This window comes from Neomonachus schauinslandi, chromosome 11, assembly GCF_002201575.2.
Source record: "Neomonachus schauinslandi chromosome 11, ASM220157v2, whole genome shotgun sequence".
In the NCBI taxonomy this organism is placed as follows: Eukaryota; Metazoa; Chordata; class Mammalia; order Carnivora; family Phocidae; genus Neomonachus; species Neomonachus schauinslandi.
The window spans coordinates 78,079,385-78,151,473 of record NC_058413.1 but is presented as its reverse complement, the minus strand read 5'-3'; positions in this window follow the sequence as shown (position 1 = coordinate 78,151,473).

Below are 72,089 nucleotides of genomic sequence, written 5' to 3'. Positions count from 1 at the left end.
TCCTCTAAAGGAAAATGAACTGCTTTTTATTCATTACTTGGATTTTGTTACATATTGAATATAATTAATATTACAATGATTTTCTTTGTAAATGATAAATAAGATTAAAATAAATCCCCTGAGGGGCGCCTGGGTGGCTCAGTTGGTCAAGCATCTGCCTTTGGCTCAGGTCATGATCCCGGGATCCTGGGATTGAGCCCCACGTCAGGCTCCTTGCTGAGCAGGGAGTCTGTTTCTCCCTTTCCCCTTCCCCTTGCTTGTGCTCTCTCTCTCTCTCTCTGTCAAATAAATAAAATCCTTAAAAAAATAAAATACAAAATAAATCCCCTGAAATATATGTACTTTTTAGGATAAATAAAATCCTTAAAAAAATAAAATACAAAATAAATCCCCTGAATTATATGTACTTTTTAGGGCTTACAAAGTATTTTTGGGAAAGGGACAGGCAGGGCAAGGTAGGGAAAGATAGATAGGGGGTTCCATGATCAGACTCACAGAAATCCCAAAAATGTGGAGGTGTAAGGAAACCAGAGATAAGGGAACACTCCAGACCACCCTGCCCTAAGTGTCTGAGGGGGGGAGTCTTATTTATGATCATCTCTTGTGGTCAACAGAAAATAAACAGACCCTAAAAAGAAGTAAGCCATTAAAGATGTTATCACTAGTACTATTTACACAAAGATGCTGTCAGTAGAGAAGTCAGAGATTTAAGTTCCTAGTAAACTGTCTGTAAAAGACCAACCCTAAAAGCCCTCAGTGGCAACCCTGTCAGGACCCCTCTCACTTCTGAGGGCTTTTTCTGTACCCTTGCTTAATAAACGTCTATCATTTTACTCACTCTCCTTTCTCTGTGAGATTCATTCTTTGACTCCGTGAGACAAGAACCTCTCTCTCCTGCATCATTTTCACATAAATGATTTTGTATCAAGCTTAAATTCAGGATTGTGAGTTAGATATGACAGGTGATCCCTCTGTTTTTTACATGTAGAAACTTAATCTCAGAAAAGGTAGATACACACAGCTAGCAAGTAAGTGGAAAGTGCAATGTCAAGAAGTTGAATGGGCCTTGAAGGAACGATGTTGTCCACCCTCGTCCACATCTTTTCCCCAGCTCCATTCATACTATCAATTTTAAATATCAGTGATATACTTGTAGGAAGGAGGAGGAAGGAGAAGAGAAGTAGGAGAGGATTGTGCATAAAACATGTAAGATTACTTTAGCATTGTTAGCAGGAGTTGGAAGGTGTGAAAGGGGAATAAAGATGAGAAATGATAGTTTATTAAAAGCAGTTACCTAAAAGAGACCCAAAACATTTAGTGTTATTAATTGCTTCTGCTGTGTTTAGATATTTTCTAAGTTACTTAAAAGCTTAAAGGACTCTCACTTTACATTTATGGTATTTTAATATCTTTATATAAATCCACAGAAAAGAATCCAATGTAAATGCTTTGATATTCAATTCACCAAATACTTTTCTAGTTGTACTGAATTCTCATATGCTGTAAGAACCAGGGCAAGCATAAAATACATGCTACATGGAAACATTTAAATATTCTGGTTCAGTGAATGGCACAAAAGGTTGCTGCAGAAACAGCAGATAAGTAATCTAAAGCAGCTAAGGGAGCATGCATGTGGGAAGAAAAATAGAGTAAATTATTTATTGACCATCTACTTAGAGTCTGGAATTCTCCAGGTTCTTGGGAATAAAACATATCAAATGCATGATCTCTATCAGAGAAACTTGCCATCTAGTTAGGGTGAGAATTAGGGCTTATCAACTCTATTGGCAATAAAAGTGCTATTTTTTTTTTTCCTATAAACTATAAGGGTGTGTTTCTAGACCAGTTTGAATAACCACTGAATAAGAAATGTGTATTTTTATTAATTCAAACAAGAAGAAGTTTATCTATTTATAAATGAAATCCAGAAAGTAGCATTATCAATCAATAACTGTTTTTAATATATATAAAGTAGGTGTATTACTCTGAACATATAAACAATAATATTAATAGAAAGATAATGACTCATTCAAATAATCTTAAAAATAACTTTTTCCTTTGTTTTTACTTAAAAATTTAAATAATAAAAGAAATTATTTAAAAATACCTGAACCATAAAAAAGTAACATCCTATAATTCAGAGATCTCTAATATTTCAGTGAATAGTCATTCATTTTTGCGTATATTCAACACATGCTTATCGTTGTCATGCAGTAGACACCTTAGGAACAGAAACACACATGACCCTGTCTTCACAGACCTTAAAATACAGTGTGATATAGAGATGGCAATCCAATAATCACATTTAAAACAAATAAAACTGGGTCTGTGATGGATTCTTGGGAAAGCAGCATGAGCTAAAAATAAGGGTCATGTAAGAATAAGTCATAGTGTCAGAAGTTGACCCAGCAGGGAGATCAAGAAAGTCTTCCCTAAGGAAGTTAGCTTGAACTGAGAACATAAGGATGAATAGAAATTAATTAAGTGAAACAGTAATGAATGAGAATTTTAGACGCAGAGAATGACACCTAAAATAATGAGAGGTGTCTAAGTACACAGGATAAGCAACAAGACTGGTTTGTTTAGGCAGAGCCGGTGTTAGATGAAGTTGGAGATAGAGTACTGGCGAACCAAATTATGGGATCCTGTTTTTATTCTAGAAGCTATGGAATCCCTCTGAAATATTTCAGATGGGATAGGAATATGCTTAAATTTATGTTTTCAAAAGTTCACTCTAGACGAAATATGAAAAACAAATTGAAAAGATAGAGATTGGCAGAGTAGATGCATTTAAATGAGCTAGTTACAAGTTAGGAGCCTAGTTCAATAGTGTAGATGGAAGATAATGGCAATTTAAAGTGGGGTATTGCAGTGGAAGTGGGCAAAGCAGAAATTTTTAGAGATACTATATAGGCATAATTATTAGAATTGGGTGAAGAATTAAATATGTGGTGGAAGGAGAGAGAAGATGCCAAGGTTGGCTTCAAATTTACTGAATTATAAACAAAATGGAAAGCAATGTCATTCACTTCAATTAAAAAAAAAAGAAGGGTGGGTTGGGGAAGGGTTAAGAAGGGATGGGGATTAAGGACTGCACTTGTGAAGAACACTGGGTGTTGTAAGGAAGTGTTGAATGACTAAATTCTGCACCTGAAACTAATATTATACTATATGTTAACTAATTGGAATTTAAATAAAAACTTAAAAAAAAATGGAAGAAGACCAGAAGTCCATAGTATGCTTGAACATATACTTGATATATCCATTATTGCCATAATGCCTTTGAGAAAGATTCTTTTTGCAATAAAAATATTAACCTAATTGTTACTATTTTCCTTTGGAAGTAAATATTTTCCATAATTGTAGTCACTACAGTTATATACATAATTTAAGATCAAGGAGTTTTGAAAAATTTTATTAAACACCTTGTTGATGGTTTGCCTCTAGTGATTTTGGCTCTTAAAGTCTCAGAAGTTTTAGTGGTTTTATACTCCTGGATTTACTGTTTTTCACCTGATAAATATTTTATATATGTGCCTGCTCTTTTTTCCTGTTAACCACTATCTAGTCAGCTAAAATCCACTGAATGCTTTAGTGGGCACCTCATAACGTGGTGGTCTGGCTCTCAAAAATCCTTTTTTTTCCTCTGAATGGCACCTATTGGTCATATTTAACCAAATAATATAAATTATTTGGTTAGTGACTCAGTTGTACATACCTGACTCAATTTAAGCAAATCTGATTTAGTGTACTGGAAATGTGAAACCTATAACACACACACACACACACACACATACTGCACACACCCATACAGATATGGAATAATTAAAGTTGAGTCACATTAATTACAAACCTCTGAAAGAAGGTCCATAATTGATAACTGTTGGGATAGCCTGAACTGATTCCTAATTCATTTCCTTCTAGGTTGCTGGTGGCTATTCAAACTTTCCCATGACCTAATGTACTACTCTCCATATCCTCAAACAATATTCATTTACAGCCAAAACAATATTGTCTGCTATGTCACAAGAACTGAGCTGGTTATCAGAGCTAAATACAAAATATAACGTGGTTTCTGCCCTCAGGAAATCACAGTTTAATAGTCAGGGAAAATCATGTAAGTTAATAATGCTTATCAAAAAGTTAGGTGGCCTCAACAGAAATATGTGTGTGGTAGAAGTTGTCAATTTACTTGTAAGAGGTCAGAGAATGGGGATATCAGGTAAAGTATGCTTCTTGTAGGAGGTAACATTATCATTAGCTTACAGAAGACTATTAGGTAGAAATTAGGATGGGGAGATAGAGAGCTCACATCAGAGGGAGACAGGTGAGAAAATACTCAGATGTAAAGCAGCAGAAAATAGATTTGGAATAGCAATAGCAATTATCTTGGGATGGCTGAGAAGTCTAGGAGAAAAATAGAATGAGAGTCCGTGAAAACAAACCTTGAGTGATGAGCAGGGACCGAAAGCAGAAAATCTCATAGAGCTTGCCAAGAGCTTCATACTACATCCTTAGAAAAATGGAGACAAACTGAAGGGCATTAAGCAAAGGATTCATGTGATTAGTTTTACATTGCAGGAATAGAGAGGCAGTGGGGAAAGATCTACTGCATTTCCTGGGGACTATTGCAGGGATGCGGGCAAGAGGTGATGAAGGTCAAAGGCAATAACAGAGGAAATACAGACAAAGGGTTTGATATAAAATATGCTAAAAAGGAAAATTTAATAGAGCTTGGTGATTGATTATATTTGTGGGTAAAGAAAGAGTGTGGGATACCTCTCATATTTCTGACTTGATACTTAACCTCCCTATATTTATTTTATCTTCAAAATGGAGATTGAAAACTGTTTATAAGCTGTTGTAAGGAATAAAACTAGATAGCATTTGCAGAGAATCTATCCCTGTTTAGGCATATAGAAGAAATTCATATTTAATTTCCTTCCCCTTTTCTTCTACTTATCAGATAATTTAAAATAATCAGAAAAAAACTCTTAATGTCGATTACAATTAGTGCCAATTCATTTTTCATTGTATAAACTACTAATCATATTGCTTGCTGGATTAAATCAAATCCCTTACAAAATGCCATCTAGCATAAGTATCTCACAGACTAATTTTTATGTGCATTCCAAATGAAATGGGGAAAATTGCAGGTTCTTACATCTTTTAATATCAAAAATTTTGCACACAAGATTAAATTTTATTGAAAAGTAAAATAAACTGCCAGAAATTTTTCAAATCCAGGATTAAGTTAAAACTAGAATTTTTACATATTCTATTTTTTTAAAGGGATGTTTTCAAAATTCTCCTATCAACTCTATCAATAGCAAAGAAAGAAATTCTCATTTCTGAGTCACTGTCTCATTGGTTTCATTGACCTTATGTTATTGATTTGAACGAGAGGTGGGTGTGGGTGTGCAAGTGTGTGTGTTTGTGTATGGGTGTGTGTGATTATTATTCTTTATTTTGTTGATATTTCAACTTTTCAAAAAGAGACAACACTGAAAAGAATGTATTATTTACTACAGATATTAGAGTATCTGTGTGAAGTTGACTTTTTCTTGGCATAAAATTTGAGCCAAATATTAATTTTATTGCCCAAGGTTATAAGGACAATTTTCACCATTATAAAATAGGCTCTGTTAATTTGAGAAAATTCTATGGTTTAGAACAGTAATAACAGAAAGACCATGAAAATGGTAAAGATGATTTTTCACTGCTGTGTCTTGCTGTTTACATATCTCATTTAACTTATGAATAAAAGAATTATAATTTTTACATTGCCAAATCAACCATTTTCTCATCACTTAGTGTTTTCTTTCTATTCTGTCACTTATAGTATCTCATATTGCGTAGTTAACTGCTCAGTTCATACCACGATTAGTAATCTGTGAATCACTTTCTCTCCTAGGAAAGCTGTCAGAAAACCCTAGCTGAACAGAAAATGTTCAATTTAGCAAAATATATTGACATGATCTAGTTCTTACTGTTTAAAAAAAATTATAAAGATATACATTTGTATTCACCAAAGTGTATGACTCTCTACAATATAGTTAAAAATAAATATCTTCTAAAGCATCATAACTAGCAATTATCCATTTTGTGTAAGGATAATAGTAATTAATACAAAAATATTAACTATATGATGAACTGATTTTAAGGTTCCATATTTTGTTTATAGGTCTTTTAATGCAGCATCATTACATATAGAAAATGCATGTCATTTATGGCTTAATGCTGATCTCTAATATGCAAATCAGAATTCTAATAGACTGATTACTGAAGGAAAAGATTAAGGTTAAGTTTTCTTATTTTTTTTATGTTATGTTAATCACCATACATTACAACATTAGTTTTTGATGTAGTGTTCCATGATTCATCGTTTGTGCATAACACCCAGTGCTCCATGCAGTACGTGCCCTCTTTAATACCCATCACCAGACTAACCCATCCCCCCACCCCCTCCCCTCTAGAATCCTCAGTTTGTTTCTCCGAGTCCATAGTCTGTCATGGTTCGTCTCTTCCTCCGATTTCCCCCCCTTCATTTTTCCATTCCTACTATCTTTTTTTTTTTAACATACAATGTATTATTTGTTTCAGAGGTACAGATCTGTGATTCAACAGTCTTACACAATTCACAGTGCTCACCATAGCACATACTCTCCCCAATGTCTATCACCCAGCCACCCCATCCCTCACACCCCCCCACCACTCCAGCAACCCTCAGTTTGTTTTCCTGAGATTAAAAATTCCTCATATCAGTGAGATCATATGATACATGTCTTTCTCTGACTGACTTATTTCGCTCAGCATAATACCCTCCAGTTCCATCCATGTCGTTGCAAATGGCAAGATTTCATTTCTTTTGATGGCTGCATATACACCACATCTTCTTTATCCATTCATCTGTCGATGGACATCTTGGCTCTTTCCATAGTTTGGCTATTGTGGACATAGCTGTTATAAACATTGGGGCGCACGTACCCCTTCGGATCACTACATTTGTATCTTTGGGGTAAATACCCAGCAGTGCAATTGCTGGGTCATAGGGCAGATCTATTTTCAATATTTTGAGGAACCTCCATACTGTTTTCCAGAGTGGCTACACCAGCTTGCTTTTCCACCAACAGTGTAGGAGGGTTCCCCTTTCTCCGCATCCCCACCAACATCTGTCGTTTCCTGACTTGTTAATTTTAGCCATTCTGACTGGTGTGAGGTAATATCTCATTTTTAAAAAGGTTTCCAATTTGAGCTTTATAAAATGCATCAGTTTTCTCTAAGTGAATTTTATGACATATTAATTATATATTATTATAAATAAAATATTAATGTCAATATAGGTAAAAAATACAAAGATGAAAAACACAGACAATGTCCCGGTAAGTTGAGCAAGTGTTTACCTAACAGTACAAAAATACATTTTTTTCTGTCATCTTAGAGCTACACAGGATTTCATGAAAATAAGTTTACAGCACCCAGGGCTCATCATAACAAGAGCCCTCCTTAATACCCATCACCCATCTAGCCCATTCCCCACCCACCTCCCGCCATCAACGCTCAGTTTGTTCTCTATTGTAAGAGTCTCTTCTGGTTTGTTTCCCTCTCTCTTTTCCCCCTCCCCTATGTTCATCTGTTTTATTTCCTTTTTGTTTCTTTTTTTAAAAGATTTTATTTATTTATTTGAGTGAGAGAGAGAGAAAGCACAAGTGGGTGGGAGAGCTAGAGGGAGAGGGAGAAGCAGGCTCTCTGCTGAGCAGGGAGCCCAGTGCTGGGCCTGATCCCAGGACCCTGAGATCATGACCTGAGCCGAAGGCAGACACTTAACCTGTTGAGCCACCTAAGCACCCCTGTTTTGTTTCTTAAATTTGTCATATGAGTGAAACCATATGGTATTTGTCTTTCTCTGACTTATTTTACTTAGCATAATGCACTCTAGCTCCATCCACATCATTGCAAATGACAAGATTTCATTCCTTTTTTATGGCTGAGTAATATTCCATTACACACACACACACACACACACACATACACCACATCTTCTTTTCTTTTTTATCCATTCATCAGTCAATGGACATTTAGGCTCTCTCCATAGTTTGGCTATTGTTGGTAATACTGCTATAAACAGGTTCATGTATCCCTTTGAATCTGTATTTTTGCGTCTTTTGGGTACTTAGTAGTGCATTTGCTGGATTGTAGGGTAGTTCTATTTTTAACTTTTTTTTAAACTTTTTGAGGAACCTCCATACTGTTTTCCAGTTTGCATTCCCACCAATAGTGCAAGAGGTTTCCCCTTTCTCTGCATCCTCACCAACACCTGTGGTTTCCTATGTTGTTAATTTTAGCTATTCTGACAGGGGTGAGGGGTATTTCATCCTGGTTTTGATTTGTATTTTCCTGTTGATGTGTGATGTTGAACATCTTTTTATGTGTCTGTTAGCCATCTGGATGTTTTCTTTGGAAAAATGTCTATTCATGTCTTCTTTCCATTTCTTAACTAGATTATTTGTTTTTCTGGTGTTGAGTTTGATAAGTTCTCTTTTTTTTTTTTTCAAAGATTTTATTTGTTTGACAGCGAGAGAGGGAACACAAGCAGGGGGAGTAGGAGAGGGAGAAGCAGGCTTCCCACGGAGGAGGGAGCCCGATGTGGGGCTCGATCCCAGGACCCTGGGATCATGACCTGAGCTGAAGGCAGACACTTAATGACTGAGCCACCCAGGCACCCCGAGTTTGATAAATTCTTTATTGACTTTGGATATAACCATTTATCAGATATGTCATTTGCAAATATCTTCTCCCATTCTGTAGGCTGTTTTTAGTTTTGTTATTTCCTTCACTGTGCAGAAGATTTTTGTCTTGATGAAATCCCAATAGTTCATTTTTACTTTTGTTTCCATTGCCTCTGGTGACATGTCTAGTAAGAAGTTGCTACAGCTGAGGTCAAAGAGGCTGCTGCCAAAATCCTCTAGGATTTTGATGGTTTCCTGTCTTACATTTAGATCTCTTGTCCATGTTGAGTTCATTTTTGTGTATGGTGTAAGAAAGTGGGCATTCTTCTGGATGCTGCTGTCCAGTTTTCCCAACACCATTTGTTGAAAAGAGATGAAAAAACTTTAAGCAAAATAGCATATAGGGCTCTAGAACGCATAACAGATAGAACAGCATTTGAACCCCATGCCCAGTGTTTCTGAGGTTACATGCTGGGCAGTGTTGTCTCTCATTATTAAGTTCTTTAAATTTTTTATATTATCTTGGGGATAATTTTCTACCTTAAGTCATTAATTCATAAAATTAACATTAAGCTAATATATTAAGGAAATTAGCCCCAAATTAAATGATCTATAATAATTTAAAATTTTTTCTTCCATTGGTTTCTTGACTTTTTGTTTACATTTAATTTTTTGTATAAAAGTGTATTATTCAAGAGAAAATCAAAACCTCTGGGACATTATGATATTTTCTTATTAATTTATGAGATTTCAAAAACCTCAACCAAATATTTTTTATCACAGTAAAAATTATTTTGTTCAGTTTTGCTTTAAAGTGAATTTAATAACACTTTTCTTTTTTCTTTTTCCTAAAATAACCAATCTTTACTTTTTTTCAGTGAACAAAAGGGACAATTTTCCATTCCTATTTTGGAGGTGCATAGAAATCTGTGTTGAAGTAACATTAATTTCTTCTTTTATAAATGCTATATCTTCAATATTTATTCAAAAAATTTTGAAAACTTTTCATGTACTCTGGTAAACTGACTTCAGTTTCTTATGGAACTCTGAAATTGAACAAAAGAACAAACAAAAAACTATAATGACAACAGTCTTGCTTTCAAATGAGGATTTTAGGAAATTTAGGACTGAACTGAGACAATACTGTCTATTCTTGTTAGCCAAAACTTCTGAGATATATGTGAGCATTCATTTTTTTTCTAAGTGTAATACTCTATGATGATTGATTGATTTAAAGATTTTATTCATTTATTTGAGAGAGAGAGAAAGAATGGGGGGGAAGGCAAAGGGAGAGGGAGAAGCAGGCTCCCCACTGAGCTGGATTCGGGGCTTGATCCCAGGACCCTGGGATCATGACCTGAGCCAAAAACAGACACTTAATTGACTAAGCCACCAGGCACCCTCTGTATGATGATTTATATTCAACTTACTGCTTTTGGTTCTAAGACACTTTTACCCCACATCATATAACTGTAAACATCTCCCCAAGTTTTCATAGTTGGCTGTGTGTGTGTGGCGGGGGGGGCGGGCGTTGCCACTTTATTTTTACACTTCATGTTTTTATATTTAAAATTTCACCTTGTGAATTGCTGGGTTGACATAAAACCTACACTTTTAAAAATTATGGTTGTATATATTTTTAAATTGGCTGTCAGCTTTTTGTTGTTGTTGTTTTAATTAGAAAATGTTTTGAAATGCTATCCAAGTAGTTTTTTGACTACATTAACTTCCATTTTAGTACAACTTATGGTGCTCTTTAATAAAGTAAATAAAAGGAAAAAAAAATACATCACAAAAGGACATTTAAGTTGTTATATAAGCCTTTCATACACTTATTCATCCACTCATTCATTTATGTAATAGTTACTTACCTTGAATTTACTATGTCTAAGAAAATACTATGGGAATTAGTAGGCCCCTGCCTTACTGAAAACTGGAAGGAAATTGGAAGCAAATGAAACTTTGGAATGTAAAACATATTTACACTTGGTGAAAAAATATGGTAAGTGAAAAATGAGTCATGATTGTATTATTAATATACTGTATTGTCAATATTTTTGACATTTTATTTTATTTTATTTTATTATTATTATTTTTTGTTCAAGTATAGTTGATACAAATGTTACATTAGTTTCAGGTATACAACATAGTGATTCAACAACTGTGTACATTAGGCTATCTTCAACAGTATTATCAATATTTTTTAAAAATTCAAAACAGAATAAGGTAAAAATTAAAATATACCAAATCCAAGTGCTCAGATATAAAAATATTAATATCATGTCTCATTTCCTTCTAGAATAGTCTCAGAATATATATGATAATGTATTATCAGTATTGGGTTAACTACAAATCATAACTCATTTGCTAGTTAAGAAATCTAATAGGTCACAAGTTAAATTCTTTAAAAAAATAAAACAGAAAGAAAAAAGAAAATGTCAGTATGTATTATATTTCATGTGACTATTGTTTTGATTTTTTTTTAATTTTTATGTTTATGTGTATATGAGGGTCATATGTACAATATATTTCCTGCTGAATGTGTTGATCAAAATATTTGAATAACCTTAATTTGTATCATTTCACATGATGATCATTTCATCTGCTTTTCTACATAAATAGCACTTTTTATCTCCTTAGATATTTTTACTAACCACAATTTTCCATGACCAGAGAATATTTCCTGAGGATTCTCTACTATGGTGTTATCAATTACTTCATCTTAGAGCATTTTGTTTTTTTTAATTTTTACCACACTAAATAATCCAATGATTTTTTCTGGATTTTCTGTTCATTTTATTCAAGTAGATGCCTAGAATTACTATTATGAAGTGAGCAAATAATAACTTTAAAGTGGCATTTATAACTATTATTTATATAATATTTATTTATTCATGCATTAAAATTCATAGTTTTACAAATAAAATATGATTTATTAAAGAAGTTCAGATGAGAAATCAACACTTTTAATCTTTCTACACAAACACTATTGCTGTTTCATTTTTGATGTACTTACTTACATTTTCAATGACTATAATTTAAAATACAAAGTATTGGGATGCCTGGATGGCTCAGTCAGTTGAGTATCTCACTCTTAGTTTTAGCTCAGGTCATGATCTTAGGGTGCAGAGCTCCATGCTCAGCTGGGAGCTTGCTTAGAATTCTCTCCCTCTGCCCCTCCCCCTGCTTTCTCTTGCTCTCTCAAAATAAATAAATAAATCTTTTAAATTTTTTTATAAAATAAAATGCAAAGTATCTAAAATGAACAGCAGCATAGAATACTATGAATAAATAGGAGGCAGTGGTACTTGGAAATGTGGATGCAAGAGAGGAGTGTGAACCAGCCCTCACTTCAAAAAGATAAAGGTTTTATGTATAAAAAAATCTGTATAACATTCCCATTTTAAAGGGAGGACAAGGGGCGTCTGGGGGGCTCAGTTGTTGGGTATCTGCCTTCGGCTCAGGTCATGATCTCAGGGTCCTGGGATTGAGCCCTGCATCGGGCTCCTTGCTCAGTGGGAAGCCTACGTCTCCCTCTCCCACTCCCCCTGCTTGTGTTCCTTCTCTCGCTTTGTCTTTCTCTGTCAAATAAATAAATAAAATCTTAAAAAAAAATAAAATAAAGGGAGGACAAGATAGTTACAACATTGAAGAATAGGGCACCAGCATGGCTGTTGGTTAGCGTCTGCCTTTGGCTCAGGTCTTGATCCCAGGGTCTTGGGACTGAGTCCCACATCGGGGCTCCCAGCTCAGTGGGGAGTCTGCTTCTCCATCTCCCTTTGATCCTTCCCCCAACTCATTCCCTCTCTTTCTCTCTCTCTCTTGCAAAAATAAATAAAATCTTAAAAGAAAGAAAATTGAAGAATAACTACCTTGTGCCATCATATCCAAAGAGAGCATTCTGACATTTTTAAACACAATCATTCACAAACATCGAAATACTTATTTGGGGGATGTTCATTTTTGGCCCAGCTCCTGAACAAAGCTCCCAAACTACTTTGCTGACCAAGGAATGATGAGTATGAGGGCAAGCCATGCCACTGAGATTCACGGATCCAAAAAAAAAAAAAAAAAATCCAAGACCAACGACCAGTAACAAATGTCAAAGCTGTCAAAAATGCTCAGTGCAGCAAGCTGGAATGTATTATGCAATAGCCTAAGGTGAGGGATTACCTCCTGTTTAGTGAAGCAGCTCAAATGTGGAAGCGGAAGCCATTGTACCTGATCTGTTATGACTTTGAAAAGTAAAAAGAACACACAGTAAACCCACACAGCATTCAGGCTTGGCGATTAGCTAGCCCTTGGACTGGAGAGTGTCATTCATTTATGAACCAACAACCATGAGACTGGCAAAAGGCTCCTTGATGATTAGGTTCAGAAAATTTTAACTGGGGAGAAGAGAAAGATCTTTCAGCAATGCAATGACGCCAGTACTTCACTGACTTAAGGAAATGTAAAGGTATTATATTTTTTTAAAAAACCCCAAACTGGGAAGTCTGTATTATTTAGGGTGAAGGGGAGCATATAATTGTGTTATCTTTCAGACTCCAACCTTGAATACATAGAGAAACAGATAGGCAGCTAGGAGGCCCATAAAATCTCCCTAAATCTGGATTTATCCTGCATTGAAAACTTCTGCCAGCTTTCTGTTTGGGGCTAGTGCTTAAATGACCAGAGTGAATTATTCAAAAGTTATGCCAAAAAAACTAAAACAAAACAAAACAAAAAACCCTTAAGCTCTCAAAACTCTATTCTCTCCACATAATACTAACTTCTGAAATTAGTTAACATATTCTTTCTCCCTTCTGAAAATATTAATCAGAGCGGGACATGAGAGGTACTGATAATCACAAAGCCCTTTATCCCAAAATTACACAGCTAATTTCTACAGAGATTATTATGCTCTGAATGTTTGTGTTCTGCTATACCCCTCAAATTCATATATTGAAATTCTAATCCCCAAGGTGATAGTATCAGGAGGTGTGGCCTTTAGGAGATGATTGGGTCAAGAGGGCAGAGCCTTCATGGTAAGGTTCAATGTCCTTCTATAGATCTCCCTAGCCCCTTCTGGACCATGTAGGATACAGTAAGAAGTTGGCCATCTGCAACGCAAAAGAGGGTCCCCATCGGAACTAGACCATACTGGTACCATGCTCTTGGACTTCCAGCCACCAGAACTGTGAACAAAAAGTTTCTGTTGTTTATAAGCCACACAGTCTATGGTATTTTATTATCGCAGCTTGAACAGACTAAGATGAGATTCAATGCTTTGAGTTAGCATGTCTTTCTTTTAAACATTAAAACTTTAAAGGGATACCATGTAAAAACAGCTAATAGTTATCCAGTCTTTAATTAATCAAATCAACTGCTTCCTTACAAACAGCTAGTTCACAGAACTGCTTTAGGTAAATGGGAGATAAAATGGATGTGAAGATAGAGAACTATTGGAATACAAGTAAGTACAGATAGGATGCTATCCTGGTAGATACAGAGCCAATCAGAAGTCAGTAAGGGAGAAATAGGATTTGAGATAAAAATATATTAAGTGGCTGCAAAAATATTCAGAGACAACTTTTTTTGTTGCCTCCTTCCTCGCTTCCTACATTCTTTGCGTCTTTCCTTTCTCACTTAGAATTTTGAGAGCAATAAACTGTATTCCCTGCACTCAAGGAGTGCATGGTTGATTAAGGAAAGCAACATCAAAGGCAACTAACTATAATCCAATCTCAATGTCAAAGAAACCCCTAGCAATAAGTGGTTAGCTTTATGGAGTCAGCAAAGAAAAGTATCACAAAGCAGACAATCTTTCATTTGGAGCTTGAATAATGCCTTCCCAACAATTTATTTGATCTCACAGTAACTTCCTGCTTAAAATTAGAAGTTCAATTCAAAATAGAGACTTCCATACAAAACAAAAGAGTAGAAATATCGAAGCAGACTTCTGAATTGCTACTGGGTCCCCAATTATACAACCATCTTTTAATTGCTTTTGAAGCACATGAGAGGAAAAAAAAAAAAACACTTTTCTAAACCTATAAGTGCTAAAAATTTTCATCAAAATATTAGGTTGTGACAAAAATCTGTTTAAAAACTGTTTGTTGCTTGCTTGTGTTAAAATTATCCTAAACCTGATCAGCCCCTGCCTGATACGGATTTATAATCAAACCTATTAACTAGAATGTCTGTGAAGAAAAACTTGTAAGCCAAACAGCCAATATAGAAATTAACACATAAATATTAAGCAAAGAATGAATGTAGAAAAGGAACATAGAAATCATCCTATTAAACTAAGTCTTTTGTTACAAATCCATTATAATTCAAATCATTTTTATTATTTAATTTAACTCAATTCATTTCATATTTATTGAAGTTATTAACTAAAATGGATTATACTAAGTAAAGTATATATATGGGTGTATCTTGATCTATTTATTTGTTTGTCTATATATCAATTATCCATTATATGCCAGGCACAGTATTAGTAGAGGCTGAAGAAAACAAAATAAAAGATCTTTAGTAGCTTACAATTTAGCAAAGGTGAAAGACAAATCAACAATTGTGTGATAACTAATACTGCCTTAGGACACATCAAAAGAGGGTCTTATTTCAAACTCCCAGAATCTTGGAAAGCTTTCCTAGATGTGATTAGATTATGTATGAATTGAACTTTGGAGGATGAATAGCTGTTAGGTGTGTAAGACAAGCATGAGCTTTGGAGGCTCGGGATCCTAGCATAACCTTAACAAGAAAATCCCCCACTTTTACCTGGGTAAATCATTGTGTTTTTTTGGAATAAATATTCATGTTTTTGTAGCAGTGAATAAAAATGGATCAGCCAGTTTTGGCAAACCAAAGGGGTGACAGCATTCAGGTTTTCCTCATGTTCTAGTACTTTGTGTGCAAACACTGCAGGCATGGAATAATAAAATATATTGAGGCAGGGAAAGGTATGAGGGAAGAAAGATTGAGATTTATACAGAGGAAAGATTATGAAGGAATATGAATATCATAATCCTGGTAAGAATCATGTTTGCTAAATTCCAGGTAAAAAATAAAAAGGACTTGAAAATAAAGTACTAGAAGTAAAGATAGAGAGGATAGGATAGATAATAGTTATTTGGGATGTGAACTTGACAGTGTTAAATAATTTCTCAATATAAAAAAAAAATCAGAGAAAGGGAATGCAAGGTGATTCCCAATTTCCCATGTTTGCCATCAGTGTGCACTTTGGTGTCATTCACTGAAATGTGAACTGACGGTCGAGGAAACAGTTTGGGAGAGAAGGAGATGATGCATTAAATAATGGACAGATGAGCCTGAAGTACTTTTGGCAAATATAGTTGGAGATATATATATATCCTTCGTTCATCTCTAGGAAGGTGTATGGATTGAGAAGATAAGAAGATAAGACACCCAAGGCAGAATCATACTTTTGCTTAAGAGAAATAATTGGTAGGAATACAGGAAAAGAATGGCAATATTTTTTAAAAAGCAGAGTTCTAAAGAAATAAAAATGAGGGAAAATTAAGAACATTACAGCATGTACCATTTTTCACTCTCTAGGGCATAGATTGTTTATGAAAACTATCAAACTTGGTTGTTAACAATGGACAGCAAAATGTAATTGGATCTCCTGTTGTATATATAGAAGTATAGAAGCAAGATTAAAGTGTTGAGGTAGCGGGACGCCTGGGTGGCTCAGTCGGTTAAGCATCTGCCTGCTTTCGGCTCAGGTCATGATCCCAGGGTCCTGGGATCGAGTCCCACATCGGGCTCCTTGCTCAGCGGGGAGCCTGCTTTCCCTCTGCCTGCCTCTGTCTCTCTCTCTCTGATAAATAAATAAAATCTTAAAAAAAAAAAGTGTTGAGGTAGCATAATGTTACAAACTGGGAAGAGTAATTGCATGTGCAGTTTGTAGATTAAAATATGAATGGGCAATTTCAGAATACCTCTCGATATTGTATGTATGGATACTTCTAAAGCAGGGATCCCTGGGATCTTTGACTAAAGAGCAAATTATCAGGACAATCATTTACACTGATGAGGGATATAAAGGAAGAGATAGAATAATTACTAAATGCTTATTCATCAGACACTTAGTTTTTTTTAATATATACTGATATATAGATGAGGGTCTTATCTCTGAGAACATGAATAAGATATCCAAAGTCAAAGACCCAGAGATAGGTGGACCTTATTTCAAAGGAAGGATGATAGCACTCTCCCAGGAATAACACACTAAAAATGCTTACCAAAGGGATGATTAAATGAGTGATTGAATTACTGATTCTCTTGGTAATAAGAATACCTTTAACCTTTGTATAAAATTCAGAAATTTTTGTTGATCTAAGAATGAGTCCCCTTGCTGTTGAAGATGCAAATCAGTTATTTTGCAACTGCAGTGTTTTTTTAGATGCCAGGAGAAAGTATTGCTGTGTCAGTGGTTTCTAGAAGGTTGCATCTACATTTCAGGTTTGCTTAGTTGGAAAAGGACTCATTCAGGAAGTAAGACTTCAAGGATTTTTTTTAAATTAAGTGTTAGTTAAACAAATCTAGGGTTATTTAAACTAATTCTGAGTAATTTGCATTAATTTCTATGTTTCCCCCCTTCATAATTGACTTGACCTGGACCTCATTCATTTCATGAAGGAGCAGGAGAACAATCATTACTCAAAAAGCAAATTGCTGAGGAGAAGCTTGTCACCGAGTGCTCCAATTATAATCCAGCTAAATAATAGATTCAAGAGGGAACTTCTACTTTAAAATCTATGAACACGATAGGAAAACAGTGTGTATGTATGCGTATGTATGTGTGTAGTGTATTCACATGTGTGTATACATACACACAAACACATGCACACAAATATGGAGAATATAGTATATTATGCATACACATATATAAAATGTATATGTATATAAGACATTTTAATGGTACACAAAAATCTCTGAAGTCTTCTTCCTCCAAAAGGCACAGATTAGCATGTAGAGAAAAGGTAGTATAATATGACTTTGCTATAATTATACATTTATGCGACATTTTGGTGGGAATTTGTTAATGTTTAAAACATTTAAATGAACACACTTATGACAATTTCAACTTTGTAATCTACACAAAAATAGAGTAGCGTAAGTGTAAAAGACACTTGTCAATGGGAATTATTCATTGATATTATGTTGGTATGAATACAATTCTGGAAATAACAAAAATATGCTTAAATAAATAATAAATAAGCTGTGGTACTTTTATACTACAGAATACTAGGTAGGGGCACCTGGGTGGCCTTCTGCTCAAGTCATGATCCCAGGACCCTGGGATCGAGCCCCACATCAGGCTCTCTGCTCAGCGGGAAGCCTGCTTCTCCCTCTCCCACTCCCCCTGCTTGTGTTCCCTCTCTCGCTGTGTCTCTCTATCTGTCAAAATAAATAAATAAAATCTTGAAAAAAAAACAGAATACTAGGTAAACATTAAAAATAATGATATGCATTGATACAGATACTATCCCAAATATATTCTTATAGCAAGTTTCTTACACAATTTCTATGAAACAAAGGAAAGAAAGAAAGAAAGATTTAGTGAGAGAAATACTGAAAGAGAGAAAGAGAACATATATGTATATACTTTCATGTATGCATAAGCAATTTCCTGAAAAAAATTCGAAGGATCTGGAAATTAAAAATAAAAGTTGTGAAAAAAGGGATTTTCTTTTTCCATTTTAAACTCTTTGGGTCACTTCATTTATTTGTTTATCTTTAATTACAATGAGCATGTTACTTTTTAAATACTTTTTAAGAAGGTACCGTCAGTATTAATTGAGTGACTTAAAACGGAGGTTAATGCGTATGTGTATATGCTTCAGCTTACTACAACTGCTTTTGATACAAACATAGTCAAACTTTTGATATAAGATCAAACAAAGATCTCTCTGATTTTTTTATGTCAGTTTGACCTTCAGATACATTAATAAACTTATCCAGTAATGCTACTTTCATCTCTGAATTTCACACACACACACACACACACACACACACACACAAAATACTGTTCTTCAACTCCGTGAGGATATTAGGTCACAAAGACTTTTCTTTCTTTCTTTTTTTTTTTTATCTTAATAGAGATTGCATTTAATCTATAGATGACTTTGTGTAGTATGGATATTTTAACAATATTAATTCTTTCAATCCATGATCATCAGATAATTTTCCATTTATTTGTGTCTTCTCCAATTCTTGTCATCAAAATCTTATAGTATCTGTATGCAGATTTTTAACCTTCCTGGTTAAATTTATTCATAAGTATTTTATTGTTTTTGATACTACTGTAAATGGTCTTATTTTATTTATTCCTTTTTCAGATAATTTATTGTAGTATATAGAAATGCTTCTGATACTTAGAAGAAAACGTGGAGACAAAATCCTTGACATTGGTGTTGGCAATGATATTTGGGATATATCAATGAAAGCAAAGCTGTGGGAACCAGCAAAGCACAGACACTCCCTACCTAATTTGCTTACACCAAGCCCTGCCTCCCACACTTAGGTAGAACTGCCGTTCCCAGTTATACTTGTCTCAGTCCCAGCATGGCAGGCTCCATCCCCCAGACCAGCCCACACCATGTCTCCCAACCTGGGAGTTTTGTAGAGCCTCAGTTCTGGCATCAGTGGCAACAGGCCTCTTTTCACGGACAGACTAGAGCACACCTAGATAAAAGGTGCACATTCAGGCCAGGGACCAAACACTGCCCACAAGAGGCAAAGAGAGCCTCTTTAAGATCACTGTCCTGGAGGATAAAGTGGACAGGACACAACAGCAGAGCACATGCAGCACACATGGGAGACACTCTCAGAAGTGCCAGCCCCTGAGGAACAGGGAACTATATGGCTGTGCAGTATAGGACCTCTTTTTCATAAGGTCATTATCCTCAAGAACAAGGGACATAGCTGACTTCCTTAACATGTAGAAACAGGGACAGAGACCTAAACAAAATGAGAAGAAAGAAGTTTATCCCCAGTGAAAAAACAGAACAAGGCCATGGCCAGAGATCTAAGTGAAACTGATATAAGTTACATTCCTGACAGGGAATTTAAAGTAATGATCGTAAGGATACTAACTGGACTTGAGAAAAGAATGAATATATGAATGAGACCCTTACACACAGAGACAAGGAATATGATGGCAGAACTAAAGGGCTCAAAAAATGAAATGAGAAACACATTTGATGGAATGAACAGCAGCCTGGAAGAAGCAAAGGAATGAATAAATGACTTAGAAGACAGTAACGAAAAGTAAGCAAACTGAACAAAAGAGAAAAAAGAATGATGCAAAACTATAATAGACTTAGGGAACTGAGTGGTTCCATCAAATGTAATAACATTTGCATTATAGGAGTCCCAGAAGAAGAGAGAAAAGGGGGAAGAACATTTATTTGAAGAGATAATAGCTGAAAACTTCCCTAATCTTTGGGAAGGAAACAGATATCCAGACACAGGAGGCACAGAGAACTCCCATAAAAATCAACAAAAGCTGATTCATGCCAAAACATGTTGTAATTAAATTAGCAAAATACAGTGATAAAGAAAAAAAAAAATTAAAAGCAGTAAAACAAAGAAGACAGCAACTTACAAGGGAAAACCTATAAGACTAGCAGAGGATTTCTCACCAGAAACTTTCTAAACCAGAAACAATATATTCAAAGTGCTGAATGGGAAAAACCTGCAGCCAAGAATACTTTATCTAACAAGGCTATCATTCAGGATAGAAGGAGAGATAAAGAGTTTCCCAGACAAACAAGAAAGGAAGGAGTTCATGATCAATAAACCAGCCCTATAAGTAATGTTAAAGGGGACTCTTTGGAAAAGAGAGAGCAAAAGTCACAGTAAAAATTTAGGAAACATAAAAGCAGTAAAAATGAATATTTCTGTAAAAACTTACTCAAGGAACTCACAAAAGAGAAGGATGTAAGAGATGACACTTATACCCAAAACATGGGGAAGAGAGGAGTAAAGAATGGTTTCAAACTTAAATGATCATCAACTTAATGTAGACTGCTATATGCAGAAGAAGTTATATACAAACATAATAGCAACCATATATCAAAAACCACAATAAATAAGCAAAGAATAAAGAGAAAGAAATCCAAATATATCACTAAAGAAAATCAACATGAAAGGGAGAAAGATAAGAAAGGAGCAGAGAAAATCTTCAGAAACAACCACAAAATGAATAATAAAATGACAAAAAAATACATAGCTTTCAAAAATAACTTTTAATATAAGTGGACTAAAAGCTCCAACCAAAAGACATAGAGCGACAGAATGGATTAAAACAAAACAAAACAAAACAAAAAAGCTCCATCTATATGCTATCTATAAAAGACTCACTTTAGACCTAAAGACACCTGCAGTTTGAAAGTGAGGGGATGGACAAACATTTATCATGCAAATGGATGTCAAAAGAAAGCTGGAGTAGCAATACTTATATCAGACAAAGTAAACTTTAAAACAAAGACTATAACAAGAGATAAAGAAGGACACTATATAATAATAAAGGGGACAATACAACAAGAAGATATACAACTGTAAATATTTATGCACCCAAAATAGGAGCACTCAAACACATGAAATAGTTAATAATGAACACAAAGGAACTAAGCAATAATAATACAATACTAGTAGGGGAGTTTAACACCCCACTTACATCAATGGACAGATCATCTAAACAGAAAATCAATAAGAAAGCAATGGCTTTGAATGACATACTGGACCAGATGGACTTAACAGATATATTTAGAGCATCCCATCCTAAAACAGCAGAATATATATTGTTTTCAAGTTCACATGGAACATTCTCCAGAACAGGTCACAGCTGGCAAAAGAAGTCTCAACAAATTCAAGAAGATCAAAGTCATATCATGCATCTTTTCTGACTACAATGCTATGAAACCAGAAGTCAACCACAAGAAAAAATCTGGAAAGATCAAAATACATGGAGGTTAAATAACATTGTTATTAAACAATGAGTGTGTCAACTAGGAAATACAATAAGAAATTTAGAAAGTACATAGAAACAAATGAAAATGAAAACACAAGGGTCCAAAACATTTGGGATGCAGCAAAAGCAGTCCTAAGAGGGAAGTTTATAGTAACACAGGCCTACCTTGAAAAGCAAGAAGAGTTTCAAATAAACAACCAAATCTTACACCTAAAGAAACTAGAAAAAGAAAAACAAACAAAACCTAAAACCAGCACAAGAAAGAAAATAATAAAGATTAGAGCAGAAATCAATGATATAAAAACTAAAACAACAACAACAACAGAAACAATAGAACAGATGAATAAAACCAGAAGCTGGTTCTTTGAAAAATCAATAAAATTGATGAACTTCTAACCAGACTTATAAAGAAAAATAAAGAATGGACTCAAATCAATAAAATATCAAATGAGAGGAGAAATAACAACCAACACCACAGAAATACAATGGATTATTGAGGTACCTGGGTGGCTCAGCTAGTTGAGTGTCTGGTTCTTGGTTTCTGCTCAAGTTATGATCTCACAGTGGTGAGATAAAGCTCCCTGTTTGGCTCTATGTTCAGCATGGAGTCTGCTTGTCCCTCTCCCTCCCCCTCTGTCCCTCCCCTTACTCATGGGTTCTCACTCTCTCTCTAAAATAAGTAAATAAAATCCTTAAAAAAATAAATACAAAGGATTATAAAAGAATATTATGGAAAACCATATGCTAACAAATTGAACAACCTGGAAGAAATTGATAAATTCCTATAAACATATAATCTACCAAAACTAAAATAGGAAGAAATAGAAAATTTAAACAGACTGATAACCAGCAAAGAAATTGAATCTGTAATTTAAAAAACTCTCAACAAACAAAAGTCCAGGATTAGATGGCTTCACAGGTGAAATCTATCAAATATTTAAAGAAGAGTTACTACTATTCTTGTGAAACTATTCCAAACAATAGAACAGGAAGGAAAACTTCCCAATTCACTCTATTAGGCCAACATTAACCTGATATCAAAACCAGATAAAGACTTCTCTAAAAAAGAGAGCTACAGGCCAATATTCCCAATAAACATGAATGCAAAAATTCTCAACAAAATACTAGCAAACTGAATTCAACGATCCATTAAAAATTTACTCACCATGATCAAGTGGGATTATTCCTGGGTTGGAAAGGTGGTTCAATATTTACTAATGAATCAGTGTGTTACAGCACATCAATAAGAGAAAGGATAAAAACCATATGATCATTTCAATAGATGCAAAATAGCATTTGACAAAGAAACATCCATTCATGGTAAAAACCTCAAAAATTAGGTTTTGAGGGAACATACCTCAACATAATGAAGGCCATTTATGAAAACACCAGAGCTAACATCATCCTCAATGGGGAAAAACAGAAAACCATTCCTCTAAGGTCAGGAACAACATGTTCAAATGTTTGTTTGTTTGTTTTTTCAACATAGTACTGGAAGGCCTAGCCATAGCAATCAGACAACAGAAATAAATAAAAGGCATCCAGATTGGTAAGGATGAAGTCAAACTTTCAGTATTTGCAGATAACATGGTGCTATATATATAAAAAACCCAAAGATGCCTCCCCAAAACTTCTAGAACTGATACATGAATTCAGTAAATTTGCAAGATACAAAATTGGTGTACAGAAATTTGTTTCCACACATTAATAATGAGGCAGCAGAAAGACAAACCAAGGAATCAACCCCATTTACAATTGCACCAAAAACAGTAAGATACCTAGAATAAACCTAACCAAAGAGGTGAAAGACTATACTCTGAAAACTTTATAGTTTCATAAAACAGATGAAAGAAATTGAAGATGACACAAAGAAATGAAAAGACATTCCATGCTTATGGATTGGAAGAACAAATATTTTTAAAATGTCTATACTACCTTAGATGGTCTACACATGTAATGCAATCCCCATCAAAATACCAACAGCATTTTCCACAGAATTAGAAAAACAATTCTAAAATTTGTATGGAACTACAAATGAGTGAAAGCATCTTAAAAAATGAAAGTGAAGCTGGAGGTATCACAATCCCAGTCCTCAAGTTATATTACAAAGCTGTAGTGATCAAGACATATGGTACTGGCACAAAAATAAACACACAGATCAATAGAACAAAATAGAAAACCCAGAAATAAACACATAACTATATGGTCAATTAATCTTTGACAGACAAAGCAGGAAAGACTATCCAATGGGAAAAAGACAGTAAACTGGACAGCTACATGCAAAAGAAAGGAACTGGACCACTTTAGTATACCATACACAAAAATAAATTCAAAATGGATTAAAAACCTAAATGTGAGATTGAAATCATACAAATCCTTTAAGAGAGTACAGGTAGTAACTTCTCTGACATCAGCCATAGCAACTTTTCTCTAGATAGGTCTCCTGAGGCAGGGGAAACAAAAGCAAAAATAAACTATTGGGGCTATATCAAAATGGAAAGCTTCTGCACAACAAAGGAAACAATTAAAAAAAAAAAAATAGGGGCACCTGGGTGGCTCAGTCGTTAAGCGCCTGCCTTCGGCTCAGGTCATGATCCCAGAGTCCTGAGATCGAGCCCCGCATTGGGCTCCCTGCTCAGTGGGAAGCCTGCTTCTCCCATTCCCCCTGCTTGTGGTCCCTCTCTAGCTGTCTCTCTCTCTGTCAAATAAATAAATAAAATCTTTAAAAAAAAAAAACTAATATGTAACCCATGGAATGGGAGAAGATATTTGCAAATGACATATCTGATAAAAAATTAGTATTGAAATTATATAAAAAAGTTATAACATTCAATACCTCAAAAAACAAATACTCCAGCTTAAAAATGGGCAGAATACAAGAATAAACATTTCTCCAAAGAAGACATCCATGTGTCCAACCCAAAAAAATGGAATACACATTCTTCTCTAGTGCCCATGAAACATTCTCCAGAATCGATAACATCCTGGGTCATAAATCAGGTCTCAACTGGTACCAAAAGACTGGGATCATTCCGTGCCTATTTTCAGACCACAATGCTTTGAAACTAGAACTCAATCACAAAAGGAAAGTTGGAAAGAACTCAAATACATGGAGGCTAAAGAGCATCCTACTAAAGAATGAATGGGTCCACCAGGAAATTAAAGAAGAATTTAAAAAATTCATGGAAACAAATGAAAATGAAAACACAACTATTCAAAATCTATGGGATGCAGCAAAAGCAGTCCTAAGAGGCAAGTATATAGCAATACAAGCCTTTCTCAAGAAACAAGAACGGTCTCAAGTACACAACCTAACCCTACACCTCAAGGAGCTGGAGAAAGAACAGCAAATAAAGCCTAAACCCAGCAGGAGAAGAGAAATAATAAAGATCAGAGCAGAAATCAATGAAATAGAAACCAAAAGAACAGTAGAACAGATCAACGAAACTAGGAGCTGGTTCTTTGAAAGAATAAACAAGATTGATAAACCCCTGGCCAGACTTACCAAAAAGAAAAGAGAGAGGACCCAAATCAACAAAATCATGAATGAAAGAGGAGAGATCACAACCAACACCAAAGAAATACAAACAATTATAAGAACATATTATGAGCAACTCTATGCCAGCAAATTAGATAACATGGAAGAAATGGATGCATTCCTAGAGATGTATCAACTACCAAAACTTAACGAGGAAGAAATAGAAAACCTGAACAGACCTATAACCACTAAGGAAATTGAAGCAGTCATCAAAAATCTCCCAAAACACAAAAGCCCAGGGCCAGATGGCTTCCCAGGGGAATTCTACCAAACATTTCAAGAAGAATTCATACCTATTCTGAAACTGTTCCAAAAAATAGAAATGGAAGGAAAACTTCCAAACTCATTTTATGAGGCCAGCATTACCTTGATCCCAAAACCAGACAAAGACCCCATCAAAAAGGAGAATTACAGACCAATATCCCTGATGAACATGGATGCAAAAATTCTCACCAAAATACTAGTCAATAGGATCCAACAGTACACTAAAAGGATTATTCACCACGACCAAGTGGGATTTATCCCTGGGCTGCAAGGTTGGTTCAACATCTGCAAATCAATCAACGTGATACAATACATTAACAAAAGAAAGAACAAAAATCATATGATCCTCTCAATAGATGCAGAAAAAGCATTTGACAAAGTACAGCATCCTTTCTTGATCAAAACTCTTCAGAGTAGGGCACCTGGTTGGCTCAGTTGGTTAAGTGACTGCCTTCGGCTCAGGTCATGATCCTGGAGTCCCGGGATCGAGTCCCGCATCGGGCTCCCTGCTCGGCAGGGAGTCTCCTTCTCCCTCTGACCCTCCTCCCTCTCATGCTGTCTCTCATTCTCGCTCTCAAATAAATAAAATCTTAAAAAAAAAAAAAAACTCTTCAGAGTATAGGCATAGAGGGTACATACCTCAATATCATAAAAGCCATCTATGTAAAACCTACAGCGAATATCATTCTCAATGGGGAAAAACGGGTAGCTTTCCCCCTAAGGTCAGGAACGTGGCAGGGATGTCCACTATCACCACTGCTATTCAACATAGTATTGGAAGACTTAGCCACAGCAATCAGACAACAAAAAGAAATCAAAGGCATCCAAATCGGCAAAGAAGAAGTCAAACTCTCACTCTTTGCAGATGATATGATACTTTATGTGGAAAACCCCAAAGACTCCACCCCAAAACTGCAAGAACTCATACAGGAATTCAGTAAAGTGGCAGGATATAAAATCAATGCACAGAAGTCAGTGGCATTCCTATACACCAACAACAAGATAGAAGAAAGAGCAATTAAGGATTCGATACCATTTACAATTGCACCCCAAACCATAAGATACCTAGGAATAAATCTAACCAAAGAGGCAAAGGAGCTGTACTCAGAAAACTATAAAATACTCATGAAAGAAATTGAGGAAGACAGAAAGAAATGGAAAAACATTCCATGCTCATGGATTGGAAGAACAAATATTGTCAAGATGTCAATGCTACCTAGAGCAATCTACACATTCAATGCAATCCCTATCAAAATACCATCCACTTTTTTCAAAGAAATGGAACAAATAATCCTAAAAGTTGTATGGAACCAGAAAAGAGAGCGAATATCCAGAGGAATGTTGAAAAAGAAAAGCAAAGCTGGTGGCATCAAAATTCCGGACTTCCAGCTCTATTACAAAGCTTTCATCATCAAGACAGTATGGTACTGGCATAAAAACAGAACATAGATCAATGGAACAGAATAGAGAGCCCAGAAATGGACCCTCAACTCTACGGTCAACTAACCTTTGACAAAGCAGGAAAGAATGTCCAATGGTAAAAAGACAGTCTCTTCAATAAATGGTGATGGGAAAATTGGATAGCCACATGCAGAAGAATGAAACTGGACCATTTCCTTACACCACACACACAAATAGACTCAAAATGGTTGAAAGACCTAAATGTGAGACAGGAGTCCATCCAAATCCTAAAGGAGAACACAGGCAGCAACCTCTTTGACCTCAGCCGCAGCAACTTCTTCCTAGAAACATCGCCAAAGGCAAGGGAAACAAAAGCAAAAATGAATTATTGGGACTTCATCAAGATAAAAAGCTTTTGCACAGCAAAACCAACAGTCAACAAAACCAAAAGACAACCGACAGAATGGGAGAAGATATTTGCAAATGACATATCAGATAAAGTGCTAGTATCCAAAATCTATAAAGAACTTATCAAACTCAACACCCAAAGAACAAAGAATCCAATCAAGAAATGGGCAGAAGACATGAAGAGACATTTTTCCAAAAAAGACATCCAAATGGCCTACAGACACATGAAAAAGTGCTGAACATTGCTCTGCATCAGGGAGATCCAAATCAAAACCTCAATGAGATACCACCTCACACCAGTCAGAATGGCTAAAATTAACAAGTCAGGAAACGACAGATGTTGGTGGGGATGCGGAGAAAGGGGAACCCTCCTACACTGTTGGTGGGAATGCAAGCTGGTGCAACGATTCTGGAAAACAGTATGGAGGTTCCTGAAAAAGTTGAAGATAGAGCTACCATATGATCTAGCAATTGCACTACTGGGTATTTACCCCAAAGATACAAAGGTAGTGATACAAAGGGATACATGCACCCTGATGTTTATAGCAGCAATGTCCACAATAGCCAAACTGTGGAAAAAGCCAAGATGTCCATTGACAGAAGAATGGATAAAAAAGAAGTGGTATATATATACAATGGAATATTATGCAGCCATCAAAAGGAATGAGATCTTGCCATTTGCAACGACGTGGATGGAACTGGAGGGTATTATGCTGAGCGAAATAAGTCAATCAGAGAAAGACATGTATCATATGATCTCACTGATATGAGGAATTCTTAATCTCAGGAAACAAACTGAGGGTTGCTGGAATGGGGGTTGGGGTGGGAGGGATGGGATGGCTGGGTGATAGTCATTGGGGAGGGTATGTGCTATGGTGAGCGCTGTGAATTGTGTAAGACTGTTGAATCACAGATCTGTACCTCTGAAACAAATAATACATTATATGTTAAGAAAAAAAAAAAGAAGATAGCAGGAGGGGAAGAATGAAGGGGGGAAATCAGAGGGGGAGATGAACCATGAGAGATGATGGACTCTGAAAAACAAACTGAGGGTTCTAGAGGGGAGGGGGGTGGGAGAATGGCTTAACTGGGTGATGGGTATTAAAGAGGACACGTTCTGCATGGAGCACTGCGTGTTATATGCAAACAATGAATCATGGAACAGTACATCAAAAACTAATGATGTAATGTATGGTGATTAATATCACAATAAAAAAAATTAAAAAAAAAGAAGACATCCATGTGGCCAACAGACTCATGAAAAGATGTTCATCATCAGTTATTATCAGGGAAATGCAAATCAAAATTACAATGTGATATCATCTTACACCTGTCAGAATGGCTAAAATCAACAACACAAATATATAATGTGTTAACAAATATGTGGAGGAAAAGGCACCCTTGTGCACTGTTGGTGGCAATGAAAACTGGTGCAGCCATACTGGAAGACAGTATGGAGTTTCCTCAAAAAGTTAAAAATAGGGGCGCCTGGGTGGCTCAGTCGTTAAGCGTCTGCTTTCGGCTCAGGTCATGATCCCAGGGTCCTGGGATCGAGCCCCGCATCGGGCTCCCTGCTCCGCGGGAAGCCTGCTTGTCCCTCTCCCATTCCCCCATTTGGGTTCCCTTTCTCATGGTCTCTCTCTGTCAAATAAATAAATGAAATCTTTAAAAAAAAAGTTAAAAATAGAACGATTCCATGAACCAGGAATTGCACTGCTGGGTATTTCCCCAAAGAATACAAAAAGACTAATTCAAAGAGATACATGTACCCTAATGTTTACTGCAGCCAAGATGTGGAAGGAGCCCAAGTGTTCCCTGATTGATGAATGGATAAAGAAGGTGTGATACACACACACACACACACACACACACAATGGAATGTTATTCAGCCATAAAAAAGAATGAAATCTTGCCATTTGCAAGGACATGGATGAAGCTAGAGAGTAAATGCTAAGCAGAATAAGTCTGTCAGAGAAAGCAAATGCCATATGATTTCACTCATAGGTGGCATTTAAGAAACAAAACAGTTGAGGAAAGGAGAAGGTTGGGGGGAGAGAGGAGTCAAATAAAAAAACAGACTCTTTATTAGATTGACAAATCTGATGGTTACCAGAGGTGAGTGGGATGGGGTTATGTGTTAAATAGGTGATGGGGATTAAGGAATGCACTTGTTGTGATGAGCTTCTGGTGATCTATGGAATTGTTGAATCACTATATTGTACACCTGAAATTAAGATAACACTGTATGTTAACTAATTGGAATTAAAATAAAAACTAAAAAAAGTAGAAAAAAAAAAAGGACAAAAAGCCTAGATAACATTTTTTTCCAAAGAACACATGCAAATAAGCAACAGATACATGAAAAGGTACTCAACATTACTAATCATCAAGGAAATACAAATCATAACCACAGTGAAGCATTATCTTACACCAGTTAGAATGACTATTATTAAAAAGGCAGAGATAACAAGTACTGGTGAGGATGTGGAGAAAAGGGAACCCTTGTACACTGTTGATGGGGAAGTAAATAGGTGCATCCACTACGGAAAACAGTGTGGAGATTCCTCAAACATTAAAAATAGAACTACCATATGATCCAGCAATTCCACTTCTGGGAATATATCATAAGGAAACAAAATCACTATCTCGAAGAGATGTATGTACCCCTATGTTCATTACAGCATTATTTACAATAGCCAAGGCATGCAAACAACCTAAGTGTCCACTGATGCATAAATGGAACAAGAAAATTTGCTCTCTCTCTTTCTCTCTCTCTCTCTGCCATTTGTGACAAAATGGATGAAACCTGAGGGCATTATACAAAGTGAAATAAATCAGAAAGAGAAAGACAAATACAGTATGTTTTCACTTATAAATACAATCTAAAAACAAAACAAAAAAAACCTGAACTTACAGAAACAGAGAACAGATTGGTTGTTGCTAGAGGTGAGAAGGGTAAATAAAGGCAACCAAAAGTTACAAACTTTGGTTACAAGATAAAAAAGTTTTGGGGATGTAATGTACAGAATTGTGACGATAGCTAAAGATACTCTATTGGATATTTGAAAGTTTCTAACACAGTAACTCTTAAAAGTTCTCCTCACATAAAAAAATGTAACCATGTGAGATGATGGATGTTAATTAAACTCATAGTGATAGTCATTTCATACTATATACATATATCAAATCTGTATGCAGTGTACCCTAAACTCATACAATGTTATATATCGAGTACATCTCAATAAAACTGAAAAAATGGCATTGCCAACAAAAAGAAATATGACAAGTGTGTCAAATAAATATCAGGACTGAGTTAACTTTTTCACCAGGGATTAATTAGCTATTAGAATAAAAACCATTTTGTCAACCTCTCCCGTAAGGTTTTGATATGACAATATTGATCCTAGGTAGGTTTAATAGTTTGCTAAAAATTCAAGAGAAACATGAATTACTAGGTAGTAGTCCAAGTTCAAATTTTGGAATATTGAGTGTTAACTATCTTAGTAGAAACAGAATTCAAAGCAGAATTGGAAAATTTTAGATGTAATATGATTGACAAAAACATCTTCTACCTGATAAAATGCTTTTGATAGGGAAGGAAGGCAGGAAGTCAATACTGCTTTAAGCCAACCAGGGAATTTATTGGCTTGTGTGATTGCAAGGATCAGAGGTAGGATTGGCTTTAATCGTGGCATCATCGGGAGTGTGTTATATCAATCAAAGCTCCATCCTTGGCTCTACTCCTTCTAACATGTCAGTTTCATCCTAAAATTAGTGCCCCTGATTTAAAAAAAAAAAAATGGCTGCAATGGTTTCAGACCTCACACACTCACTGCAATGTCCACAGTAAGAAAAATTATATTTCTTTCACTTCCCTGCAAGGAGAAAAGAAACATTTTTTTTTTCTCCAGAAGCTCTAAAAACTCCTGACACTTCATTGTTTCCTACTGTGTTATGTATTCATTCTTAAGCCCATCATTGGAGACAGGGTATGAAATACAATAGGTAGCTTCAGAAAATCAGAGCCTACCTTTATATTTTTGGCAAGAAGTCAAGCTTACACAGATGTCATGTCTGACTACTGTGGAGGGGAGGTTTTCTAAAGGAAAATCTGTGAAAAGTGGAGAATGTTGCTAGCTAGGAGGAGGGCAGTAGAAGGAGACTTGCTTAAGAAAAAATACCTGTGAGTAGGGTGAATTAGAATAAAGAAAATTAGGTAAGAAACGACTGTAATAACTGAGACTCAAGATTATAAAAGCTTTGACCAAGAAGTTAGCTGTAGTAATGAAGAGATAAACAGATATGGGAGGCCTAAAACTATAACAACAAATGGCACACTGACTCTACCCTGAATTGCAATAATGCTACTAAGATCTATAAAAAGAAAAGGCAGCATAATTTTATACATTATACCTCATAATAAAAATTGATCCTGTTCACAGGGCACAATCTTAAGTGGAACTAGAATAAAGCAACGAAAATATCAAAATGGCATGGAAAATGTGACCTATTGTCTCTTCATTCTAAACTCAGTATGGCTGTATGAGGACCTATCAGGTAACTATAAAGATACTACAAGGGCAGCTAATATAGAAAGGCCAAGATGATGAACCTGAATGCACACTAGCTAGCAATGTAAGAAATGAAATCTCTGGTCAAAATCAAGGAAAATTTGTCAGATGACTAGAGTTTGGTTGCCTTTGAAACCATTTGGAACATACTCTGAACTTCCCTCACCTTTTCACAATAGCTATAACATGTCAGGCAGGTACATTCCACTTTTTACAGCTGTATGAAGAAATCTCCAATTTCAAACAATGAATATTTAGATGAATTTATTTCCAAGTTCACAATCTCAAGATTATACGGTATGTTGGGTTATATGCATGTCATTTCAACTCTTCCAGGTTATTTTAGGTTTCGTTTGTTTGTTCCCTCTTTCTTCGTTAGATAGTTTTGCTTTCACACACTGGCTTATGTCATTATTACCTTTTCTTGGAGTGCTAGGGTTAAACCTTTCTGGGTTTTGCTACTACTACATCCCTGGAGAAAAAGAGTAATTTTCTATGTGTAATCACTAGTTTTTTCCTTGGCTTCAACTACATTCATTTTTCCTCTTAAGAACTAGAACTTCCATGAAAGGCATTGTTCCCCTGTATCTTTTTACAAATGGGTTCTGACCAATCTTCCCTGAATATTTAACTCAGTTTTTTACTTCCATGTTTTCTAACTCTGATTATTTTGATAAAATAAATTAATTTAATAAAATAATTTTAAAAATAATTTTTATCAAAATGTTTTAATCCCCCCTAGTTTTCTCCATTCTATTTTTATAAAATGTATAGGTTTATTTAAAGATAACCAGTTTCCATAAAAATTAATTGACCAGCATCAAGTTAATACCTTCCTATCTGGGGGCACCTGGGTGGCTCAGTCGTTAAGCATCTGCCTTCAGCTCAGGTCACGATCCCAGGGTGATGGGATCAAGCCCCGCGTCGGGCTCCCTGCTCGACGGGAAGCCTGCTTCTCCCTCTCCTGCTCCCCCTGCTTGTGTTCCCTCTCTCGCTGTGTCTCTCTCTGTCAAATAAATAAAAATAAAATCTTTAAAAAAAAATACCTTCCTATCTGAGATTGTTATACTCTTCTCTAGTGTGTCTCTAATTATTGGTATATCTTACTCTTTTTTGAGTGCTTACATGTGCCATGCTTTGTGTAAGGTATTTTACAAATATTTTCTTTTTCTTTCTTCGTGTCTGTGATGTAGATACCACTAACATTCACATTTGTAGATGAGTAAATTGAACTCCATGAGGATAAAATACCCCAAATCAAACAATTAGGAAGTATTAGAATCTGTATTTGAATTCTGGCCTACAAACCTGATATATTTAATCTCTGTATTTTGCTTCTTATCTGTTTTCTCCTCCTCCTCCTCCTCCTTCTTCTTCCTCTTCTTCTTCAAGATTTTATTTATTTATTTGTCAGAGAGAAAGACAGCACAAGCAGGAGGAGCGGCAGGCAGAGGGAGAAGCAGGAACACCTGCGGAGCAAGGAGTCCTATACAAGACTTGATTCCAGGACCCTGGGATCATGACCTGAGCCAAAGGCAGACGCCTAACAGACTGAGCCACCCAGGAGTCCCTATTTTCTTCTTTTAAATGTGATTAACAGGATCTAAATTTAGGGTTCTTGTTTGAATTCAGGCAGGATAAATATACACACAGCTATTGATAAACAGGAAGTGCTTTCAGTACATCTAGTCTCAGTTATTTATGGCATTTTTCCAACAACTTCATAGAGATTGCTGCAAATCCATCATTCAAATATCTTATCTGGAGTATCCTGTATGATTGCACATACAGAGGCAGAATGTGTTTAATGCTTGCATTTTACTTCCTCTGGCTTTTATTAGTCAGCCATTAGTCTAATCTGTAGAATTATCTTTATGTCTTTGCAAATGCTAATTCATTCCCTGTCCCCATATACCTCATAGGAAACTTCCATTGAATAAGACCTGACTATGGAAGCTATATTTCTTCTTTAAAGACATATAATGAACTTTTAATGTATCAAGTAAAATACTAAATGTTAGGAATGAGAAGTTGAGGGGTGCCTGGGTGGCTCAGTTATATAAGCATGGGCCTTCAGCTCAGGTCATGATGCCAAGGTCCTGGGATCAAGCTCCGCATTGGGCTCCCTCCAGGGAGTCTGCTTCTCTTTCTCTCTCTCTCTCTCTCCTTCTACCCCTTCCCCCTGCTAGTTTTCTCCCAAATAAATAAATAAAATCTTTAAAAAAAAAAGGAATGGGAAGATGAAAAGAAACGCTCTCTTCCTTTGATTTATTAGAAGTCAAATCCCATCTTTTATACACTACCTTGTGATCACTTTTTAAAAATCATTTTTATGGATTCCTAGTCTGCTATACATTCCTTAAATGTTAACCCTCACAGAGTTTGACCTCAGTCATCTTTTTTTCTCTTCCAAAAAATAGCTGTGTGTACATTTCTGTTGTGATTTGATAAGCATATATAAATAATAACTGAAACTAAATTTCTATCTCAGTCTATTTGTAGTCTGATATACTTAATAGTTTACAAAACATTTACACTTAGATATACTACAGACATTTCAAGCTAACATAGCTAAAGGAAAACTCTTACCCTCTTTCACATTGTTCTTCCTCCTCATGCATTCCGCATCTCAGTAAATGAAGCTTTAGTCCATAGGATCCCTTAATCCAGTAAAACTAAACTCACTCTTTTTCATTCTCCCAGTCTATTCACCAAATCCTATCAGTTTTTTCTTCTTATTCTCTCTCAAATCTCCCTCCACACTTCTTACTATTAAAGATCAAGTCTGTGCTACTTCTTTCCTAGATTGGTACATTATCCTTTTAATTGCTTCCCAGAATTGAAATACTACCCCTTCTCCAATTCATCCTTCATCCTGCTATCAGAATGTTGTTTCTAAAGGATTAATTGACTAGCTTTACTGCTAGAAATCCTTCATTGCCTTCAGGACAAAACATAGCATAGTATAATATAACATGGTCTTAAATCCTGGCTATTATCCTTCTCTCTAGTGTGCTAGGGGAATGAGACATACAGAATGTTTGCTAAGTCCAGAAAACACCATATCTCATGAGATAAGTACATGACAAATGGCTTATTTATAGCATATATGAAGCATATGAAGACATGATTTCAATAAAGGAATGATATCATATTATATCACATGTATGATCATTTTAACATACTAAGAACCTGAAACCATCATTTTATATTTTTATTATCTCTATAAGATTTTAAGTTGCATAATGTTTATCTTTGTACTAATTAAAATTAATAACCTAATGTAATACAAGCAGCACCCGACATCTTTTTTAAATGTGTGAAAAATTTATTAGGTATTCATTCTTCCACTCTTAAAAATAGGTTTTTATTGGGGCGCCTGGGTGGCTCAGTTGTTAAGCGTCTGTCTTCGGCTCAGGTCATGATCCCAGGGTCCTGGGATCGAGCCCCGCATCGGGCTCCCTGCTCGGCGGGAAGCCTGCTTCTCCCTCTCCCACTCCTCCTGCTTGTGTTTCCTCTCTCACTGTCTCTCTATCTGTCAGATGAATAAATAAAAATCTTAAAAAAAAATAGGCTTTTATTTACATTTCATATTCCCTAAGGTTGAAATAAATACCATGGGGAAAAAAAGATAAATATAAAATCCTGGAAAATTAAGTAACACCTTTACCTGGTGATAGAAGTGGGAACAGGCCTATCAACTTTGTTCGCCTGCATTAATTCAGTCATAAAAGAAAGTATGTGACTTCACCATAGTCATCTGTGGTAACTTAATTCTTACAGACTACCTCAGGATAACAGATTGGAAACATTTGTATAAAATTTCCATTTTCCACAGAATTTTTTTTTTTTCCCAGAAAAACTGAAGTGTTTTTCTTTAAGCTATTAAAGTTACACCAGCTTTAGGACCCTATTACCAGAAAGTAACAAAATTTTCTTCACCTTTTAAACTCAAGATCTAAAGAATGTTAGTGTATTGTGAAGCAATTATTTATTCCAATTAAGATAAAAGGTATACAGTTCAAAAGATTTAACATTGCCATTAAATATGTTAGACAAATGGATATATTTTAGGATTAAATCTATTTAAGTTCTACTAGCGTGATAGGCAGGAAAGCAAGGGGTACTACAATTCTATTATTTTGGAGTTAAACCTTAAATACTAAGCACATACATTCCTATAAAGATTAAGAAGCATTTCATTTAGTACTTTGTTTGCCATATGGAGTTGATTACTTCTAAATTTGATAGAATCTTATAGAGTAAGTCTCATCAGTTCCAGGGGAGAACCCTAAAGCTTTAACTTGAATGTCTCAGAATGGTGCTACATGTAAATTAAGTTAAGGTGTAGGCATTTCTATAGATTTTAATTCTCAGGGAAATAACTTCCTGCAATATTTTTTTCCTATAATAAATGACCTGTAATAATTTCCTGTAAGGAATCCATAGTCAGCAATACCAGAATGAGTATAAAATTTAATGTAGTCATATACATTGTTTTTGAATTTTAGTATATTTAGTTAATGTTATTGAAATCTTATGGAATTTAAATATTGTTTTATAATCCATGATCACAATAATGAGAGGTTTGGGTCATATATAAAGAAAGTGAATCTTTTATCTCCATATTTGTTAAAAAATATATAGGTCAAACATTTCTTCAAACTTCATTTCCTCAGAGGGAACTTCCCTGAACATCCCAATTACCCTCCTTTGTCATTGGTTATTCCTTTACCCTGCCTTAATTTTATTTTCAGTGCTCATTTTTACTGATAATACACTATATGTTAATTAGCTTATTCTGAATCTAACTAGAAAAGATTTTGAATTACTACTGTATCTCTAGTACTTTTCTCAATCAATATTTGTTAACTGAATGCATAAACTCATGATAATATATTTTCAAGAGCCCTTTATTTGGTTAGACAACATTGGTTGGTATGACTGTTACTAATGGCAAAATGTCGGGGCACCTGGGTGGCTCAGTCATGATCCCAGTGTCCTGGGATTGAGCCCCACATCAGGTTCCCTGTTCTGTGGGGAGTCTGCTTCTCCCTCTCCCACTCCCCCTGCTGTGTTCCCTCTCTTGCTATGTCTCTCTCTGTCAAATAAATAAATAAAATCTTTAAAAAAAATAATGGCAAAAAGTGAAAGACTACTGATACTCAATAACCTTGTCTATAAAATAAAATAATAATGTAATTTACTAGGGTTGTTGGTTTGACATATCAAATGAGCCCAGATGAGAGTACTCTATACAATGCTCAAGTTTACTAAGATTGTTATCATTATTGCTCTGACTTCATTTTGAACCAGTGACTTAAACTAACTTTGAACTTGATCACATTCTTTAAACTATTTTGTCTTCCAAAAGGAGGATACAAACCTAACTGCCTTAGATATCTTTATTCAATTCATAGATCATCAATTATGTAACTAAACATATAAACAAAAAATTGATTGGAAAAGATTTAAAAATTGGTCTGTCTCACATCTCTATAGAACTAATCACTTTCCTTAGAGGCATATATTTTCTGAAGATTTATAATATATGTATATATGCTATATTAATTATCAAAAGAAGCCAGAGGGGGGAAAAATAGATTGCTGAAGTAGGTCTAAACATGGATTCCTGAGTAATGAAGAATGCTCTACCAGTTTAGATGCCTGAAGAAAACAAGAATGAAGGATTGGTATCAAAGAGGTATATAGAAAAGAAAATTTATGTACCTATGGGTGTGATCACAAAATACGTAGATCTTTGCTTTTCATAGTAATGCTCCTCAGAGTTATTCAGAGAGAAGACCTTCAACAATGAATGACCATGACCCATCCCATAGATGTCAGCCAACTTCAATCTGTAGCCACCTTACCCCCATGTTGTATGATGGGCCCAAGAACAGAGTGACCATGGTGGCAGGGATAACCTGAGCCCAACAGGAATGAGTGAGCCTCTCAACAAAGATGGCGGAGGTACTGTCACTGCTGCATATAAGATTTGCCAACAACAAAGACCAAAATTGAGCCTTCATTATGGTGCAATTCCTTGAAGAGATAAGGTCTCAAGTTGGTTACATAGGACTTCTACCTTGGAAGGTACAAATGCTTATCTTTATCAACTTCCGTATTTATTCAGAATATGGATTTATCTTTCCTGCCTGGGTTATCTCTGCCTGCACGACCACCCAAAGGCTTACAAAATATCTAACTTACTGATATGTAATTCTGCATGACATTGCCTTAGACCAAAGGGCATATTTTTTAAGAAAGTAGCTATTACCACAAGGACATGAACACAGAATACACTGGTAATACTATGTTCTTCATTAAGACAGCCAGCCTAATAGTGAATTGGCCTACAAAACCCTAGGTTAACATGATAACTCAGAGGAAATACCCATCAAAGTTAAAATGCTATCTTTTTGGATATCTATATTTGCTCAATCATTGATTAATACAGCTCCTGTAACACAGTGGGTCTCAGAAACAAGGGGTTCAGTAGGATTGATTTCTTCTACCTTAACTTCCAATGTCCTTATATGAGTTATGAGTCCACTATTTTCACCAACTCAGACTTTGCCGTGTTAAAGGCCTAGTTGCTAGGGGAGAAACACTTCCAACAAGGATTATAATAAGGATCCCTCTAAGCATGAAGCTGCAAATATATCTAATTCACTTTGGGTCCCTTGTGACAGTAAGCTAGCGGTCGTGTTACTATGAGGAGCTAGGCTTGCTGTTCTGGAGACAGGGCAATAAAAGTATGAAGAGTCTGCCTGGAACCCAGGAGGTTCATGGACATCTCTGTCTGCTCTGCTTGGCCCACTGAGCCAGTATATGGGAATGACAGCAACCATGGCCTGGCAAAGGCAAGGCTATTAAAGTTTTAGACCTCTCAAGAATAAAGGTCTGGGGTCAGTCCACTAGTAGAGCACAAAGACTAGCCAAAGTACTGGCTAAGAGTGAGGGAAATGTAAAAGAGCAATAGAACAGAGAGACAACGGATATTGATAATGGTGTCAGGACAGACCAGATGAAGCAGCAGACGCTGTAGCTTGATTCACAGATCCTTATTCCTTAAATCTTTCAGACATTGAGGCAAGCTAACACCTTAAGGGAGATTATAAATAATTGGATTTTACTTCTGCACTTTCCTGCTCTGCTCGGAAAGGAAATGAAAGTATACTGTCCTCACAATTATAGAGACTCTATATTGTAGTATGAAAGCCAGATATGAAAAGCAGTAGTGTATCTCTGCACTTCTAGAGTTGGAACATATCATTCTTCCCACATTCGCGACTTCAGATCTTCCAGGCCTTACCAGTGGTTTATTGTGGCTGCCACTATAGTGATTTGATCTGTGTGGGATCTCACATACTCCATTCAAGGACAACTTTACAACTCCTTGACTCAAGCCTGCATTTTCTACCCAGGGGATTTCCTAAGGATGACTCCATGGGTGTGCTTGGTTTTCACATATGCACAACCTAAAAGTAGTCTTGTGCTAACACCCAATAGAGTGATACTTTTATTAATGGGAGATGGGAAACCATGGTTAAGTTCTTCTGCCTTTCTCACCCCATGATAGTCAGGCCTATATAAACTGAAAAGCAGTATATTTGAATTCTATAGGAGCATCCTAAGGGATTAAAAAAAATCATTTAGCAGTAACCAGTTCATTAAAATATTCTCTAACATACTTTACTTTCCTGTCTCTCACTTCTGTTCCCTGGGATTGCAGTACCTAGAAAAACAATAGCAATTAAACACTCTGCCCCAGACTTTGCTTTCTGGGGAACCCAGGCTAAGATAAAAATCCTTTTTTGAATTGCATGATATTTCTCAAGTAAGAAGAGAGCAATGAAAATTAGTTTGAAGATGTAAAAACAGAACAGAAATAGCACTGGTATTCTCTACTAAATGATTATGTATGGACTTTATATTCAGAACAACATTCTACTTTTAAATAGATTATTGTTATTTTTTAAATTTTATTACTTTATGTAATAGTTTAAGACCCAAATAGTAGACATCTACATTATGCTTCTTCAGGCTGATCAAAATCTGTGAATGATAGTCATATTTAGCACCTTTTTTTGTAAAGATTTGATATTTGACAGAGAGAGAGCACAAGCAGGGGGAGAGGTAGAGGGAGAAGCAGACTCCCCCATTGAGCAGGGAGCCTGACGTGGAGCTCAATCCCAGGACCCTGGGATCATGACCCAAGCTGAAGGCAGATGTTTAACTGACTGAGCCACCCAGGAGCCTCTAGCACCTATTTTTTATAATATTTTTAAGATTAAGTAACATCATGGAATAACTTTTTATTTAGAAAGTTATGAGCATACTAAATTTCCCAATACATTTTTTGAAAGAAAGCCTCATGAATTCTTTTCATATTCACTCTATTATATTACTAAGTAAGAAATCTAAGAAGTGAAAAAAATATGTCTGAGTTCTGGGAGTGAATATGCCCAGATATAACTAAAGATATAAATGCAGGTTAAATTTTGAAACTTAAGAGCAGGACACTAGTTTCAAACCCCTCATGCCATACAAACTTGTCTATCTTATTTTTTTAAGGTTTTTCTATTTTAAAATTAATCCCTCTTTCCTCTCTCACTTGCCCTTGCTCTCGCTCTTGCTCTTTGATCCCTTGCACTACCACACTCTCTCTGGCAAAGTGTCTGCAGTAGAAATATGACAACAGCAGAATTTTCCTAAATTCCTTCTGTGGTGATATCATCTCTTGGCAGACTCCATGTCACAGAATGGATGTCTTGCTGCAAAATTCATAAAAATATTACTTTAGTTGAATCCCCGTGTTAAAATAACACATGTCATAAAATGTGTATAGAATCTACAGTATTGTAGGGAATTCCAGTGGGAGCAAACTATCTCTGATGATAAGCTTACATTAATCATAGGTGTCACTATTAGTAAATAAAGGAACATTGAGGTTCCCTAAAGCAGGAACCATGAGAGAGGAAGAAAAGTTAAAAGATATATATGACAAAATCAGATACTCTTAAGAGTAAGCCTGATGCTCTAAAATATTAAATTGTGCTCGAAATCTTTAGAGGGATAATATTTCATTGTTTTAACAGCTTCACTTTGTCATGTTTACATGCTTACACACCAGAATAAATAATGTTCTGTTACATTTGAGAGCTTATTTTTATCCAGTTACATGACTCCCTCAAGTAGTGAAAACTCACCTAAACATCATTTAACCTACTTCTTGGCTGAGTTACCTGTAGTTTAGCAAGTAGCATACAAAGAATAGCTGTTTGATTGGCACCTACATGTTCCAACAAGGATGTCTCTAAATTCAGAGAAATCCAAACAAAAAGAAAGTAATGAGTTGTACCAATGCATTAAAAGAAAAAGAAAAAGGAAAATAAAATTGCAATAAAAGAAAAAGAAAAAGGAAAATAAAATGTATTTAGATAAAAGAGTAAAAAAAAAATATTTTTTATCCTTTTCAAGTCATAAAGTAGGTTTTTTTAGGGCTTTCTTCTCTTGTATTATAAAAGCTATATAGTATTGGTATTCTGTTGAGATTTGCAAATGATATTCTAACATTTTTATTTGTTTTCTATAATAAAGCATTTTTAGACTTTGAGTCTTTATAATAATGCTCATTTTCCCATTTTTCAATATCTGTCAACTAATTCTCATACATTTTTTGTTGTTGTTGTTAATTACATGACTGATGATCTGAGGTGGGGGGAGGGAGGAGGGAATCTTTCCAGTATGGCATTTAGCAATAATCAGGATGTGTGGAGTTTTGGTAACATGGCTGTATAGATTCTCACCAATCTTGTTTCTTAGTTTAATGCATACAGAGGAACTATATTTTCACAATTCTATGTAATTAAATTGGTACCCTATGACTAGTTCTGGGCAATAGAACGTGGAGAGTAGTGTATACCCTACTTTGTCCTAATCCCTAAAATTTCCTGTAAGAGCCTTGGCTAGGAACCTAACCTCATCCTATGACTACAGGTAAAGGATTTCAGATGTCAAAGCCACAGAGTAGAAAGATAGAGTCCAGAATAACTACTAGATGAAATGTTCTCAGGAAATATTCCCCACTAGCATCAGACAGTTAAATTAGGAACAAAAATTAAGAAAAATCTTGCATTTGGTTAATCCACTGAAGTTTGGAAATTCATTTTACCAGCCAATGGTAAATGCCTTCATGATTATAGAGTCAAATACAGTGATCCTGAAGGCCAAGTATAGTTATCAGATCTATACAATAGGGCAAGTTGATATGTGTAACTCTTCATTTAATTTCAGTCATCTCAGATACATTCACCTAATGAAGCTCCACTGAACAGAAATGGGATATTCAACTCTGATTGATGGGGTCTATAAAAATCTGAACATGTGAACTATGGAAAATCATAATTCCTATTGGGACCTGAAACCCAGTTTCTTCTCTAATTTCCAGAAATATAATTGAGGTGATTTATCTCTCAGGAGGCAATAAGTTACATCTGTCTTCCACTACTACTCTGCTCAGTCTTCGTAGAGCTTCAATTTCCAGCTATTTGGAAAATAGATGTTGATTATTGTGAGAAGAGCTATTTTTAACAATCATATGAGGATACACTGAAAACACTAGTTATATACTAAAAACAAGCTATATTTTTTTGCAATAAAAAAAGAAAAGCAATTAGGCATTCTGGAGAAAGTGTAGAGATAGCATACAAGAAAGTTACAAAAAACATATTTGAGGCAAGGTAAAATATGTAATGATTACAATAATTGATGGAGTTTAGAAAAAAGACATTTAACTGAAAGGCTGTGAATATTATACATAGAATGATAGGAATAGAGACACTGGACCTATAGAGAAAAAAAAATTAGTACATTGTTTGTTCTGCAGTTAATAAATACATACATACAAATAAATATCTTTGGTAATACTGTTTTTGTTTTTCACTTTTTAGAATTAACCTATAATATAACACACTGAAGACAAAAATATTACCAGATCGTAAGTGTTTTTTTAACCTGGATGATGTGGAAGCGAAGATATAATTTCAAAAGTTGGGAAATAAAAGGGAGGAGTAGAGGTAGAGACAAGAATAGTATTGCTAATATCTTCATATTTATATAGAGATAAATCAAAGGATGCTGGATAATTAAGAAGTTAATAGTTGTAAAGGGAAGTTGATGGAAGGATATTGGAAATAATGTAAGGGGTTCACAGCTTCATCTTTCATAGTTAAGAGTCAATAGACAATGTCTAGAATTAATGCAAGAAATAATGGCCTAGGTATGCTATTTAACATTATTGAAGTAACCAAGAAGAGAAAATAAATTGTTATATCTGTTTATTTCCCAGTATGGGGAAATCTGACAACAGACTTCTGTTGTTTATTATTGCTCTTGGTACTTATTTTTTTTAACTATATGCATGTTTACTTTTTTGTTTTCCTTTTTTTCTTTCTTTTCTTTTCTTTCTTTTTTTTTTTTACAAGGCATAGTAATGGGAAGAGAAGCGAAAAAAAAGAAGACTTAAAGAAAACAGTAGTTATAAGAAAGTACTGACCAGAAAAGAAAGCAGGCTGCCTGACAAGACAAAACATGGCACATTTAGACACCTCCAACTAACTTCTGAGTGTAGATGGAAACACAGGTGGACAGGTAATCAGTGTGGGGAGAGCTCCCACTTTTGCATGACATTTGAGTGAGCCCTCTTGGTTGATGGATAAATGGAAGAGCAAAAATTACTTTTAACTCACTGAAAGTTACCTATTCTTATATATTTTGTTATAAGAAGCTAGTTTTGGGAGAGGCAGTAGGCAAATTTTCATAGAAGCCAAGGGGTATTCTGGTTGGAAAGAGATTAAGACATTCTTGATGTTTCATGTTATTAGATACTTTTCACAAAGAATTGCATTCCCCTTTCAAAACCATAAACACTGTATTTTATAAATTCCTCTACAGGAACACCTGGCTTCTCAAGTTATGGTGAATATTCACCTCATCCTTACAGTAATCCAACAATTATTGAATGATAAGATCTTGGCATCTGATAATCAACAACTTCTCTGTGGTCATTTTTTTTTACTGGAATCTGCTACATTAAATAACTTGTCACTGTGCAGAGACCACGAATAGAGATGGCTCCTAGGAGCTTTGTAATTTCCCTTTGTTAAATAGGTTACTATACTGGATATCTCCCCCTCTGATGGTCTTCATGTTTTCACCTACATCCCAATATTTTGGGAATCCATCAACATTTGCTGTATAGTCACTTCCCCTTATTATATAGTGGATATACAGCAGGAATACTCAACTTTCCATTTGAGCATGCAGAACCAAAATAAGTGTCATTATGATATGCCAGACCTAAGAAGAAATGGGGTACTTTCTTTATCTTGCTGTCAATATCTGTTCTGTTACCATTTTCATTTTAATGTGGCCACCTCATGTAGTTGTAGTGTGTTTGTTAGGGCTGACTCTTCCCAGACTCCCATATTGAAAAACCAACACAGATTTTCTCTGCCCTTGGTTTCTTTGAACTTATTCTAGGATTCTCTAATGTAGCTCCCCAATCTGTAAATCCTCTTTTACATCATTTTACAGCCAATGAAGAATTTTTTTTTTAAGTATGTTCTCTGTATAGTAAGAAAATCATTCTATGTATCCTATTCTTTCACCATTCTATAATTTTTGGTTAAATTCTGCACTCCGATTTCAAAGATCTCTGCTAATGATCTAAGTAATGTTTTTGAAATGAAAGGAACACAAAAACTAAATCAACTGCTCAATTTTTGCTTTGAAAGTCAGTTTTTAACACTTGTTTTGAAAATCAAACTATTTTTTTTTACTTTTTATTTTGAATGAGTTATTTTGTATTCATATGCTCCAGTTTTACACATAGTTAACAGAAAGAAAAAAGCATCATCATTTTAGTTCACATTAAATAACAAAAAAAAGTTGACATAATGTTCAATATAATATAAATAATTTGGTCTAGACTTCTGAAAGAGATGACAATGAGTATTTAAAAAAAAAATACTATTAACTGAATTGGGCTCCTGCAAGCCAGAAAGTTCAAATGAACTATAGGAATTAAGTAAAACACTCCCTAAAAATGTGATGCAGTAACAATAAACTTTTGGAGAAACAGTAGATAGTAGTTGTATTCAGCAATGGGGTAACTGAACACAAAAGATTTATATTAATTATGAGGCTGATATAAGAATCAGGGATTCCATTGTCTGGTTATACCATGGTTTATTTATCCATTTACCTACTGAAGGACATCTTGGTGGTTTCTAAATTTTAAAAATTATGAATCAAGCTGCTCTAAATATCTGTATACAGTTTGTTGTGTGAACATAGCTTTTCAATTCATTTTGGTAAATACCAAGAAGTACAATTATCAGATTATGTGTTGAGAGTATCTTTAGTCTTGTAAGAAACTACTAACTGTCTTCCAAGTGACAGTATCATTTTGCCTTCCCACTAGCAATTACTGAGAATGTTGATCTACATTTTTGTTGGCATTTGGTGCTCTCAGTGTTTTCAACCATTCTAATAGTTGTGTGGTGGTACCTTATTATTGTTTTAATTTGCAATTCCTCAATAACATGAGATGCTGAACATCTTTTTACATACTTACCATCTACGTATCTTTTTCAGTGAAGTGTCTGTTCAGGTCTTCTGCCCATTTTTTAATTGGGTTGTATATGTTCTTATTATTGAGTTGTCAGAGTTCTTTTTAGATTTTAGATAATAGTCCTTTATTAGGCATATCTTTTGCAAATTTTTTCCCAATATGTGGCTTGCTTTCTCATTATTTTGACATTGTCCTTTGCAAAGTTTAATTTTAATGAAGTCCAGCCTGTCGATTATTTTTCCATGAATGATGCCTTTGGCATTGTTTCTAAAAATTCATCATCATACCCAATGTCATCTAGTTTTTCTCCTATGTTATCTTCTAAGAATTTTATAGTTTTGCACCTTACATTCTGATTAATAATACTAACAAAGGAAAGCAACAGACTAAAGTCACAATCTATATACTGAAGTAACTCTTTAGGTCATTACTAGGGGCAGAAAAGTGGGGGAAATGGAGAGATATTGGTCATAGTATACAAACTTTCAGTTATGTAGGATGAATAAATTCAAGAGATCTAATTTTAGACTCAGCATGGTGACTATAATCAATTAAACTGTATTGTATACTGGAAATTTGCTAAGAGAGTAGATCTTAGGTCCTCTCACCACAGGAAAATAAAAATAAAAAACCAAGACAACTGTAAGAAGATGTATATGTTAACTAAATTGACTGTAGTAATCATATATATATATATATATATATATATACCCAAGTCATATTATATACTTTAAATATATACAATTTTTTATTGAAAAAATAAAATAACTCTTCTGGTTTTCTGAAACTTATATTTACATATATCAGTTAATACTTAGTTATTACAAAACAACACAATAGATACAGATTCTAAATGATACTGATGGTTGAAAAGCTAACATTAAGGGGTTAGTTATAATTTCTTTATCATTTAAAGGAAATAGAATTGTTTTGTTTTTCTTTGCAGCTTTAAAATGTGTAACTTTGTGAGAAACTAAGAAACTTTTTATTAAAAGTGGCGTTTCTGTTAACATGCTTAGTTACGTGTTTAATAGGCAACATTTCTTTTTACATCATTTTCCTTAGTATCTAAAGAAAGGGAAAGTTATAGTGTAATAATTCATACTTAAAATTTATATAATTTTCATAATAATAATACATTTGAATTAAATTTTACTAAATTTTCAGTTCACATGGAAATTGACAGTAATTTTTTTGACCTTTTATTCCTCTTAAAATCCTCCAAATTTGCCTTGTCTCTTACATGTAATCACCTAGAATTTTGATTTGAAGGTATTATCTTAAGGATGTCAAACCTTACCAGCATATCAATTTATTCATTTATTCCTGATTTACTCACATAACATTTATTGAGCACTGATTATGTTTGCAACACATAAGTTTTAAGGAAATTAAGTCTCTTTCTTATTTAAATGATCACTTCAGGGGAGACACAGATATATAATAATGGCAATATAGAGAACTATGGCTATAATAGGGTTAGCTACTGATTATACTTATAGCACAGAAAAAATAGCCCTTGGGTGAATTAAGAAGATAAATATTTGAGCTGAGTCTTGAAAACCAAATATAGTCATTCAGGTTGAGAAGAGGTAAGAAAGGTTGTCAACACTTGGAGGAGGAAATCATTGGGGAGCTTGGAGCAATTATCAGGGCCAGCTCGTGAAGTCTTTTATGCTAACATAATGAATTTGTAGGCAACACTGACTGATTAAATTGTTCTAATATTTTACACTGTGGAATAACAACATCAGCTTTGCATTTTAAAAGATTTCTCACATAATAATCTAAATGAATTCATTTAAGTTCAATGTATTTTATTGTTCTCTAGTGCCAGGTACTAGGAAAACAATACCAAAAAAGGCAAAGGGCCTATAATTAAATGAAAAACAAAATTTGAACAAAAAGATTAGAAAACTCAGAAGATATCAATCTAAGAAAAAGCAATCTAAGATACTTTGTAAAACTTGGTCATCTAAGAAAGGTGACCTTGACAAAAAGAGACAAATATTTAGAAATTAATTGTGGCAGGGTTTGCTTAGCATGAAAAGATGTTGATAATTGTGATATATTATATAAGGATACAGAAAAACAATATTTTCAAAAAGGCACAAGATGGTAGCAATTACAGCAAAATGGTGAAATAGAAAGTTTCAGCACTTATCTCCACAGAAACACTGATTTAACAACCATCTATGGATGAAAATACCTTCATGAAGGTTCTGGAACCCAGGAGAGAAGTTACAGCATCCCAGTAGAGCACAGAAATGAGAAAAGAAGCATTGACAAGTCTAAGAATAGAAACATTTGACTTTTCCTACCTGAGAAGGCTGCTTTTGTCCTGCCATACCCACTGTGGAAATATTAGCTCTATTGTCTAGGAGTAGCTAAGGACAAAAGAAATTAGAAGAGGTTCTCAATGATTAGTCCCTGAATCTCAGCAGATGGCCTGCTGCCCCCAGTAGCAAGTTCACACCCACAGACCCCAGAAGCAATACAACTGGCTCACCAGTAGATCCCACCAACTGGCCCACCAAGACTCTCTAGCCAGGCTGACTGGTAAAGGAATTAATCTGACAGCCTGGTTATAAAGACTGGAAGAGGTGACTTTTGTTCAAATCCACCAAAGTAAGAAAGAAAGGATCATGAAGAATCAGGGAACAAGACATTAGCAAAGGACAAAATAAAGTTCCAATAACCAAACTTAAAGAAATGGAGATCTACAAACTTCCTGACAGATAATTCAAGATAATCATCTTAAGGAACTTCAGTTACAAGAGACAAACAACTAAACTTAATTAGGAAAACACTGTATGAGCACAATGAGTAATTCAAGAATAAATAAGCACTATAAAAAAGAACTAAACAAAAATTCTGGAGCTGAAATATACAGTGATTTAACTGAAAAATTCAATAGATAGCTTCAATAGCAGATTTGATTAAACAGAAAAATGAGCAAACTCAAAGACAAATCATTTGAAATTATACAATCAGAGGAAAAAAGAGAAAAAAAAAGTGAAGGGAACCCTAAGGAACTTATTATAGATCATCAAAAAAATCAACATACACATTATAAAATTCAGAAAAAGAGAAGAAAAAGGAGCAGAAATAGACATCCAGACTCATAAAGCACAAAACATCCCAAATAGGTTGAACCTAACAAGGACTACACTGAGACACGTTATAATTAAATTGTCAAAAGTCAAAGATAAAGAGAATTTTGAAAGCAGCAAGAGAAAAGTGACTTGTCATATACAAGGAAACTACCAAAAGGCCATCAGCAAATTTCTCAAAAAATATGTTACAGACTAGAAGAAAGTGGAATGCTATTTCCAAAAGCATAAACAAGGAAAAAACTTCCATGAATACTATAATGACAAAGCTGTCCTTCAGAAACGCAGGAGAGAGAAATAATTTCCTAAACAAAAACTGGGAAGTTCATCACTACATCTGCTTACAAGAAATGCTAAAAGGAGTTCTTCAAGTGGAAACAAAAGGATGCTAACAGTAACATAAAAGCTTACACAAGTTTAAATCTTACTGGTAAAGGTAAAAATATAGACAACCACAGAAAATGTAATACTGCAATTGTGGTACATAAAGACAACATTATTAAGAGTAACTATAATCACAAGAATTTGTTAATGGATATTTACTATTAAAAGAAGTAAATCCTGACATCAGTAACATAAAGTGTGTATATGGAGAGTAAAATCGTAGTGTGTGTGTGTTTGTGTGTGTGTGTGTGAAATTCAAGTTAAGCTGTTATCAGCTTAAAACAATCTGTTATGACTATAAGAATGACTATAAGAAATTTTATACAAGTCTCTGGGTAACCACAAAGAAAAACCTACAATGGACACAGAAAATATAAAGAGAAAAGAATCAAAGTGTATCACTACAAAAAAATTATTGAACTACAAGAAAAACAGCAAGAGGTGAGAGGAACAGAAGAACAACAAAACATACAGAAAGCAATTAACAAAATGGCAATTGTATGTCCTTACCTATCAGTAATTACTTTAAATATAAATGGATTAAACTCACCAAACAAAAGACATAGAATGCCTAACACTAATAAAAAAAATTATCCAACTATGTGCTATCTATAAGAGACTCAGTTTAAGAGTTTAAGAGCACGCATATGCTAGAAGTGAAGTGACAAAATAAAATTCCATGCAAACAATAACCAAATAAGAGCCAGAGTGTCTATACCTATTTCAGACAAAACAGACTTTAAGTAAAAACTACCATAAGAGACAAAGAAGTTCATTACATAATGATAAAAGGGTCAATTCCAGAGGAAGATAAAACAAAATATATATAAACCCAACAACAGAACATCTAACTATACAAACCAAACATTGCAGATCCGAAGGGAGAAATAAACAACAGTACAACAGTAGTTGGAGAATTTGATATCCCACTTTTCAAAAACGGATGGATCATCCAGACAGAAAAGCAATAAAACAGCAGATATGAACAACACAAAAGACGAAATGAACCTAATAGTCATATACAGAACATTCGACCAAATAGCAGCAGAATACACATTATTCTTAAGTGCACACAAAATATTCTCCTCATAGGCTTGAAGAACCCAGGCAAATGATTTTTATAGCTGTCTTAGTTTCAATACTTATTGAGCCAAAATTCATCCCTTACTTTCCATGGAGCATTCTCTCAGAATCTAGTGGAGTAAAAAATCCTTGGTATTGTGCTAACACTGTTGATCATTAGTTAGGTAAGCCACAGAAATAACTTCATTGCATGTGACATAACAGGTCATGAATGGAAATAGGGCAGAGTCAAAAAGGTCAGTATAGAGGTAGAAAAATATAGAAATTACTTTATGTATTAAAAGTTAATACTGGCTGATAATAGAGATTAGAGATACTTTAGATGTTGTGGGAACAGGTTATAAAACAAGGGCATAAGAATAAACATATAGTGAATCTCAAGAATAAGCAAAAGTTCAAGAATAGGGTAAAATTAACAGCAAATGTGTATATAATACTTATAATCATGCAAACAATCGATGTATATGTTTTACAGACATTAAATCATTTAAGCCTTACAACAATTCTATGAACTTAATACTTTTGAGGTCTCTATTTTACAGATGAGGAAACTGATGGTGAGACAGGTCAAATAAACTTCCAAAGATGGCCCTGAATGCATGTGAAACAACTGCTTCGTTCCAGAGTCTATATGCTTTACTTATAGGGTATACCCTTTATTTATAGGCCAAGTGTTTGATATCAATTGGCAGTTCTACAGAAAAGGCTCATCATTTCAGATAATGAAAATGGCATAGCAAAGGCATGGGAAAGATAAAACAAGAGAGCAAGTATTTAAACTGTTATAGAGCAGTTTTATATCCACATACTTCCATAGACAATTCATATGTCATTATGTAATTAATGTGTACTGGAAAAATCATGGCTCCAATCTACAGCCAAGGTCGAGGATATTCCACATCTGATTAGGGTTGAGTAGTAACAGCCTTTAATGTCATCTGTTATGTATATTCTGTACCTTAGGCTGTATTTCTCCTTTTAACCAAATGAAATTTTTGTGTCCTATAATAAAGGGCTTAGCTTGCTTTTTGCCTCTGGGAACGAACTCAGTCCAATAAGGTAAACTGAGCTAGACAAAAAAGTGGGTTGTTGTGAAAACGTAAAGTGGCATAACTAAAATATTGTACAGACTATTCATGATTTTTTCTTGTATCTCAAAATACATATTTAATGAAGGTCATAATTAATAAAATTGCAGTTTGTAGATTTAATTAGGCAAGATATGTAGTATACACATTTTGAGAAACAGAATCTGTTTCATTACTTTAAATTTTAAGAGAAGACTTAGAAATAGAAAACAAGTCAAAACTCTTTTTTAAAAAAATACCTTTCTGCCAAGTGACATGCTGAGTATTATATATTTCTAGATTTAAAATTTAAAGGTAAGGAAAACTATGGTCATTACTTATTTCTGCTTAGATTATTTAAATTGTATCTACCTTCAAATTTCACTCCCCCTGCAAAAAAAAAAAAAAATTCCTCTTCTTACTTTCAACATGTTTACATTTTAATCCTAGAATAAAAGGTTATTCAGAATAAAAAAAAAAATCAAATAAAACCGGTCAAGGAGTTTCTCCTTTTTATGAGTCTAGTACATGACATTGACCCTTACTGAGAATAGAAGTTGTAAATAGCCAAAAATGGCTTCAAAAATTAAATTATTAAGTTATTTCTTGTTATCATTTTATGATAAATAAGGTCCAACTATGAAATTTAAAAAATAATGTAACAGGCATTCTAAACCCCATAGATTAAATGTAATTTGTTTCCATTCTTACCCATATTCTTATTCTTAACCAAATTAGCTTTTAAAAAAGAGGGTTTAATGAAACTGGAAGAGTATGACCAGTTGAACTCTTCATGCTCTGCTTTCCCCAGAAATCAGAAAAGCCATATGAATTTTAATCCATCACTTTACATTTTAATATATGCCATTAGCATTAATGTTCGTTATGATAAGTGGGTAATATTCTCTTTCTATATTCATTCTAACAATTTAGTGTTTAGGAGCTAAAAGAAATTCCAAACACAATTTAAAACCAAGCAAAGGAATCTAAAATATTAGATAGGAAATCTTTTCAGTTTAGATGTATAATACTGTATGGATTCAATGACTTGCTCTGTGAAATACAAAGTTTTTTTATTAAATAGACCCATTGAAATACATACGCATTTTTTTTTTACTTAATTTTTTTTAATTTTTTTTATTTTTAAGTAATCTCTATACCCCACACGGGGCTCAAACTTACAACCCTGAGATCGAGTCGCATGTTCTACCAACTGAGCCAGCCAGATGCCCCATTTTTTTTCTTTTAAAGATTATTTATTTAAGTAATCTCTACACCCAATGTGGAGCTTGAACTCACCACCCCAAAATCAAGAGTCACATACTCTACTGACTGAGCCAGCCAGGTGCCCTAAAATACATATCTATTTTTTAAAAGTAAGAAATGCCACTCTATGGCTGTAACTTCCCTAAAGCCATGTAACTTTCCTAAAATAGTTTATCTTAAAACAATTTGGTAATTATTTTGATTTTTTTAAAGATTTTATTTATTTATTTGAGAGAGAGAGAATGAGAGAGAGAGAGCATGTGGGGAGGGAGGTCAGAGGGAGAAGCAGACTCCCTGCTGAGCAGGGAGCCTCATGCAGGGACTGGATTCTGAGACTCCAGGATTATGACCTGAGCTGAAGGCAGTCGTTTAAGTAACTGAGCCACACATGCACCCCGATTTTGAATTTTAAAAATATTTTTACTACCTTCACTATGCAGTTTACATGTTGCTTTGGATTTATAACCATTTCAGAAAAGATGATCCATATATTCCATGTTGGAAAACCCCATTTAGGAGAAACGAGAGGTGAGAAGAAAGAAAATTGTAGCAGATTGACTCAAAGATGACTCCCAATGATCCCCTCCTCCTGATACTCATACTCTTTTGCAATCTCTTCCCTTTGAGATTTCGGCTGGCTTAGAAACTTGCTTCAAACCAATAGAATATAGCAGACATAATAGGATGCTACTTCTATAATTATATTACAAGAGATTGTAACTCATCTTGCTAGTAGATTCTTTTGCTGGATTTGATAAAGCAAATTATCCTGTTGAGGAGACCCATTTGTAAGAAACTATGGGTGGCCTCTAGCCAAAGACCCTCAGTCCAACAGCCCAGAAAGAACTGATCCCTGCCAACAACCATGAAAGTGAACTTAGAAATGGGTCATTTCTAGCTGAGTCTTCGTATGAGACCTCAGGCCTGGCTGATACCCTGGTTGCAGCCTTGTGAGAGATTGTGAAACAAAGGGTAAACTCAGCCGTGCCCAGACAGTTCAATTGACCCACAGAAACTGAGAAAATAAATATATGTTGGGTTTTAAGCCACTATATTTGTAGTAACTATATGCCACAAAAAGATAATATATTATAATATATATATATTATATACATATATAAAAGGCCAGAAAGAAAATATTGAAGTAAAAACACTCATATAATAAAATAATAAAATAAATACAATGAATTATATATAGATTCAATATACAGATGGAAAAATAACTCTGGACTCAGCACAGAACAAAAGTTTGCTATAAAATATCACTTTATTCATCACAATTAGAAAATAACTACACAGAATCTGCAGTAAAAAAGACTCAAATTCTAAGAATTGACAAGCTGTTTCAAATACAAAAGTGTTCAGTTTTAGCTTCACCACCTTTCTTATATACCAATCCAAAAGTTATTTTACAGATTTATTAAAAAATAAAAAGTTTGCAAAAAATGAGAAACAAAAATGTAAACCTAATGTAGTTTAAATTACAGAATTATGTTTTTCAACATGCTTATGTTTCAAAAAGCTTATTGAATTACCGTTCCCAAGAAGAAAACATGTATAAAATTATTTAAACCATAAAGTTATATGGCAAATACAGAAAACTTTATCCTATGTAGGGTTACTAAATTATCAAAACAAATTGAGGATTTCAATTTTGTAATATTAATGTTTGTTTAATAATAGAACTATAAAATATTCAAAACTTTTGGTAGTCCAATTTATGTCTTAATAATATTTTAATCTTAAAATATTTACAAAATACATATTTTTAAATTACATCAATTCAATGTATAGTATATTCAAAGTGATTAAGTCCATGAAAGGATCCTGTGGAAGAAGGAAATAAGCAGGAAATTAAAAAAAAAATAAGTCTGAATGGAGAGATGGTATAAGGCAGGAAAAGTAATTAAAGGAAGACACAAGCCGTAGGATGGCATATACATATGTCACCTAGCAAGGATGAAAAGGATATGACAGAAACTCAATATCCAACAAAGTAATTCGGATTATAGCCATTCACTTGTGGTGTGAAGTAATCTGCAGTCCTTTAACAGAATTGGTTTATGAGTTATTGTTAAAATATTTAAAAAAGTCAGAAATTTCAATTTGAATAAATCCAGAATCAATCAAAAAGAAAAACATTTAGAGCTACAACAGCAATGAACAAATGAAAGAAAATGAGAAACTTGGGCCCCAAACTGACCACTCCTTAGAGAAATCAGTCCAAAATTATGAATGTTTTTTGATACCCATGACAATTAATCCTAGACTAAATAGTATAGGAAGTTGACCAAAATGCTTAAATAATAAAATGTGTGTCAAATTTTGTTTCTAGGTGATATTGATTAAAACTCATGAAGTCATTTTTCAAAAAATCATTTCTAAATATATATCATACACTAAATTATATTTTCATTACTCCAGAAATGAAAATACATTTCTATTAAAGAAAATTCCAAGTAGAAGAAGTTTGAGATTTTGGATATGATTTTAATATGATATTAACACTGAGATAAACCAAAGTATGCTCTAAGTTGTACCAAAGTGGGAAAGTAAGTAGATTGAAAAATAGATTTACGTTTTTGTTTTTATAATTTGGCTTTCCATGTAGTTTGCCAAAGACAGAAAGTAGTTTGATGACACTGATCCAAGTATCTTATCTCTTTGGTAGTAAATCACTTATATGACTGTGACCACCTTTATTAGTGAGTCAGCATCACAGAACCCCTTCAGCTCTGAGACCTTGATATTGTCTAGTTGTAGAGTCAGCAAAACGGATCATCAATCCAGTGACCAAAGTCAAAGGCAGAGGGAAATTTATTGAACCACCAATCAAGCTTTCCTGTATGCACGCTGCCTAGTTTTCCATTCCAAATTTCTTAAGTATTGAATTCTGCTGGAAGAATTTGGGGAAGGTCGGACAAAGGACATGCATTTTAATCTGATACTGCAGGATAAATAGAATTTTATGAGTAGGATAGTATATGCAAAAGGATAATCTTGAGAACACAAGAAATTTTATGTAAACAGACTTTCTGAACAGACTTTCTGATTTGAGAACTATTAGTTATCTAGAATCAATGGTTGTAGAGAATACATGCCCTTACTAAAGGATAGGAAGAATTTAAGTATATTCCAAAAAGCTTATGGCTTAAAAAAGTATAGAGTGACAAAGTTAAGAGATACAAACAAGTTGGGGTGGAAGGAAGAGGAAAAATAATCTATTTTGTGATATGTATATCACAAATGATGTATACCTTGTGGTATACATCATTAAAGATGTCTAACAGAAAGTTAGGTACTTGCTTATAAAAATTTAAAAAGAATTTTAATTAGCAAAAATTATTTATGATTTATCAATATATAACTCAGGGATTCTCAACACAGACCTTCATATTAAAATTATTTGGGGAGCTTTAAAAACAAATGCAGTGAGGGATGGTGAACACTCAAGACTAATTAAGTCAAAATCTTGTTAAGGTTAAGCCCTACAATGGCTACTTTTTTTTAAAGCTTTTATTTAAATTCCAGTTAGTTAACATACAGTATAATATTAGTCCCCAGTATACAATTTAGTGTTCAACACTTCCATACAACACCTGGTGCTCATCAAAACAAGTGGACTCCTTAATCTCCATCACCTATTTCACCCATTCCCCCATCCACCTCCCCTCTGGTAACCACCAGTTTGTTCTCTATAGTTAAGAGTCTGTTTTTTGGTTTGCTTCTCTCTCTTTCTTTCTCTCCTTCTCTCTCTCTTTTCCTTTTGCTTTCCTTTAAAAAGTACAGAGAGGCAAGTTTAAAAGAATGTGAAGCAGGCTACACAAACATTTGCAAATACTAAGACAAGAGGGGCGCCTGGGTGGCTCAGTTGGTTAAGTGGCTGTCTTTGGCTCAGGTCATGATCCCAGGGTCCTGGGATCAAGGCCCACATAGGGCTCCCTACTCAGTGGAGATCCTGCTTCTTCCTCTCCCTCTGCCTGCTGCTCTACTTGTGCTCTCTCTCTCTGTCAAATAAATAAATAAAATCTTAAAAAAAAATACTAAGACAAGAAAGTGCAAAAATGAAATAAAGGAGATGACATTATGAAAATCTACTCATATACAAAGGTAGAATGTAGGGGTGATTATTACAGCATCTTCAAGGTTACCTTCATTCCTGAAAAATGATGACCCAGCCATTATTTTATCATATCCACAACCTCACACTATGACTTAATTTCTAAATTTTGCTTCTCTTTTGGTTGCTTTGACTTTGTGTCTTCAGGGAGCTTTGTAAGAGAGATAATGAAGATGTAGTGGCAAAACTCTCATATGGAGTTTGACTAATTTCAATCTGTGTTGTGACCATGAAGACTAAAGCTCAGTTTCCTCACCTGTAGAATATATTATTTTGTTGCTTGGTTTTCATAAAATTTCAAGAAGATAATGTGTATAGCATTCCTATCTCAGTCCCTATAACATGGTAGGGATTTAATTCTTTCAACAAACATAGTTTACCATGTCTTAGGTGCTATGATAGCCATGGGTGGTATTTTGGCAAATAAAGAGAGATACAGGTCCTGCCAGAATTCTAGGAATTTATAATCTTTCTGGGAAAAGGGACAATTGAACAAGCAGTGATTGTAGAGAGGTTAGTGACGTGACAGGGAAATACAGGTACACTAGAAGAACATAATTTATTATTAGCACATAGCATGCATTTCCAGGTACCCTTCTAAGTGCATTTGTGCCTTAAATATTTTAATCCTCAGAAAAAAACCCACAAAGTACATAATCATTTGCATCTGAGGATGGGAAAATGAGATACAGAGATGTTAAACAACTTGCCCAAAGTGGCATAACTTTTAAATTGCAGAGTTGGAGTAAAGAAAAGTTTATGTTCTTAATCTCTTAATCTGCCTTTCCAATGATGAAATGGCTAATTTACATCAGGAAGGAACTTCCTGGAGAAGTAAAACACTAAGATAGGTAGTATCTAGCCAACCAAAAAAGAAAAAGGTGGTGTAGGATTCACACAGAAAATGCATGAAAGTAAAAATTGACTTTATTTCTAACAAGATTAAAATACACCTATGATTGAAAATTTAGGATATGCAGATTGCTTATATCATTTGATTGGGTTTAGAAAACATTTTATATTCTGGAAGCAGATGGATATTTTATGGAGGGATAAAATATTATTATGAGTTATTATGTTACTTTTTATTTCAGTTTGATGATATTTATTTTTATTCTTTTTTTTATTACATTTTTGTTACTATGAATATAAAGTACACTTCTTCTTATAGTTCCAAAAAATATATCTGAGGAGTTTGTAAAATGAAAATGGGAGCTCTGTGATTTCAGTATGCCTCATTTTGAGAGGATGGATGGCTGTCAGTTTGAACCCAGACTTGAATGTGTCAATGAAAGCTCTTTCTGCAATGACAACAATCCTTGACTCATGGAAACAGAGAGCAACAAATTAAATCTACCCAATTTTTTACTTATTTCAAATTCTGCCATGTTCTATATTCATAAAAGTTTCTTAAAATGTTCTACTGTAAACCTAATTTAGGTATCATTTTAATGATAAAAAACACCTTTAAGCCCTTGATTTTTCTTTTATATTTCAATTTTTAATTATAAATTTAAGCATGGGGGCCCCTGGCTGGCTCAGTCAGTAAAGCATTGGATTCTTGATCTCAGGGTTGTGAATTCAGGTCCCACATTGGGCATGGAGCCTAATTAAAAAACAAACAAACAAACAAAAACATTTCCAAGACTGAGCTTATACATTGTGGATCTTCTTCAGATTTATACCTATAATTTGAACTCTTTTTTTATATAAATCAATTTCAGTGCCTCCAATGGGCAAAGATCTGAAGTAAGCATTGTGGCTGACAGAGATAAGCTATATACCCTCAAATATGTATTATACAAAGTGGTAAATGAGAGGACTTTTAAAATTTTCTACATGGAAAATAAACCAATGGGCAGGAAGAATAAGAATATGAAATAAATTGAAGACTTATTGTCTTTTCATTCTTTCACCTCTAACAAAATAAATACATGAAAGGATTTGGATGGGTGTACTTAAGAATTCAAATGAACAATCACATTGAAAAGAGGAGTAATGGTATTTTGATTGAGGTGAGGAAATGAATAAGTGCAAGTATAAAATTACAGACGAATATTTGAATTTTGAAGCCGAATTGAGGCCTCCAACTTTCTAATTTCCTTAAAGTGGGACCCAGGGTGGTCAGAATGGTTGGGTGCTTGGATGAAGAATTTGGAAAATTTTCTGTGGAGAATATAAGTTGAAAAAAGATAAATAGGGCGCCTGGGTGGCTCAGTTGGTTAAGCGACTGCCTTCGGCTCGGGTCATGATCCTGGAGTCCCGGGATTGAGTCCCGCATCGGGCTCCCTGCTCAGCGGGGAGTCTGCTTCTCCCTCTGACCCTCCCCCCTCTCATGCTCTCTCTATCTCGTTCTCTCTCTCAAATAAATAAATAAAATCTTTTAAAAAAAAAAGATAAACAAAATAATTGCTCACAATTGATTTTAAACTTTATAAAGCTCATATAAATATTGATTCTGAGAAAGCCAAAGAATACATATCAAAGATAAGCAAAAGTAACTTTGAATTTCACATGTCTCTTCCATCCATTTGTCCAAGTTATCACAAATAAATGGCTGTGAGATTCATAAAAGTTTTTCTTAAAAATATCAATGAAATATTTATATGAAGGTTTCTAGCAATAAACATTCAATTCAACCTCTCAAAAATCTCCACTAAAATATTTTTGAAAATACAAGATGAAAATTCATACTTTCACATAAAGTAAGATTAATAAACAACCCAGAAGATAGAAAGAATATAGCTGGAAGGAAGGTAAGCAAACATTGCTGTGGCTATATAAGTAATATTTGGTAATGATCCATCATATAAACCAGTAATTATGGATGTTTGAGGAAACTGCTGTTCACAGTGTTGACTTAGAGATAGTTTTTTTTTTTTTTTTTTGAGAATGGGGGGAGGAGGATTTAGGGGCAATTCATTACATTCTCTAATTGGACTTAAGTTCTCATAAACAATATTTTCCATTAAGAAAGAGACAGTATGGGCTCTAGTACATAGTTCATATTGGGCATTGTAGTATGTCATACATTCCATTGGTTCAGATAATGGGAACAGGGGATCCTACCTATGTCTACCAAGGACTCACAGGATGGATGCATGGATGCTTATCAGACACCAGAAAGTGAACTAATCATTATGTATACTATTTTTTGTTATCAATGTATCTGAGAAGGGTGTTTACTGAATATGCATGCTAAGCATGGCTAAAGGAAATCCACTCTAAGAAAATATTATAGGGCAAAACAGGGAAAAAAGTAAAGAATTAATAATTTTCAATTACATTCTCTCACTGACATTGTTTAAATTGCCAGTTCATAGTGATTAAAAAATGCAGCTCACATTATTTTTGCCTTACTACTGTTTTTAAATTGTCCACAACAATGCAGTCTATTTTTGCCTTTGCCCAAAGTGTACCACTCATGCTGGCCTTGTCCTTGGAATGTGACTAGAAAGACATGTAAAATCTGTAAAATGTAAAATAACATAAAAATACCTGAATAGATGGGAATATATACTTTGCTCATGGACAAGATACGTTAATACTACAAAAATATCAATTCTCCATAAATTAACAAATAAATTCAGTGCAAGTCCAATTATAATTTATTTTTTTAAAGATTTTATTTATTTATTTGAGAGAGAGAATGAGAAAGAGCACATGAGAGTGGGGAGGGTCAGAGGGAGAAGCAGACTCCCCGCCGAGCAGGGAGCCAGATGTGGGACTCGATCCCGGAACTCCAGGATCATGACCCGAGCCGAAGGCAGTCGCCTAACCAACTGAGCCACCCAGGCGCCCCCAATTATAATTTTTGGCAAGATGTTTGAGGAATTTGATATATTAATCCTAAAATTACATGAAGGAATAAAAAGTTCCATGAGTACCTACATCAATTTTTTAGAAAGAAGAATAAAGTTGGGATGAGGTTGTAGGGCTTGCCTTATCAATAAAGGAATATGTAACAAAGCAACAATAACTGAAAAAAAATTGAAAAGACCAGTATTAGAGCAAGAACAAAGAAATCAATGACATTGAAGAGAGAACTAACTAAACAGCACACATAAGAAAAGAACTTGAGCAAGGATCAAATATTCATGATAAGGTCATATCACAAATTAGGGATTAAATAAGATATTGTTTAGAGGACATTACTCATAAAACTAGTACTCTAGGAGAAACATAAAATTGGATCTTAATCTTGCACCATGTATAAAGGAAAACTCCAAATGGATTAAAATACTAAATGTAAATGAATTAAAAACTAAATTATAAATTAAATTATACTAAATTATAAAGAAAAAAGTAAGAAATGTAAGATAAATTTTTTATCACATCTATACAGGTAAAAATAACTGTGCAAGACCTGAAAAATCACAAATATAGGACCAAAATTATTTTGATATGATTGTATCAAGATTGAAGCTTTATGTTCAATTAAATTACTTCAATCTACTCACTCAAATGTGTGTACAATCTACTAATTGCCTCCTGAGTGAAGAGTAGAGAGAAAATCTTGAATAGGTCCATAACATGGTATGTCTAAAAATATTCAGTGATGCATTGCTTTTGGTATTGTGGAGATGGAGTAAACGTAGGTGGTTATCACTAGAAGATGATGAATGCATGCTGAGAAATATCTAGCAGTTGAATGCCAGGTAATAACAAAGCAATAGATAAATTGTAAATTCAACTTTTTGGTTTAGATAATTTAAAAAAAATGAGTTCCATGATAGAATATTTGTTATGAAATTTGAACTCTAACCCTAACCCTAATCTTGACTCCAAACCTAACAAAACAAAGAATGCATACACACAGAAAAGTATATTAAATACATTAGGGTGGGTGCCAGAGGAGGTTACGGAGGTGGAAGGAAAACATAACAAAATAAAAACAAGAGAGTTTTCTCATGGGTAAGCTATAAGACTGTTTCATGAACTGAGCAGTTCAGTATCTTAATTCTCAATGGATAGAGTCAAAAATAAGAAAGAATAAAAAGAAGAAAAAATGAGAAAGACTTCTAGAAATAATGTCTTCCCAGAATGCAGAATTGTCCACAGAGCTCCTTTTATAATAAATTAAAACTGGGGAGCAAGATGGCGGAGGAGTAGGAGACCTGGATTTCGTCTCCTCTCAGGAATTCAGCTGGATAGGGATCAAATCATTCTGAACACCTACGAACTCAACAGGAGATCGAAGAAATGAGCAACAACTCTCTCATCAGAAAAGCGACCACTTTCTGGAAGGTAGGACGTGCGGAGAAGTGAATCCGAGGCGATATTCGGGAGGATAGACGGCGGGGGAGGGGCCTCCGTCAGCCGCTTCTGGCAAGTGATAGAACCACGGAGCACAAAATCGGAACTTTTAAAAGTCTGCTCCGCTGAGGGACGTCACTCTGGTGGCTAAGCGGGGGGTGGAACCCTCCGGGACAGTGTGGTCTCAGGACCCTCGGGGTCACAGAAAGACCAGGGGTGCCTGAGTGTGGCAGAGCTCCCAGGTAATGGAGCAGGGAAGCCGGCTGCAGAGGCGGAGCCCAGGAGCAGGCTCTCAGCTCGGGGTTGTCATAAACAGTGATCCGCGGCACAGTCGGGCCACTGCTCCTCCAGCAGGGACCCAACAAGCAGCAGATCCGGGGAGACTCACCTTCCTCTCCCGGGAGGAGCCGCATGGGAGTGCACCGCAGGGATCTGCTGGGTTTGGAGACTCCACACCGGGTCGGGTGTCAGAGATAGAAACGCGCGGTCACAGGCTGGGTGAGCACGGAGTGCGGCCGGAGACCGGGGAGATGGGAGTGACTGACGGCTTTCTGGGGGGGGCTCACTGAGGAGCGGGGCCCCGAGTTCTCGGCTCCTCTGGGGTGGAGATTGGGAGGCCGCCATCTTCACTCTCCGCCTCCAAAGCTGTACGGAAAGCTCGCAGGGAACAAAAGCTCCAGAGAGCAACCCGAGCAGATTTCTTAGCCCGGACCGGGCAAGGGCGGGGCACTTCCACATCCGGCAAAGACATTTGGGAACCATGGCAACAGGCCCCTCCTCCAGAAGATCAGTGAGAACAGCCAGCCAAGACCAAGTTTACCGATCAATGAGTACAGCAGAACTCCAGCGCTAGGGGAATACTGCACAAGGAATTCATGGTTTTTTTACCATGATTCTTTAGTCTTTCAAGGTTAAGTTTTTTTTTTTAACTGTCTTTTTTTCTTTTTTCTTTTTTTTTTGAATTTTTCTTTTTCCCTTTTTCAACCAACATCTTATCAATCCCTTTTTTAAAAAACATTTTAACTTTTCATTTTTAGAGTCATATTCTATCCCTTCATAGTAGTTACCTGTATTTTTGGCATAATTATATAAGTTGTTCTCTCTTTAAAATTTTGAGATAGTTTCTTCTAACAGATCAAAATATACCCTAAATCTCTAGTATATGGTTTTTTCTACTCCCCTGCCTAATCACATTCTCTCCCTTTTTTTTTTCTTTTTTAAAATCCTCTTCTTTCTTTTTTCAAACAACTTCTTATCAATTCCTTTTTTTTTTAAATGTTTTATTTATTTATTTGACAGAGACACAGTGAGAGAGGGAACACAAGCAGGCGAAGTGGGAGAGGGAGAAGCAGGCTTCCCGCAGAGCATGGAGCCGGATGTGGGGCTCGATCCCAGGACCCTGGGATCATGACCTGAGCCAAAGGCAGACGCTTAACGCCTGAGCCACCCAGACGCCCCCTTATCAATTCCTTCTATAAAATTTTTTATAATTTTCATCTTTACAGTCATATTCCATACGTTCATCATATCAACCCTTATTTTTGTACATATATAAGTTTTTCTTTCTTTAAAATTTTGGGAGGCACTTTCTTCTAACAGACCAAAATACACCCCAAATCTAGTGTGTGGCACTGATCTATATAACAGCCTGATCATATTTGATTACATTCTGGTTTTTGTTGTTGTTGTTGTTTTGTTTTGTTTGTTTTTATCTTTATCTTTTTCTTTTTCTTTCTTTTTCTTTTTTCTCTCTTTCCCTTTCTTTTCCCACTGCTTCAGGTCTTTTCTGATTTGTTTAGAGTATACTTTCTGGGGACGTTGTTACTCTGCTAGCATTTTGTTCTCTCATTAATCTATTCTCTGCACAAAATGACAAGACAGAAAAAATCACCTCAACAAAAAGAACAAGAGGTACTACCGACTGCCAGGGACCTACTCCATACAGACATTAGTACGATGTCAGATCTAGAGTTCAGAATCATCACTTTAAAGATACTAGCTGGGCTTGAAAAAAATATGGAAGTTATTAGAGAAACCCTTTCTGGAGAAGTAAAAGAACTAAAATCTAACAAAGTAGAAATCAAAAAGGCTATTAATGAGGTGCAATCAAATATGGGGGTGCTAACTGCTAGGATAAATGAGGCAGAAGAGAGAATCAGTGATATAGAAGACCAAATGATGGAAAATAAAGAAGCTGAGAAAAAGAGAGATAAACAACTACTGGATCATGAGGGCACAATTCGAGATATAAGCGATACCATAAGACAAAACAACATTAGAATAATTGGGATCCCAGAAGAAGAAGAAAGAGAGAGAGGGGCAGAAGGTATAATGGAGCAAATTATAGCAGAGAACTTCCCTAATTTGGGGAAGGAAACAGGTATGAAAATCCAGGAAGCACAGAGAACCCCTCTCAAAATCAATAACACCTCGACATCTAATAGTAAAACTTACGAGTCTCAGAGACAAAGAGAAAATCCTGAAAGCAGCTCGGGAGAAGAGATATGTAACCTACAAGGGTAGAAACATTAGATTGGCAACAGACCCATCCACAGAGACCTGGCAGGTCAGAAAGGACTGGCAGGATAGATTCAGAGCACTAAATGAGAAAAATATGCAGCCAAGAATACTATATCCAGTTAGGCTGTCATTGAAAATAGAAGGAGAGATAAAAAGCTTCCAGGACAAACAAAAACTAAAGGAATTTGCAAACACAAAACGAGCCCTACAAGAAATCCTGAAAGGGGTCCTCTCAGCAAAGAGAGACCCGAAAAGCAACATAGACCAGAAAGGAACACAGACAATATACGGTAACAGTCACCTTACAGGCAAACAATGGCACTAAATTCCTATCTTTCAATAGTTACCCTGAATGTAAATGGGCTCAATGCCCCAATCAAAAGACACAGACTATCAGACTGGATTAAAAAACAAGACCCATCGATATGCTGTCTGTAGGAGACTCATTTTCGACCCAAAGACAGACCCAGATTGAAAGTGAGGGGGTGGAAAACCATTTACCATGCTAATGGACACCAAAAGAAAGCTGGGGTGGCAATCCTTATATCAGACAAATTAGATTTTAAACCAAAGACTGTAATAAGAGATGAGGAAGGACATTATATCCTACTTAAAGGGTCTATCCAACAAGAAGATCTAACAATTGTAAATATCTATGCCCCTAACATGGGAGCAGCCAATTATATAAGGCAATTAATAACAAAAGCAAAGAAACACATCGACAACCATACAATAATAGTGGGGGACTTTAACACCCCCCTCACTGAAATGGACAGATCATCTAAGCAAAAGATCAACAAGGAAATAAAGACTTTAAATGACACACTGGACCAAATGGACTTCACAGACATATTCAGAACATTCCGTCCCAAAGCAACGGAATACACATTCTTCTCTAGTCCCCATGGAACATTCTCTAGAATAGATCACATCCTAGGTCATAAATCAGGTCTCAACCAGTACCAAAAGATTGGGATCATTCCCTGCCTATTTTCACACCACAATGCTTTGAAACTAGAACTCAATTACAAGAGGAAAGTTGGAAAGAACTCAAATACATGGAGGCTAAAGAGCATCCTACTGAAGAATGAATGGGTCAACCAGGAAATTAAAGAAGAATTAAAAAAATACATGGAAACCAATGAAAATGAAAACACAACTATTCAAAATCTTTGGGATGCAGCAAAGGCAGTCCTAAGAGGAAAGTATATAGCAATACAAGCCTTTCTCAAGAAACAAGAAAGGTCTCAAGTACACAACCTAACCCTACACCTCAAGGAGCTGGAGAAAGAACAGCAAATAAAGCCTAAACCCAGCAGGAGAAGAGAAATAATAAAGATCAGAGCAGAAATCAATGAAATAGAAACTAAAAGAACAGTAGAACAGATCAACGAAACTAGGAGCTGGTTCTTTGAAAGAATTAACAAGATTGATAAACCCCTGGCCAGACTTACCAAAAAGAAAAGAGAAATGACCCAAATCAACAAAATCATGAATGAAAGAGGAGAGATCACAACCAACACCAAAGAAATACAAACAATTATAAGAACATATTATGAGCAACTCTATGCCAGGAAATTAGATAACCTGGAAGAAATGGATGCATTCCTAGAGATGTATCAACTACCAAAACTGAACCAGGATGAAATAGAAAACCTGAACAGACCTATAACCACTAAGGAAATTGAAGCAGTCATCAAAAATCTCCCAAAACACAAAAGCCCAGGGCCAGATGGCTTCCCAGGGGAATTCTACCAAACATTTCAAGAAGAATTAATACCTATTCTTCTGAAACTGTTCCAAAAAATAGAAATGGAAGGAAAACTTCCAAACTCATTTTATGAGGCCAGCATTACCTTGATCCCCAAACCAGACAAAGACCCCATCCAAAAGGAGAATTACAGACCAATATCCCTGGTGAACATCGATGCAAAAGTTCTCACCAAAATACGAGCCAGTAGGATCCAACAGTACATTAAAAGGATTATTCACCACAACCAAGTGGGGTTTATCCCTGGGCTGCAAGGTTGGTTCAACATCCGCAAATCAATCAATGTGATACAATACATTAACAAAAGAAAGAACAAGAATCATATGACCCTCTCAAAAGATGCAGAAAAAGCTTTTGACAAAGTACAGCATCCTTTCTTGATCAAAACTCTTCAGAGTATAGGGATAGAGGATACATACCTCAATATCATAAAAGCCATCTATGAAAAACCTACAGCGAATATCATTCTCAATGGGGAAAAACTGAGAGCTTTCCCCCTAAGGTCAGGAATGTGGCAGGGATGTCCACTATCACCACTGCTATTCAACATAGTATTGGAAGTCCTAGCCACAGCAATCAGACAACAAAAAGAAATAAAAGGCATCCAAATTGGCAAAGAAGAAGTCAAACTCTCACTCTTTGCAGATGATATGATACTTTATGTGGAAAACCCCAAAGAATCCACCCCAAAACTACTAGAATTCATACAGGAATTCAGTAAAGTGGCAGGATATAAAATCAATGCACAGAAGTCAGTGGCATTCCTATACACCAACAACAAGACAGAAGAAAGAGAAATTAAGGAGTCGATCCCATTTACAATCGCACCCAAAACCATAAGATACCTAGGAATAAATCTAACCAAAGAGACAAAGGATCTGTACTCAGAAAGCTATAAAATACTCATGAGAGAAATTGAGGAAGACACAAAGAAATGGAAAAACATTCCATGCTCATGGATTGGAAGAACAAATATTGTGAAGATGTCAATGCTACCTAGAGCAATCTACACATTCAATGCAATCCCCATCAAAATACCATCCACTTTTTTCAAAGAAATGGAACAAATAATCCTAAAATATGTATGGAACCAGAAAAGACCCCGCATAGCCAGAGGCATGTTGAAAAAGAAAAGCAAAGCTGGTGGCATCAAAATTCCGGACTTACAGCTCTATTACAAAGCTGTGATCATCAATACAGTATGGTACTGGCACAAAAACAGACACATAGATCAATGGAACAGAATAGAGAGCCCAGAAATGGACCCTCAACTCTATGGTCAACTCATCTTTGACAAAGCAGGAAAGAATGTCCAATGGTACAAAGACAGTCTCTTCAAGAAATGGTGTTGGGAAAATTGGATAGCCACATGCAGAAGAATGAAACTGGACCATTTCCTTACACCACACACAAAAATAGACTCCAAATGGTTGAAAGACCTCAATGTGAGACAGGAGTCCATCCAAATCCTAATGGAGAAGACAGGCAGCAATAAAAGGCAATGTTAGTTGACTACAGTGTTGAAGAGACAAAAAGGAGCTGAGGGACCTACATCAACTGAAGAACACAGACCAGCTGTGAGGAGAAAAGCAAACAAGGAAACAAAGTATCTATGAGCTAGATTTTAACTTGACCCGCAGATTCACTACTTTTGGATAAGACTTCTCTGTAGTTTACTAAAAGCCTTAACTTGTCTTACGTAATGTACATCATATTTCCTTTCTCTTGCCTACATTTTTCTGCATGTTTTTTGTTCCTCAAACAGTATTATGATTTATTTTTAAGAACTTCTAACAAACATTTGAGTATCTAAAGCATGGCTCTGTGTTTATTTCCAAATATTCCAAATAAATTAAAGCAATAACAACAATGAATCATGGAACACTATATCAAAAACTAATGATGTAATGTATGGTGATTAACATAACATAATAAAAAAATAAAATGTAAAAAAAAAATTTGAAGCAAAACTCTGAATGCAAATTTTACTATAATGAAATAGTAAATTACTACAGCTGTCAAGGTCATTGCTGTCCCCATTGTCATCTAAGAGTTGTGACTTTTGAGGTAAAATGAGTTAGCAACCAATCTCCAGTAGTAATAATTGATCTAATTATTTTTAAACAAATATTCTGACATATTTCCCATAGGCTACTATTTGTTTCATTCCATATTTTAATCCAGCTTTCTCACATAAATCCAAATTTCTATAGTTTCAATTTCCATATCAAACCTATAGGTTAGTAATAGTAAAAGTATATAAATAAACTTTGTTCAAGGATATAAAAACCTCAAGAGTGTATGATTGGATTTCAGTGCTTATAACCTAAAGAAACAGCCTTCTTTTCTGCTATATTTCAAGGGACCAAGAAGCCATTGCCACAATATATAAAGAACGTAGGTTCTTTTTCTCACCTTGACCTATAAATATATTTAATCTACTTGCTAATCTGTCATGTGTTCATGTTGAATACCTTGAAAGAAAACCATCAATGGAAATGTTTGATGAGTAGATTTGTGATTTAAAAATGAAAATCAGCTGTCTCTTCAGAAAAGATGAATATCTAGGACTATATCAACTACTTCCAATGCAGAAATGTGCTCATTTATCCCCAATTCCCTCAGATGGAATAGCTGTTTAGTTTTATAAAATGAGCACACTTCAAAAAAATTTGTGATTATGCTTTAAGGCAGAATATTATACTCCCCAAATATATATGCTGAACACAGAAATCACTAATAGAGTCCAAGGAATGCTTACGGCACTTCTGCCAGTTAAGCCACAATGTTTTCTCCAAGCCTTCTTTCAACAGCTGCATCTCTCTGCTATACTGTAGAGGAAAATTACAAGCTTGGTTAAAGAAATTAGTAAAGAGAGCATTAAAATTGCACCATGTTCATCACGATATTATAATTTGGGGGGTACATTGCAGTTTTACTTTTTATTATGGCCTTTTAGTGGGCAGAATCATTTTTATGTTCAGAAAAATCAATAAATCTACTTTTATTTAAAAACTGATGTTTAAAGTATATAGTTACATTTATAATAAGGCCAGGTTCTGAAGAGAGAGTATAAAATTACTTCCTTGATTATTCTGTCTTTAAACATATGGATTTATTTACAGGATAAAATTTAATTTTTAATATCCCAAATAAGTTTACATCTTTCATTTCAGATGCCCTAAGTACTTCTACTCAAGCAAATATTATAAATCATGCAAAGCAAACTATAATATATTAAATACTATTTTTTTTTCTTTATAGCTATGAAGGATTGATACTGTCTTGGGTACTCTATGCTTATTATATAATGCACTAGATGGACTATCAGACTTCTTTTTAAGTATAATGAGTCTAATTCTTCGCTGAAAGCCAGATTCCTCATTCATTCTTCTAAATGCATTTTCTGTTTGGAATTTCTTTCCATGTTCCTGCAGTCTCAGTTTTCAAATCAATGTTTCATTAATGAAGTATCAGGCAGTAAGTGATAATTATGTTTCAGGTAGCAGCAAGGGGATGGGCATATTCAGCATTACTGAGTTTCCTTGGAAGACATGAACTCTAGTCTTCTCTTCACCAAGTAACAATGACATTTTTACAATTTTGTTCTTCAAAAAGGAGAGGAAACTTCAAATATTTATGATTTGTTGATCACAGTACTAGTTGGGGCTAGTAAGAATCAACCTACAGTAGTGAAAACTTGGTGAGTTAGTGTTTCTTCCAGGGTACATCAATATAATGCTTATTCATGTCAGTTAAAGAACTAAAGGTGTTTCTCTTGAAATTATCTTTCGGAGTAGTTTGCAAATATGAAAAAAAGAAATGGAAAAGGAAATCTTCACTGTTTTCCTTGCTATTCTTTCTTCACCATTTTCTCACTGAACATAATACAAACTTCTATCACTCTGCAGTTCCAGGAGCACAGTATGAGAATTCCAGGTTTCCCGTTTTTGGAACTCACCATTCTAGGTTATTTGGAGTTCAGTACCTTAAATCCATTGGTTTATATATTTTATACAGCTTTTTAGTTGTTTCTGGTAATTGTTTCTCTTTATAAGTTACTACAGTTACTACATTTTGGCCAGAAGTAGATATCTTTTACCTTACCTTGTAACTCTTTTTTTTTTCAAAATATTTTCAACTTATCGAATCTCCTGATTTAGAGTTTAAGCTTTAAAAAATAATTCTTAATTTTAGTGTTCCTCATGTTTTTGTTTATTAAAAAATCCCTAATGTGTGAAGATAGCAATTACATTTTTCCTGAAAGAGTGGAAAGGAGAATTGATAGACTTAATACAAAGAAATGATACTTCTCAAAAGTTCATGTAAGATGCACTTTCTACTACAAAATATGTATTTTACTGTAAATTCATTTTTAAAGTAATTTTTAAAGTAATTTTCATTTTAAAGTAATTGCTTTACACTAAAAGTTTCATATTTTTCCTGAGATTTTGCATATTCTAGTTTTGCACCATGTCTTTTAATTTGGAATATAACTGAACTGTTTTTAAGCTTTTCTTCTATATATCCAACTGTCTAATAAATATTTCTACTTTGATGCACTAATACCACTTCATTACAGAACAAAAATAAATCCACCATTTTTTCCTTTAAAATAACCACCTTTTCTAATTCCCCTCTTTCTGTTAAGATCGCCTCCTTTTTGGGGCACCTGGGTGGCTCAGTCGTTAAGCATCTGCCTTCGGCTCAGGTCATGATCCCGGGGTCCTGGTATCGAGCCCCGCATCGGGCTCCCTGCTCAGCAGGAAGCCTGCTTCTCCCTTTCCCACTCCCCCTGCTTGCTTTAAAAAAAAAAGATCCCCTCCTTTTTTTGATATGATTTAAGACAATTTTGAGCCCATATCTCACTCCATGTATCTCATTATTTAACTTTCTTAATTACCCTTCTCACATCTCCAAAATTTTTATGTCTTTTTGTTATCAATTCTTACAAAAACTTTATTAATACTTCTTTTCTAAGACACATCACCATTGTTAAGTATATCCACACATATATTTCATTGTTTTATTCTCTACTAGACCTTAAAGTTCAGTTAGGGTAGAGATTTTTTCTTGTTCGTTATTCTGTCTGAAAACAGTGACCAGCACATAATTAGGATAGAAAAAAAAATTGCCGAAGATTTAGATTCATCATATTATTTCATGCTTTATTTTGTAACAACTTTTTTTTATTATGTTCAATTAGCCAACATATAGTACATCATTGGTTTTTGATATAGTGTTCAATGATTCATTAGTTGCATATATCATCCAGTGCTCATTACCACACGTGCCCTTCTTAATACCCATCACCTGGTTACCCCATCACCCCTATGGCCCTCCATTCTGTAACCCTCAGTTTGCTTCCCAGAGTCCAGAGTCTTTCATGGTTTATCTCCTTCTCTGATTTCTTCCCATTCAGTTTTCCCTCCCTTCCCCTGTGGTCCTCTGTGCTATTCCTTATGTTCCTCATATGAATGAAACCGTATGATAATTGTCTTTCTCTGCCTGACTGTTTTACGTAGCATAATCCTCTCCAGTTCCACCCATGTCAATGCAAATGGCGGATATTCATACTTTCTGATGGCTGAGTAATATTCCATTGTATATACGAACCACATCTTCTTTATTCATTCATCTGTTGAAGGGCATTTCAGTTCCTTCCACAGTTTGGCTATTGTGGACATTGCTGCTATGAACATAGGGGTGCATGTGGCTTTTCTTTTCACTACATCTGTATTTTTGGGGTAAATACCTAGTAGTGCAATTGCTGGGTCTTAGGTAGCTCTATTTTTAAGGTCATGAGGAACCTCCATACTGTTTTCCAGAGTGCCTGTACCAGTTTGCATTCCCACCAACAGTGGTTCCCCTTTCTCCACATCCTCACCAATACTTGTTGTTTCCTATCTTATTAATTTTTGCCACTCTATCTCGTGTAAGATGATATCTCATTGTGGTTTTGATTTGT